This window comes from Salvelinus namaycush, chromosome 41 (genome assembly GCF_016432855.1).
Source record: "Salvelinus namaycush isolate Seneca chromosome 41, SaNama_1.0, whole genome shotgun sequence".
NCBI classification, from domain to species: Eukaryota; Metazoa; Chordata; class Actinopteri; order Salmoniformes; family Salmonidae; genus Salvelinus; species Salvelinus namaycush.
This window is the reverse complement of record NC_052347.1, coordinates 9,044,904-9,116,992: the sequence shown is the minus strand read 5'-3', so window position 1 is coordinate 9,116,992 and position 72,089 is coordinate 9,044,904. Positions and strand designations below refer to the sequence as shown.

The window sequence follows — 72,089 nt, the reverse complement described above, 5'->3', positions numbered from 1 at the left end:
TCGTAAAGTATGTTTTTTCAATATAGTTTAATTTTTTTCGGGAGTTTTGGCGTGTTCCATTCTCTGCGTTTGTTGACGATGGACAGCTTCGTGCCACTTAGCTAGTTTTGCTTGCTAATTCGAGAGGGAAAAAGGACATTCTAAAACCAAACAACGATTGTTCTGGACAAAGGACCACTTGTGCAAGATTCTGATGGAAGATCAGCAAAAGTAGGACCCATTTATGATGTTATTTCCTATTTCTGTCGAAAATGTGTCGTTGTGTTTTCCGCTTTGATTTTGGGCGGTGTCTCGCTATAACGTAAGCTGGATGTCGTACTGAAGTTATTTTTAGAATTCTAACACGGCGATTGCATTAAGAACTAAGCTATCTTTAATTTGCTGTCCAACATGTATTTTTTAGTAAAGTTTATGAATAGTTATTTGATTAGATTAGGTGACTCTCCAAGATTTCTACGGACATTTTTATTGCATTTTGCCTACGTATTCACATTGTATAACCACGATTTGTGCCGCTAAATATGCACATTTTCGAACAAACCATATATGTATTGTGTAATATGATGTTATAGGACTGTCATCTGATGAAGTTTGAGAAGGTTAGTGAAAAAATTAATATATTTTGCTGGTTTATTCGCTATCGCTACTGTTGGCTTGAATCAATGTAGTTGTGTGGTAGGCTATTGTAGTAAGCTAATATAATGCTATATTGTGTTTTCGCTGTAAAACACTTAAAGAATCGGAAATATTGGCTGGATTCACAAGATGTTTGTCTTTCATTTGCTGTACAACATGTATTTTTCATAAATGTTTTATGATGAGTATTTAGGTATTTCAATTTGGTCTCTGTAATTGTTCTAGCTGCTTCGGTGCTATTTGTGATTGCAGGTGCAATGTAAAACTATGATTTATACCTGAAATATGCACATTTTTCGAACAAAACATAGATTTATTGTATAACATGTTATAAGACTGTAACGATCGTCGTAATCCTCCTCCTCGGACGAGGAGGAGAGGCGAGAAGGATCAGACCAATATGCAGAGTGGTTAGTGTTCATATTTAATGAAAATAGACAGAACACTTAACATACAAAAACAACAAACGTGACAAACCGCAAACAGTCCCGTGTGGTACATACACAGACACACGATACAAACACCCACAGCAACCACGTGAATCACAGGCTGCCTAAGTATGATTCTCAATCAGGGACAACGATTGACAGCTGTCTCTGATTGAGAATCATACCCGGCCGAACACAAACAACCCAACAAGAAAATAACACCTCGACAACCCACCCCAACTCACGCCCTGACCAACTAAATAAACACAAGAAAAAGGAAAAACAGGTCAGGAACGTGACAAAGACTGTCATCTGATGAAGTTGTTTCTTGGTTAGTTTGGTTGGTTTTTGGTTAGTTAGGTTGGTTTTGTGCAAGCTACCAGTGCTGTGAAAAATGTCTGTGCTTTTTTGTATTTGGTGGTGAGCTAACATAAATATACGTGGTGTTTTCGCTGTAAAACATTTTAAAAATCGGACATGTTGGCTGGATTCACAAGATGTGTATCTTTCATTTGCTGTATTGGACTTGTTAATGTGTGAAAGTTAAATATTTCAAAAAAATATATTTTGAATTTCGCGCCCTGCACTTGGCCTGGCTGTTGTCATAAGTGTACCGACGTTGGGCTTGCAGCCCAAAGAAGTTAAGGTTGCAGTGACACATCCATAACCTGAGCGGAAACCAGATTGCATACCAGAGAGAATACTATAGACATCAAGAAAGCCAGAATTTGTTCTCAATTGACTTGCCTAGTTATATAAATGTTGGAATTGTATGAACACTAGTTTTGTGTCTTGAAATACTTTAGGGAAGAATATATGATTTTTTTCTGTGTAGGTTCCCGAGTGGCGCAGCGGTCTAAGGCACTGCATCTCAGTGCAAGAGGCGTCACTACAGTCCCTGGTTTGAATCCAGGCTGTATCACATCCGGCCGTAATTGGGAGTCCCATCGGGCGGCACACAATTGGCCCAGCGTCGTCCGGGTTTGGCCGGGGTAGGTCGTCATTGTAAATAAGAATTTGTTCTTAACTGACTTGCCTAGTTAAATTAAAATTAAAAAATTAAAAAACATGAACTCAATTTGTCAGATAGTGATTGCACTACTCCCTAAGGAGGCAGTGGCTGAGACAACAGATGCTCTGGCTTTATACACTGCACTCTTTGAGAGAGGTAGTTAGCAAAATAGGCCAAAGACCCCTCAGAGACACCAATACTCCTTTGCTGGCCCACAAGAATGGAATGGTCTACCGTATCAAAAGCTTTGACCAAGTCAATAACAATAGCAGCACAACATTGCTTAGAATCAAGGGCAATGGTACATAATTTAGAATCTTTAAGGTTGCAGTGACACATCCATAACCTGAGGAAACCAGATTGCATACCGGAGAGAATACTATAGACATCAAGAAAGCCAGTCAGTTGATTATTGACAAGTTTTTCCAACACTTTTGATGAACAGGGAAAAATAGAAATTGGCCTATAACAGTTAGGATCAGCTTGATCTCCCCCTTTAAATAAAGGACACTCCGTGGCTGCCTTCCAAATAAAGTGAACCTCCCCAGAGAGAAGAGACATGTTTAAAAGGTCAGATATAAGCTTGGCGAAGATAGGGGCAGAAACCTTTAAGAAGAAAGGGTTTAAACCATCTGAACCAGATGGTTTTTTGGTGGTCAAGTTTAAGGAGCTCCATTAGCACCTTGGACTCGGAAACTGTGTAGCGGGGAATGGGAAAAAAAGGGAGGAGCATCACATTAGAAGGGGTGGGAGATAAGGACATTTTGTACGACAAGGAGGCATGGCAGAGTCAAATAGGAATCCTGACTTAATGAAGTGGTGATTAAAGTGCTCAGCCATGTGCTCCTTGTCAGTAACAACCACATCATCAACATTAAGGGACATGGGCAGCTGTTTTTTATTTTTATTTAATTTCACCGTTATTTAACCAGGTAGGCCAGTTGAGAACAAGTTCTCATTTACAACTGCGACCTGGCCAAGATAAAGCAAAGCAGTGCAACACAAACAACAACACAGAGTTACACATGGAATAAACAAATGTACACTCAATAACACAATAGAAAGAGTCTACATATAGTGTGTGCAAATGAGGTAAGATTAGGAAGGTAAGGCAATAAATAGGCCGTAGTGGCGAAGTAATTAGAATTTAGCAATTAACACTGGAGTGAAAGATGTGCAGAAGATGAATGTGCAAGTAGAGATACTGGGGTGCAAAGGAGCAAAAAAGATATATAACAATATGGGGATGAGGTAGTTGGATGGGCTATTTACAGATGGGTTATGTACAGGTGCAATGATCTGTGAGCTGCTCTGACAGCTGATGCTTAAAGTTAGTGAGGAAGATATGAGTCTCCAGCTTCAGTGATTTTTGCAATTCGTTCCAGTCATTGGCAGCAGAGAACTGGAAGGAAAGTCAGCCAAAGGAGGAATTGGCTTTGGGGGTGACCAGTGAAATATACCTGCTGGAGCGCGTGCTACGGGTGGGTGCTGCTATGGTGACCAGTGAGCTGAGATAAGGCGGGGCTTTACCTAGCAATGACCTGGAGCCAGTGGGTTTGGTGACGAATATGAAGCGAGGGCCAGCCAACGAGAGCATACAGTGGTGGGTAGAATATGGGGCTTTGGTGACAGAACGGATGGCACTGTGATAGACTGCATCCAATTTGCTGAGTAGAGTGTTGGAGACTATTTTGTAAATGACATCGCCGAAGTCAAGGATCGGTAGGATAGTCAGTTTTACGAGGGTATGTTTGGCAGCATGAGTGAAGGAGGCTTTGTTGCAAAATAGGAAGCCGATTCTAGATTTAATTTTGGATTGGAGATGCTTAATGTGAGTCTGGAAGGAGAGTTTACAGTCTTACCAGACACCTAGGTATTTGTAGATGTCCACATATTCTAAGTCAGAACCGTCCAGAGTAGTGATGCTGGACGTGGATGTGCGGGCAGGTGCGGGCAGCGATCGGTTGAAGAGCATGCATTTAGTTTTACTAGCATTTAAGAGCAGTTGGAGGCCACGGAAGGAGTGTTGTATGGCATTGAAGCTTGTCTGGAGGTTAGTTAACACAGTGTCCAAAGAAGGGCCAGAAGTATACAGAATGGTGTCGTCTGCGTAGAGGTGGATCAGAGAATCACCAGCAGCAAGAGCGACATCATTGATGTATACAGAGAAAAGAGTCGGCACGAGAATTGAACCATGTGGCACCCCCATAGAGACTGCCAGAGGTCCGGACAACAGGCCCTCCGATTTGACACACTGAACTCTGTCTGATAAGTAGTTAGTGAACCAGGCGAGGCAGTCATTTGAGAAACCAAGGCTATTGAGTCTGCCGATAAGAATGTGGTGATTGACAGAGTCGAAAGCCTTGGCCAGGTCGATGAATACGGCTGCACAGTACTGTCTTTTATCAATGGCGGTTATGATATCGTTTAGGAAATGGGCAGCTGTGAAGAGGAGGGTTTATTCTCCAGGTAATTTAATCATTTTCCAGAACTTCTTGGGGATAGACTCACAGAGAGAGAACTGCTCCTTAAAGTAACTAACTTTGGCCTTATGGATAGCCTGAGTGAACTTATTTCTAATTTGCCTGAACAAGAGCCAGTCAGCCTGAGTACGCGTGTGCGGCCGGCCGAACCAGGGGCTGAACCTGTTTTTAATTCTCATTTTCTTTATGGGTGCGTATTTGTTAACAATACCACTGAAAATATAAAAAAATAAGGTCCAAGTATCATCGACAGAGGGGATCAAGCTGATTCTATACCAAATTTACAGAGGACAGATCATGAAGGAAGTCTTGCTCATTAAAGTTTTTTAGCAAGTGTCTATGACATATCAGGACAAGTCGTTTCACATAGCAGCCATTACAAACACAGGCTGTAAAACAGTGATCACTAAGGTCTTTACAGAAAATACCAGACGGATACATATCAAGATTATTTGTGAGGATAACATCAAGGAGAGTAGCCTTTTCTGGGTGTTTGGAGTCATGCCTTGTGGGATTGGTAATAATCTGAGAAAGATTTAGGGAGTCCCATTGCTTTAGGACTTGGTCAGGTGGTTTAAGCATGTCCCAGTTTAGGTCACCTAGCAGGACAAATTCAGACTTAGTGTAAGGGGCCATGAGAGAGCAGGTAGGGTACAGGCTGGTGTTGATGGTGGCCGATAACACCCAGTAACAGTCAACAAAGAGTTATTTGAAATGTAATGCGTAAAACCAGCAAATCAAATTGTTAGGGGACAGACATGGTGGAGACAACTGAGCACTGAAGGTGTTCCTTGGTAAAGATTTCCACTCCACCACCTTTGGAAGATCTGTCTTGCTGAAAAAGGATATAACCAGAAAGGTTAACATCCGTGTTCAAAACACTCTTTCTTAATCACGTCTCAGTAATGACCAACACATCTGGATTGGAGCTGTGAACCCACACTTTCAATTGATCAATTGTAGGTAATACGTTTTTAGTGTTAACTTGCAGAAAACCCAGGCTTTTACGAGAGCAGAAATCAGTGAAGCAGATATCAGAGCACAAATCAGAATTGGGGCTAGCAACAGTAGATGGGCCACGGTGTACATGCACATTAATATGTATTAATTGAACTGCACACATATACATTTGGAATTTACTTGCTTATAGGCCTAGATCTTCAATGTGTCAATCAGTTGATGAATAAATATAGTGCTAATTAATAGGCAAAACAACACCTGCTAAATGAGAGAACTGCTTATTCAAATTTTAAAAAGTGCTAAAAGCCTTTTGTGTTTGAAATGATTAGCAGCGTCAGTCATTGATACTGTGTCAGGAAGTGGTCTGGTTCTCTGTCACCGGATGCGAGTCTCACTCTCCAGAACTTGTCGCACTAATTACAGCTATGAAGAAGGGAGAACCTTTTAATGACGTTGATTTCCCAAGAGGAGGCTCATGAGGAAATCACTTGCACTGTAATGCAGAACTCTTACTGCATACACGACCTAGGTCTGGGAACTGTTATAGAGGCACACTGATGAGACAGCGTATAGGGAGTGATACAGCATCTGGGTTATGATTCCTCCTAGATCAGAAATGAATCTGTATACATAGCACACTTCTCTGCCAGGAAATCTACATAAGAAAGCTGTTCTATGTGTTGCATTTGTCACAAAGATTCCAACGGAACCAGCTTATAAATACTTCAACATTTTCAAAGGACATTTGCGCTCCTTTGACACTTCTGAGGTCCACATCTCACATCCCATCTCTACCACGCGAGCGTAGTCGAGGACCACTTCATGTCAAGCTTGGCATATTGAGTGGGTAGTGACCTTCTGTCAGGTGAAACCCTTTCTTTATCCCCACTCCCAGTCCACAACCCATCATCCATCCACAGTGTCTTCTCTAAGAGGATTTCACAGGTACAGACTAGTGTAGCTACTCTTATGTTTGGCTGGCCCAATATCTGTGGGGGAGGCCAAAATAAAGTAAAAATCAGATGGAGACTGAAGAGTTAGGGGGTGTTATAATCCCACAGAGGAGGTGGACATGGCAGACTGATTCTAGATACAGGTCCCATCCCATCGCCATATCCCAGCTCCTTGGAAGGATTAGTCTGTTAAGGCTCCCATAATGTTCCTTTAATGGAACTAGAGAGGTTAGATTACACTGATATCAATCTCCACAGCCTACCAAGTCCCTGGTCCCTCTGGTCTGGGTGGGGGGGGGGGGGGGGGGGGGGGGGGGGTGATACATGTCAATGTGCTGTGGAGAGGCAGATTAAGTGTTTCTTCCTATCTATACGTATCAGAACACTTTAAAGTGGTGGTATGGTGTTGAGCCGAGTCCCTGGTTCTTGATTGAGTTCTGCACTATGTGTCTAATCATCAATCACTCTGGCCAATGCAGTCAGACCACGTAGCACAGTGAAGTACATGGGTTATTTGTTTGTGGTATTCCTCAATACAGATCCGGGAGGGGATGAAACTGTCAGTTTTTCCACACTTTTCAAGTCTGAACATCTTAAGAGTCAAACTACAGACGGCTTCACACCCTGTAGGGCCCTGCAAGACTAGCAGTGAAGTGCGATGCCAGGTATAGTTTCAGAGTGGCTGCTGTCCAGGGTCCTGAAATCGTGCAGAGCGGTTGACCAGGGATTTTGTTTGTTCAGTAGTGGTAATTTTGAGGCTTAGGATTTTTCAGTTTTATGTCCGTACTGCATTAAACATTAATGTAAGAGGAATGCATGGTCACTTTCCTCTTGCATCTCAGTCTGATATGACAATTTATTCAAACTGATCAACTGTTTGTTATTTATATTCTACATTCACATACTGTATTCATATAACTTCATAAAAGCATTGTTGATAAGATTCAGAGAAAGAAATAAAACGTGTTTTTCACAGTAGACACTTTCCAATGAAAGGTTGTCTTTGATTAGATTCCTGTCCTTCATGTCCTTCTGACATGAAAAATATGCACTTGTGAAAGCAGTGGTTATGAAGGAGGCAAACCCCCTGTCATGTGCTGCTGCCTATTAAAGAAACAGCAGTAATGTTGCATCGTGAATGTCTTAGAGAGGAGGGGAGAAGGGAAAATGGCACCACTCTGCCAGGAGAAAACTGTGCAGGGGAGTTTATGGATTTAGGGTTGCCGTGGTAACACCAGCATCAGCACTGAATGCAGTTAAGATGTTCTTTAAGATAGATTTTTAAAGAAGTGCATATTAAAAGAGGAAGCACACAATAGGTTAGATTTAATTCACTATGTTTATTTGATAATAAAAAAACGATTGATTTAAATACTTGGGGCAAATATGTCGTTTTTGGTAGAATATTAGTAAAATACCTAATTCTAGGTTATCAGAATATACCATAGCCTACCCATTGTATATCCCCAACAATGTCTATGCTTATACAACAAATTAATACAAAATTCGTGCATACAAAATAGCAAATGCAAGACAAGTCCTTGAATCATCAGTATTCTTCACAAACATGCTAAATGTGTTTGGCTGTCACCCCTACATAAACAAAGGGCTTGGCGTTTCAGTCGGGAAGCGGAGCCCGCAGAAAACATCACACAGTTACGCTGTAGCCAGTCAAGTGGATGGCTGTCAAACGTATGCAATGGAAGAGGGAGCAATTGACATTCGGTTAGCAAGACACCGACAGGGCCAAATCGGTGGCTGCAAAGCAGGCTCTGAATGCACCAAATCCCCATGCCAGTGGACAAAAGACACAGCCCAGCACAGTGTGCCCAGCCCAGCACAACAGCAAGCCATAGCAAGACACAGCAGCCTGGACCAAAATCTGTGGAGATCTGAACACATACAGACACATAGGGATTACTGCTGATGCAGAGCTCTTTAGAGAGAGAGAACCCTCCTATCGTCTCACACAGACAAAGGCTGGGGAAATCAAAGAGGCTTGAGGCAGAGAAAAGAGGGTCTCGGTCTGGCTTTTGGATATGTAGATGGTTTGACTGGTTTACGATCTGTGCGACTGCGATGATCTTCACAGCGGTATAATCAATGTAAAGTCGCTTTCTCAAAGGGGTCAAATCCCCACAGGTGTAGTCAGACAATCACCTGACTAGTTCTGCTTCTGCTCTGTGAGAGTGGTTAGCACAAGTCCTTGTTATGGATTTAACAGTACTGATAAACCCTGAATATTACATTTACAAACATGCCTTGGTTTTGGTATCAATACCATTAAACGATATAGTGTGGGATGCACAGACAGCTGCTGTGTAAGCTTGTTAGCTACTCTGTGAGCTCCACCATATCTATTTGGTCTGGTATCAATGATATTTGGACTATTTCAGCGGGATTTGTTTCTTTGTGTCATGAAAGACCTTCACAGTCATGGCACAGAAAGGTCATTGTGCTGCAGAGTAAATTAAGACTTTACCTCTGTCTGTGCCATTTTCTCTTTACCCATGTGGCTTCTTGAAAATGCCCTTCACTGTCAAGGACAGTTCATTTCTCCCCTTCTGTAGCTCTCCCATTATGGGAATACTGGCTTCACAATAAGTCAAGGCATTTAATTTCCCTACCAATCTACCAGCCACACATTATGTTCCCATCTCACCATGCAGATTTTTATTCTGTCCAGATTTCTCCATTTGTAATACGTTTGACTTCATGTTTCATTCTAGCCCACGTTTTCTGAGTATGGAGAAACCAAATGACACATTTCTGGAATAGAGGGAAATAAATGTTAGAGTTCCACAGGGACTCCCCTCCCCTAGCGTGAAGGTTCTCTGGTTGCCAGAAAAGTCACATAAAGGAATCTTTTTTTATATGCCTCTTTCTCAATCCGTGTGTATAAGTGAAAAAAAGAATGACAGGGAGGGAGAGATTGAGAAAAAGAGGGAGGGAGGGAGAGAGTGAGGGGTAATGGATTCAATGTCACTGTCTAAAAGTTTCCCGCTGTTCAGCATGCTGTATGAGGTGGTCTTACTTTTTAGGTCATATCTCCTCACAGCGTGACAGCGGATGTCTCCCTCTCAGCTGCTGCTGGCACAGGCAGCCTGGTTTGTAGAGCATGTAGCACTTACAGAACAGTGGCAAAGAAAGCCAACCTGGACCAGTCCTGCCAATCTTCATATGCCCTTGAAAGCATGAGACTCATTTGAAATACCTCTCTTGATGTTTTCAGTTATGAGCTTTCGTTCCTTCGTTGGGATACGAAGGCTGATTATTTAATTTGTCTGTTGTTAGTTTGAATATTATTTATGTGGTATCTGATGAGTGACCTATAATTGTGAATCAAAAATCTAGCATCGAATGAAGCCTTATGATAAACGTCACAAAGTACTAGTTTGAATGCATCTGGTACGTACGTATCTAGGCCAGCAGCCTAGCCTACTGTACCAATGATATTTCCTGACTCTCTCCTCCTATGGGGCTTTAGTTCCCACCACCAGCAGCCATCAGCAGACGTGATTAAGTTTCCAATTAGGTTGTATGCCTGACTGTCTGACTTCAGCACAGCTACAATGGAACAGGTCCCTCAGTCCATCAGAGGCTGCAGGCTGGGGAGATACAGACGCCATGCTGGGAATCTGAACAGTGAGGAATCTTGACAAAGAGGAGGGATCAGTATGACTGTTAAGTTACCTGATTGGACCATTTCCACAGAGGAGTCACTCTCTAGGGCTGTTCAACTGGTAAGACATCCATTCTGACCAGCTGCAGTTAGGCTGTGCTAAACTGTGATATGTGTGTGTGTGCATTCAAGTGTGCATATGCTGGTGGAGATATGATAGAATATTTCTGGTTTCATTACATAATGGTGATGGTGGGAAAATAATATGTATTTTTTATTACATTTTTATATGAAAATATGAATAATAATCTTGTACCTCTGCAGCAGACATGGCAATATGTTTGGAACATCGAATCGCAATAAAAATCGCAGCATTGAATCCCAATACATATCAATAAAATCGCAGTAGCGAATCACAATACATATAAACTATAGAGAATCACAATACACATCGTATCGGCACCTAGGCTAAGTATCGTGATGAAATCGTATCGTGAGATCACTGGCAATTCCCAGCCCTATTACATAACATAGACTAGAATATATTCACAAAAGTGAATATTAATAATACATAATACAGTACGAATGCTCAAGCTTCAAGCTATTACAGTAATGTGCGGATATTGAAATACTGTAATTGTCAAAGTTACAGAGGTAATTTCAATCAAAGATGGCTGTGAGATAGAAAAAGCAATTTTCTCCACCAAGCCTCTTTCATGATGGCACGGAATACTTTGTGCTATGATCAGGATAAGATTGAGAAATGTGGAACAGGTGTTTGAAGCAGACTCTGTGAACTGTGTTAGGCATATGGTGTCCACACGCTAATCAAGGAACGTGACAGTACAAGGGGAGGTGGCCAGCTGGTGAAATACGACATCAACTGGGGGTTAATGAGTCTCCAACTTAAATCAAAGTAGACTGGAAAGTCACCTTCCATGGCAACAACAGGAACCTGGTGGAATGACAACCAATAGTCAGGCTGACAAAAAACATCATCATTCTAATGAATGTGGCTTAGAGAGCAGCTGAGACCCTTTACTGACATGAGGATTTTCTTAGAATGTGACAAAGAGATCCAGAATGCTAATATCAACAATGGTAAACAGAAGCTAGGCCTATTTTACAGTCAATGAAGCAAAGTTGTGTTAATGCCCTTTCAAAGGCAGTTGACATGGTAATACGAGTACATTTTGAGACTCTTTCATCATGTTTTAGGCCATTTCAAATAGATGGAGAGGACAAATAAAGTGGATTTACAAAATGCCTAATAAAATTGCAGGATTTCTATAAAATGGTAAAGCGATTGCATCTGACATTGACAAGAACAGCCATCCTTTGCCCAGTTCCAAAGTAATCAGTGCAAAAGTACCCCCCCCCCCCCCCCCCCCCCCCCCCAAGTCAACAGCTACATGTAAATAACCAGTGAAGATTAGATTGCGAGGCGTGGAATAACATGATACATCTTTTTAATTATGACTGATTCCTACTTCTAAGCACGACAGCTGTCTGTAGATTAGAACCACCATCAGACAGCATCACCCTGTCTATGCTCCAACGCCTCTCTATTTTTTTTTTACAGTAATTGACTTTTGTTTCTGTTCTATTGAGTCCGTTAGAAAAGCATGATCCACATTGCCAACGCATTTATTTATCTTGTCTTAAAATGTGGGAAATATGAATTTCTAATCCTGGTTGTGTAAACCACAGCCGTCCCAGAGGGCAAAACAGCTCTCCTTCCAAAATAAACCAATAGAAATATGAGACTTCTCAGCGAATATATTGCTGGCTTAAGAGCAGTACAACATCTATTCATCCTGCTTTAATAATGTCATTTCCATGTTCATTTCTAGGGGGGTGCCTGCAGAATGACTGGACATAATGATTCAAGAGGGAGACATACCGGTCTTTCTCTCTGTGCCCAAGCTTTCACACATGGTGCGGAAATCCTTCTTTCACAGTTCCTTTCACTCCCTCTCCACCAATGGCCCCTCACCTTTGCTTTGCCAGACTCTTAGAGAAGACCAGCGTGTGAATGGGGCCCCTCAACAATCAGCCCTGTTCGTGGATCAGGGACACACACGCTTGCGCACGCACACACACACTCCACACCAAAGTCACTAGACGCTGACCTATATTAGACAAGTAAATATCGTTTTTTAGAACAGAGCTCCACAGGCTCACCTCTGGCCCAGTAAAACACTACCAAACTAGAGCATTCAGAAGGACATCAACATGGGAAGACATTAGTCTGACATCTACAGAAACATCATTTCAGCTGGATAACCGTGTGATTCATTAAAAGGGAATTCCACTGAGACATGGTACTTTCCCGCTGCCATCACAACCAATGTATTCCCTCCTATAGAAAGTGAAATGACTCGAGGACTGTGAGTAGGAAGTAGGACTAATTGGATGATTTGTAAGCCTAATTACTGTCAGTACAGTGTGTTTGCACTGTGAAGTTGCCCATACATTCTGTGTGGTGAAGACTCATGAGGTGTCATTATATTTAACATAGCCAGAAGCTGGAGGGAGAGAGAGAAGGGGGGGGGCATAACGAGTGCTCTTACCATCCAATCCTTCAGTGCCAGTAAAGTGATCTCCCTCATGACACTGCTGAGTAGTTGTTTCCAGCTGTATAATGTATGTTAACGTACCTAATGATCATAGACATTCTAAGAGCATCAAAATACACCTTCAAATGTATCATGTAAAATCTCAGAGAAGCCAAAGAGAACTCCAGTAGTTTCCAGCTGCTGTTTATCAGTGGTTCAGCAAATGGGCTGTGAGAGGAGGTTACCAGGCAGGCCTGCTGCACAATGAGTCCCTGTCAGCAGCAACCCAAGTCTCACCACAGTGAGCTACAGTAAACCACCCTCATTAGAGTTCCAATGAGAGACAGGGTCGACCCAAAGCTGTGGGCGAATTCTGCCCAGAGAAATCAGATGTAATGAAAGGGGCCTGCAACTCTCCAGGGGACAAGCAGAGCTGTTGCCCACTGTTTGAAATGCAGAGAGAGAGAGAGCGGGAGGGAGACAGGGAGAGACAGCTACTGTAGGGCCCATGCAGCCTGATCTAACATGATGATGAGGAGGACGATGAGTATTGTGGCAGCAGAAGTACTGTGAGCCTATTTCATAATTCATACCTCCATTTCTACTGAGTGTGTGTGAGTGGTGTGTGAGTGAGCGAGTAAAAATCACTAAGCAAGTCCTCCAAACTTTCTACTGCCTCCATCTACACTAGTAATGATTTCTCCTGGATTTTCCCAGAGTCTGACTAGGGCAGACCTAAAACTGGGATCTAGTAATGAGGCGAGGTTCTCTATAAACAACTACTGTGCACTGCATTTGTCCATCTCACAATGCAAACATTGTTTGTTTTGGCTTTGACAAAGCCTTTCCTCTGTCGTGTACTGCAACAAACGGGCCCAGCCAGAGGGAACAGAAACAGCGTGTGTTTGCCATGTGGGTTGAAGGAACTGATGCGTGCAACTGTTCACTAAGGGACCTCCTCAAACGTCTCTTTAGATTGGAGAGCTGGAGAACACATTTAGTCATATCCCCTTGAAGTGTCACAGATCTAAAATTAGAGTTTGTAAGGATAGGCTGGATCCAATGTTCCATTTCATCCCAGCAAGGGTCCACTTTGTGAGGCTTTACTTCCTCCTTCCTGCTGCATCCTGGTACTTCAGATGAAGGAAGAGGAGGCACCTGCCTGAGCTCACTTACCTCCATATGGGCCTGAATCTATTTTCCCTGTTACACACTTGTGTAATGGAAATGTGATTCTGCATATCCCAACTCCCCCTGAGACACCTGCAGGGAGTGGGGTCACAGCCAGGGTCACCATATCCCAACTCCCCCTGAGACACCTGCAGGGACTGGGTTCACAGCCAGGGTCACCATATCCCAACTCCCCCTGAGACACCTGCAGGGAGTGGGGTCACAGCCAGGGTCACCATATCCCAACTCCCCCTGAGACACCTGCCGGGAGTGGGGTCACAGCCAGGGTCACCATATCCCAACTCCCCCTGAGACACCTGCAGGGAGTGGGGTCACAACCAGTGTCACCATATCCACAGCCAGGGTTACCATTGTCAAATCAAATCAAATTGTATTTGTAATTATGCGCTGAATGCAACAGGTGTAGACCTTACAGTGATGTACTGGGCCGTACGCACTACCCAGCGACCTTTCGGTTACTGGCCCAACGTTCTAACCTCAAGGCTACCTGTGTTCCTATTGATATGATCATGACTGAGCAGATCGGGAGGTGGAAATTGTCCCTAACGCAGTCTGTCTCAATCTAAAACCATTCCACACCTGGACAGATTGAACAGTCATAAAAGTGTACACGATTCGTTTGCATTGGATGCAAAAGGGTTTGGCCATCAAAATGTGTTCTACTTAATTGCGAGTTAAAGAGGTATCATAGATAATTGATACATTGTTAAACAACTGTAAAGGTGTCATAGCTATATGACCCCTTATCAGTCACCCTCCTATTGACATAAGGCTATGTACTGTATATGTAGGTCGCACACATTCCATAATGTCCAGCAAATTCAGAGTGTAGAGTCACAGTAATTTATTGAAGGAAATGTTCTATTCTAGTGAGAATAGGAGTTAAATAATTAAAAAGGCACAGGTGATTCATATTTTAAATAGTCCAGTTCCTTCTGGATTTGAAAAAAGCTATTTTCCTCCCACAGGCACTACAATATCATTTACCCAGTTCCTTTACCTACATATTCCAATCAGTGTCACAGTTAACCTACACGTTGGTGGTGGTATTGGCAAACCATATGTTGAATTACTAATAAACATTCTCTTACAAAGAAGATTGCTTAAAACATTGTATTTCATGCTATACCATGACTCAAACTGGAAAATAAAGGTTGACAGTTACCATGCGCAGTTTCTCCAATCTGTCTTTACCTGTATATTGATATGCTGGTCAAAATTCTCTCTCCTCCAAGAGCTAGAGTGGGTATTCTTGGGAACACCTCAGAATTGTTGATCTGTTCCAAGCATTGCACTTATTCTCCCTCCCAGTCTTACTATATGATGAAGGAATTTTTGCTCAGCTCATTGTCTGCTGGCAGCTCACAAGGAGAGCAGTGGTAAATAGCAAACAGATTAGAAATACAGAAAGGTAAGAAAGTTTTATGAAGAGTTGAGAGAAAAAGGGGTATTGTAAGGGAAGAGCACAAGTATCCTGGGATTTGCTAAGGATTACCACAATATATTTGTGAAAGACATGCATTTTTTTGCTCAGCACAAAATGAAATGGAATGCAGTCTCTGGATTAAGGATAATCTTCATGTTTTCTATTCTAATCCCTATTATCTGTCTGTTATAGCACATACTGCACCAGCATGTAGCCTACTGTTCTAACATCCTATTGTCCTCAAAGAAAGGATCATTACACATGGCTTAATATATTCATCTCAGAGAGAGAGAGAGAGAGAGAGAAAGAGAGACAGACAGACAGACAGAGAGAGAGAGAGAGAGATCCTCCCAATTGTGCTTTGGTCTTTCTCACCAATATTTGCCCTTACTTTTTTAATCCATAGGCTAGGCAGAGAAGCGAGTGGAACAAAATGATTGTTTCATTTGAAGAGATAAGGGTCTCCTCCTTCTTCATCTCGCTCCCTCTTCCCTCTTTCTCTCGCTCCTATCATCACTACTCCACTACTGCTGGAGAAATATCGTAGTGGAGGAAACTGAAATAATTGGATCAGAATTCCGGATGTGCAGTATCACTTCACGCACCATATACACTGTTTAGAAGCAGTGCTGTTGTTGTAGTTTCCATCGGGATTCATCCCTCATTATAACTCCAGCTCTCCATATACAGTATATTGACTGTTAAGAAATCCTTTTGTCATGATCTCAAAGCAGATTTACACAGTTGCCACAGCCATTGAATTTGTCATGGCACATGCAGATCTCCCATGAAAAACTGGTCTGACAAACCACTTGAGACGTTTCTACGCAGTATATTACACTGGTTATTGAGATACATTTGGAGAACTAATGATAGACCTATTCTAATTCCAATGCTATTCCTCAAACATACAGTTATACATATTGTGTAGAAATGGCAATTGTCTATTGGAAATTGCACCTGACTGCATTCTTCACCAAGGTGGCCGATGCAGCTGACATGGACAGTGACAGAGGGTGACACTCAGTTACTCCACTCTAGTCGATCAGACGTGACTCTGAGGGCTTTGATCTCCAATCCACCAGAGAGGCACAAGGATTCACAACCCTCTCCCCATGAAACCTCCATAATCTCCAGGCCTACAGCCAGACCCGCCAAGCTGTCTCAATCACCAGCCGTGTCCCCTATGCCTGCCCACTGAACACTGCACTCCACCCTACTGCTAAGTGAAATAACAAGAAAAACAAAGTTGTCCAATACTGGATATCTTATTATAGTATTATAATGGTGTGTGTTCTCGTTATTTTAATCCAGTTAGAGTGTTCTTACATGTTGAGAAAAACATTTGATTAAAAGAAAGCACATTGTTAAAAACCAAAAGGACAAAAAGACAAAGCGAGAGAGAGAAACTAGAGTGAGTGGCAGGCTATCCAGGCATTTCCTCTGAAACCTACAATTATGAGCATGGCTCAATAGTAGTCAGAAACAAATATCCAACTGTGCCTGGCATTCTAGAAATGGAACACCTATAAAACCATGTATAATTCAGAGAGTACCACGGTTAAATATACACCAGAGGTAGAACTAGGTCAAAGACATAGAAACCCCCAAAAATATACTCTTGTATGAATTGTATGAGTCTGATGTGACTGTGAGATGTCCCATAAAAATTCTCTCCTCTTCTTTCAACTTTGCATAGAGCCTGGTGTTCTGATATAGAGCCATTATTATATTACAAGATTATTACTTTAAGTCCTGTCTTTGGTAATGTAGTAAGTCCATGCATTTGTTCCTCTGCATATGCTCCATGGCACACAGTCAAAAATACCCCTAAAAAGATGAGTTGAAGCAGAGCTAGAATGTGGTCTCCCTCCAGCGATATCTCATCTGGTATGGAGCGAGCATAGGTAGTAGTCATTTCCACAGTACCAGCAGCTAGGTCTGGTGTAATAGGGTTGCCTTTAAACTCTGTGTGAGATTGAATTACCTTCCTTTACCTTCCTCATTGCTAGTAACAAGTCTATTTCACAGGCTGCAGCCCAGGCTCTGCTACTGCCAAGCTTATTAACCTCTCTGGCACAGCGGAGCAATCTAATCCCCACTATAACCAGACTGCACACATGCAGGAGCATATAGCCAGAGACCACACACACAAGACAACAAGTGATACCGTATACTGTACTGTTAAGTCAAGTAAAATATTACAAGCCAATAGCATTATGTGATGGCCCATGTGTCTCTTTGTGGCCCACAACACAAGAAGATTGGGAAAAGCATTTACTTATCAACAGTTATGTATTCTGTTTGGTGCCCATATGTTGGATATAGAACACATTGTGTGCATAATGTTCCAAAGGTGTGTATTGGGACGGCAGTTTAGCCGATACAGAGCTGGGATGAAAGACCCAGGGGAACCCGCCATGTTTAATGTCTGTGGCTAAAGCACAGAAGATTGCTCACTCACAGTGGAATATATCTGCTTGTACATTACAGCCTAAAACCTCTCATTTCTGCTCTTCTGTTGAAGGCAAACATTAGAAAAATGACTGGTAAATGTCAGGATTTATCCTTTTCACAGGGCCACTGCTTTGTACTCTGAAAAAGAAAGCATGTTTTGGAATGGCAGAGGCCCAGGCGGGAGCCCGGCAGGGGTGTCCGTTTTCAGCTCCCAGTTCCAAGTACAAGATGAGAGAGTAAATCGATTAAACGCCTTTAACAGGAAAACTTTTGGATGAGCATGTAAAAGAGTTGCGATTAATGCATAGTGAAGTTATAGGACGAATAGAGGGTAAAACTCAAGAGTAGAGTGCTTCAACATGTCCATACAGATAGCCCTGAGAGGAGATAAGCCTGGGACGCCAAACAAGAGCACTGGGTACACTGTTGGCACCTTTTCTTCTATCCAGAAACTAAAAGGTTTCTTCGGCTGTGTCCATAGGAGTTTCATTTGAAGAACCCTTTTTGGTTCTAGGTAGAACCCTTTTGGTTTTGGACAAAACCCTTTTTGGTTCCATGTAGAGCCCTTTTCTGATTGATGCTCTAACTTTGTCAAAGCCCAGTTTGTGCATGTGCCAATAACTCTGTACAGGAAAATAAAACTATTCACGAAGTTGTCTGTTCATCCCTGAGGCAGAATGTAATTCTTTTAGGCTTCTACTCACATTTATTCTGTCTCATACTCCCCTGGAGTACATTACCCCTGGACTATGAGAAGTCTGGAGCAGATCAAGCTCTGGGCGATAGCGTAATAACACACCCACTTCCATCACCTCGCTTACTACACACTTTTAGATTTTTATTCACTGCTAAAATGCACTTAAAATCAAATTAGTTATTTTCTCATGAATGTATGGTTGGGGGAGGGGTGAGAGAAAGAAGCATTTCTCGCTTTTCAACTTTTGTACGTCAGCAATATGAATCATGAAAAGTTATTACAAATAATTTGTGTGGAACAAAGGAAATGTCCTTTTTAATTAATATACTTTGCGCTGCCTGAAATTCCATTTCTGTTGGAGAATTTAGCCCTCAAAATTGAAGAGGAAAAATGTAACTATTGTGTACGTTGGTTGTTCTTCACTCTGCTGGAAATCCTTGTAGACTGAACTATGATTAATTATGAATACATGCATTATAATGACAACAGTTGAGATATCTACGAGGAGGAATAAGAGAAACAAATAATCTCAGCCCGCTGAAGATGATAGCTCTGCTGAGGACCGAAAATAATAGCTACTGTAAATGAAATGCTGGATCATTGCTGCATTGCAAAACTAAACCCTCCTGCAGCTACTGACCTAGATAGGCCTGTCTTTTTTCATCAGACAGATAGAGAGCTCACTGTGCCCTCTGGATGAAATGGATAGGGGATAGGACTGACCTGGATAAAGTGGAGCAGGAAACTGACAGACTTCAAATATGTCCTGGATTCCAGGAGAATCCAGCCGTGGGTGACTGTGCTAATTAGACTGCAATGTGAAAAGTACTACAGTAATGTAGTGATTAGTATCAATGACATAATGAATTCTATAAGCAACAGTATTATTCACTTCCTTTGGTGGGCGAAGGAGGACTAATTTCCGTACATGAGTGCTACTTTCAATTACTGACTGGTACTTTCAATTACTTGGTTCAAAATAACATTTTGAACCAAGCCCTCTAACTCAATACTAGTCTCTTGTGACTGGCGAAAACATTTGGTTCAGGTTGCCGAGATTAACCAAACAATAACCTAATTGTTATGATTTGACTGTCACTGCATTAACACAGTTCTTTCGTCAGATTTTAAAAGACAAATCCCTGTCATCACACTGTGAAGACAGACACCATGCTGTCATCGACCAGTAATGTCATCCTGTTGGTGCTCTCCCAGGCCCACAATGACTGGTATCAGACCAGGGCAGAGTGATCAACTGCTGCCATAGTAAAGATACCTTAATAGAAAATTACTCAAGTTAAAGACACCCAGTAAAATACTACTTGAGTAAAAGTCTGAAAGTATAATGGTTTTAAATATACTTAAGTATCAAAAGTAAATGTAATTGCTAAAATATACTTAAATATCAAAAGTAAAAGTATAAATCATTTCAAATTCCGTGTATAAAGCAAACCAGACGGCATCATTTTCTTGTTTTTTTTATTTGCTTAAGGATAGATAGCCAGGGGCATGCTCCATGTGTTTAGTGAGTCTGCCAGATCAGGGCCAGTAGGAATGACCAGGGATGTTCTCTTGATAAGTGTGTGAATTAGGCAATTTTCCTGTCCTGCTAAGCATTCAAAATGTGACGAGCACTTTTGGGTGTCAGGGAAAATGTATGGAATAAAATGTACATCATTTTCTTTAGGAATGTAGTGAAGTAAAAGTAAAAGTTGTCAAACATATTAATAGTAAAGTACAGATACCCCAAATAACTACTTAACTAGTACTTTACACCACTGTACTGCAGTCTCACACACCAGAAATCCCCCCAATTATCCTCAATACAGACAGTCTAATCCTAGATTATTTTTACAGAAACCCTGGCATTTAATCAATGATCTGGGTTCACAATGGTTTAACCCCCATTACTGTAATTTCACACGAAGAATATTTAAACGGCCAAACATGACTATGCAATCTACTTATCCAGCAGTGGAGTTTGTTAGTCTTGGTACATTTGGTTTTATCTCATTTTGCAAATCTGTTTAGAGAGGTCCCTGAACACCTGTTTCAAGCCGTAAATAGAGTATCCCATGCATTTTTTTAAAGACAAGGTCTAACATAAGGTGTGAGTGATGAGGACAGTTTGGATCCTCTCAGTAGACTTGTTTTTTCTTTCATGTCATGTTCGCAGCGCCTGCTTCTGTCCGAGCCAGTGAAACCGGCCCAGAACTCACATCACAGGTGGACGGACCGGGAAGGGAAGTGTAGAGAGAACGTTAGGGCTCCATGACTAATCTGCTGTCTGGAGGATGACATTTCAGGACACTTTGTGCACAGAGGCCCTCAGACCTGTGGTGGAGAAAAGTAAAAAGCCCAAAGTGCCACATATTCAACCTCCTGCCTGCAAAGACATGTACTACAGTAGACAGATGTAAAGCTCAGTGCTACGATAAATATTTGATTCACAATCAGGATCTGTCAGGCCCAACTTTTTAAACAATCATGAATCGGGTCCTTGGTGTGCAATTGCGGCAGCTGTGGAATGTCAATGAGGTGAAGGAGGGCAGGAATCAATGTGTTCCTGCCTAGGACACAGACAAACAGAGAGACAGACAAGCAGACAGACAGACATCTCAGCTAGCCATGGAACCGCTGGGACACTATGTGATTGATATGAGTGGTGATATGATAAACCACACCCCCTTGTTGAAAAGCAAATGGCATGAAAAGGCTTTAACCCCAAAATAAAAACCCGATAACAGTGAGACCACCGGGCTATGCACAGGACAGAGACAAATAATGAATCTAAAATGAAGAATGTAACGAGATAAACATCTAGCCTAATTAATGTTTTAAGGTTGCCAATCTGTTGTACTTTATCTAATCAAATCGTTTTGTTTATACCATTATTTCAACAAGGAACACAGACTGAGACCAAGGTCTTTTACAGCTGGGCCCTGCGTATACATGTTTACACATACAGTTTAGGTACAATGATTAAAAAACTAAACAAGACAAACAAAACGATCACAGATAACACACAAAAATACAGCAACAGATTACATTTACACATAGGTTATTCCCCTATTCGTATCTTACTAAAATACCAACTACTGACCATCAAGTTTGGTATTTACAACAATAACATTTATTTACAATAACAACAAAAATGGTAACACACTCAAGGCCGTGGCATATTATGGATATTCGGCTTGAGGGAGTTGAATATTTGTACAGAAACCCATGGATTAGCCATGACAATATTTATAATATAGCATGGCCTTGAGGGCATTATCAGTTCTATAAAACAGACCTCATTTTTTTTTCAAATTACTTATTAATCGTGCCAATTTATTCCATTTCTATATGGCATCTGTGAAGAGGCGACTCCAGAATGCTGGCCTTCTAGGCAGAGTTCCTCTATTAAGTGTCTGTGTTCTTTTACCCATCTTAATCTTATATTTTTATTGGCCAGTCTGAGATATGTATTTTTCTTTGCAACTCTGCCTAGAAGGCCAGCATCCCGGAGTCGACTCTTCACTGTTGACGTTGAGACTGGTTTTTTGCGGGTACTATTTAATGAAGCTGCCAATTGAGGATTTGTGAAGCGTCTGTTTCTCAAACTAGACACTCTAATGTACTTGTCCTCTTGCTCAGTAGTGCACCGGGGCCTCCCACTCCTCTTTCTATTCTGGTTAGAGCCAGTGTGCGCTGTTCTGTGAAGGGAGTAGTACACAGCGTTGTACGAGATCTTCAGTTTCTTGGCAATTTCTCGCATGGAATAGCCTTCATTTCTCAGAACAAGAATAGAATGACGAGTTTCAGAAGAAAGTTATTTGTTTCTGGCCATTTTGAGCCTGTGATCGAACCCACAAATGCTGATGCTCCAGATACTCAACTAGTCTAAAGAAGGCAAGTTTTATTGCTTCTATAATCAGCACAACAGTTTTCAGCTGTGCTAACATAATTGCAAAAGGGTTTTCTAATGATCAATTAGCCTTTTAAAATGATAAACCTGGATTAGCTAACACAACGTGCCATTGGAACACAGGAGTGATGGTTGCTGATAATGGGCCTCTGTACGCCTATGTAGATATTCCCATTTAAAAAATCTGCCGTTTCCAGTTACAATAGTCATTTACAACATTAACAATGTCTACACTGTATTTCTGATCAATTTGATGTTATTTTAAAATGGTCAAAAAATGCTTTTCTTTCAAAAACAAAGTAATTTCTAAGTGACCCCAAACTTTTGAACGGTTGTGTAAGTATTTACACCCCTTTGCTATGACACTCCAAATTGAGCTCAGGTGCATTCAATTTCCTTTGATCATCCTTGAGATGTCACTACAACTTGATTGGAGTCCGTGTGTGGCCAATTAAATTGTTTGGACATGATTTAGAAAGAAACACACCTGTCTATTTAAGGTCCCACAGTTGACAGTACATGTCAGAGCAGAAACTATACCATGAAGTCCAAGGAACTGTCCGTAGATCAAGATTGAATTGTGAGGAGGCATATACTGTATTTGGGGAAGGGTATACATTTTTTTTTTAGTATTGAAAGTTTCCAAGAGCACAGTGTTCTCATCATTGGGAAATATGGAACTACCTAGACTCTGCCTAGAGCTGACCATCTGACCAAACTGAGCAACCTGGCAAAAAGGACCATGTTCAGAGAGGTGACCAAAAACTCAATGACTACTCTGACAGAACTACAGAGTTCCTTGGGTGAGATGGAAGAACCTGCCAGAAGGCACATGAAAGACAAAAAATGTACTCGTTGGTCTGAATGCAAAGCGCTATGTCTAGAGAAAACCATGAATGAAACCAAATGCAGGCAAATCCTTGATGAGAATCTGCTTCAGAGTGCAAACGTCCTTAGACTGGGGCGAAGATTTACGTTCCAACAGGACAATGACCACAAGCACCCAGCATGGGTTGGCGCCCCCCCTTGGTTTGTGCTGTGGTGGAGACCTTTGTGGGCTATACTCGGCCTTGTCTCAGGATTGTAAGTTGGTGGTTGAGGATATCCCTCTAGTGGTGCGGGGGCTGTGCTTTGGCAAAGTGGGTGGGGTTATATCCTTCCTGTTTGGCCCTGTCCGGGGGTTTCTTCGGATGGGGCCACAGTGTCTCCTGACCGCTCCTGTCTCAGCCTCCAGTATTTATGCTGCAGTAGTTTATGTGTCGGGGGGCTAGGGTCAGTTGGTTATACCTGGAGTACTTCTCCTGTCTTATCCAGTGTCCTGTGTGAATTTAAGTATGCTCTCTCTAATTCTCTCGTTCTCTCTTTCTCTCTGAGAACCTGAGCCCTAGGACCATACGTCAGGACTACCGAGCATGCTGACACCTTGCTGTCCCCAGTCCGCCTGGCCTTGCTGCTATTCCAGTTTCAACTGTTCTGCCTGCGGTTACGAAACCCCTACCTGTCCCAGACCTGCTGTTTTCAACTCTTAATGATCGGCTATGAAAAGCCAACTGAGATTTATTCCTGATTATTATTTGACCATGCTTGTCATTTATGAACATTTTGAAAATCTTGGCTCTCTCTAATTTTCTCCTTCTCTCTTTCTTTCTCTCGGAGGACCTGAGCCCTAGGACCATACGTCGGGACTACCGGCCGTGGTGACTCCTTGCTGTCCCCAGTCCGCCTGGCCTTGCTGCTATTCCAGTTTCAACTGTTCTGCCTGCGGTTATGGAACCCCTACCTGTCCCAGACCTGCTGTTTTCAACTCTTAATGATCGGCTATGAAAAGCCAACAGATTTATTCCTGATTATTATTTGACCATGCTTGTCACTTATGAACATTTTTGAACATCTTGGCATAGTTCTGTTATAATCTCCACCCGGCACAGCCAGAAGAGGACTGGCCACCCCTCATAGCCTGGTTCCTCTCTAGGTTTCTTCCTAGGTTTTGGCCTTTCTAGGGAGTTTTTCCTAGCCACCGTGCTTCTACACCTGCATTACTAGCTGTTTGGGGTTTTAGGCTGGGTTTCTGTACAGCACTTCGAGATATTAGCTGATGTACGAAGGGCTATATAAAATAAAATTGATTGATTGATTGATTGAGCATACAGCCAAAGCAACGCTGGAATGGCTGCAGAACAAGAATGTGAAAGTCCTTGAGTGGCCCCAGCTAAAGCCCAGACTTGAATCCCATTGAAAATCTGTGGAAAGACTTGAAGATTGCTGTTGACCGCCGCTTCCCATCTAATTTAAGAGCTTGAGAAAATCTGCAAAGAAGAATGGAGAAAATCCAGATGTGCAAAGCTGATACAGACATACCCAAGGCGACTCAAATCTGTAATCGCCGCCAAAGGTGCTTCTACATAGTATTGACTCAGGTGTGAATACTTTCAATAAATGTTCAAAGAAATAAAAACATGTTTCCTCTTTGTCATCATGGGGTATTGTGTGTAGATAGATGAGAAAAAACACCTATTTAACCCATGTTGAATTCAGGCGGTAACACAACAAAATGTGGAATTAGTCAAGGGGTATGAATGCTTTCTGAAGGCACTGTAAATGAAGAGACTAGTATTATGTAACCCTGGAGAGGAGTAGAGAAGGAGACAGAACAAACACAGGAAACAGCATTACACTTCACCTGAGAGAGACAGAGAGAAAGTCAGATACATCTCCATAACATGGCAATCACAACCCTCAGAAAAAAATCAAAAATGGATACGACCAGAATTAAAAGCCAAATGACAGTCAAAGGACTGAGCGATTATCAACAAAAGCCCCGTTGTCGACAGCCAGACTCACACAAACAGAGCTAGTCCTCCTCGTTTGAGCTCACAGACACTTTCCTCTGTGCTCAGTGCTCGTGTCTCTTCATCGCCCTCAGGGCTTTTGTGTTTGAAGTCATTACCTTCTGCGCCCTGTACATTATGACTAGGCTCCAGGCTCATCTAGGTGGTTCTAAAATAACCCCAAATCAAACTAATCCCAATTGATGGGTAAAAAAAGTCCTTTTACAAATGTAACCTTGTTTCTTTGAAGGAATGGAAGAGATTGGTAATAGCCTACCTTTATGCCAAAACAAGGAAAGTACACTTATGCCATGTAATCCACAGCTTGTTCAACAGGAAGGCCCTCTAGTCATTCAATATAATGCTTTCATAAGTAGTGGGGATCTACTGTTCACAAACAAAGACACATTTGGAATGAAAGACAAAGGTGTTGGACTGTGTTGCACAGCTACATCAGGTGGGAATCAGAGAGCTGAGTCATGAGCTAGTTTGCAACATAACACCCTGTCTGAATCTGTGAGGCCCAGTGCTTTATATAGGACACAGCTCGCACACAACGCCCACCGCAATCCTACATGCTCCATGGTTTCTCCTGAGCTCAGCCCGCCAGGTGACATCTTAGCTTTTCTGTTAACATAGAGGGATTTCCTGCTGAATCACATTTACCAGCTAATTTGTCTTACAATAACATGGAACCTGAAGAAAAAAAAACATCTATACAACAGTTTAGCCTAATGCAGTCCTAGAGTATGCATGGACATTTTATGGTAAATAGGTTTGCTTAATTTAGCTCTCCGGGTTTCTATGGAAATAGCAACTAGGTTAATTAGTGTACCCTATTTTGTACGGTTAAGTTGAAGCTTCATTCAGGTTTCCGTCAGAGGAACAGAGCAGGCCTTTTAGAATAGGCTGACATTGCATTATCAACCTGCTCAGGATAACCCCCTTTAGAAGCTGTGCAGCGGGTAACTTCCACATGAAAGAGTGCAGGGGGTAATTTTCACATGAAAGAGAATGAAAAAGTGGACGGAGTACAACATCAAATCAAAGGTCAATCAAAAGGATGACTGCCAGCGGCTGAATAGCTCTTGACAGGCCCAACTGACAGCAGCTTGGAATCATGGGATACCATAACAACTGGTCAGCATACAAAGAGAGAACACATTGTCCTGTTTTTGAGAATTCAGAACTCAGAATTGTGGCAGTCAGGACTGAAATCAGGTGGTAGCTACCACTCATGGACTACTTAGGACATGCATAAACATGGTACAACTCGTACACACAGACACCATATCACTTTCATGCTCTAAAAACTGTCTTTGAAGGTTGAGGCGTTATACAGGTTTCTCCTCATGCATTTCAATATCACTGATAGTAGAAAGAGCCCGGGGCAAATTACATTAGTCTTGAAAGGAGAAGTGTGGGGAAGTCATTAAATATTCAGGCCAGGGCAATAGGCAGGAGAAGATCAGAACTCCCTAGCTCAGACAAAAAGGATGCAGGTGCTCAGGTGCGAAAAGTAGCCTCCTCCCAGCTACCTGAAACGCTGCTCCAAAAATACAGCCACTTCCTTCAGGGAGTCATTTTATTTTAAAACTCACTTTCTTACTGCCTGTCTTCTCCTGACAAGTTTTAAAAAGACAGGCGCACCGGGGAAAACGCCACAGTGAAGAACTGTTGCTTGTTAATAAAACGAGACGCAAGTGTGTCAAAGGCACAAAAGAAAATGACATAGTTCATAGCACAGCTATTTTTGGAGCAACATAAACATGGAGCAGAAATGCTGCTGACAGCCATTGTAACATAAAAACAGAGCAGCCATATGTGCCCAGCTATAACAGGTATTTTTCTAGACCCCAGTGTCATCCTTAATTGTTGTGAACTGTGTGAATGTATAGCTATCTACACAATAAGAAACATCATACTGCTGTTGGAATACTGGTCGGGCCATGTACCGTATCAATAAGAAACATCATACTGCTATTGGAATACTGGTGGGGCCATGTACCGTATCAATAAGAAACATCATACTGCTATTGGAATACTGGTAGGGCCATGTACTGTATCAATAAGAAACATCATACTGCTATTGGAATACTCGTGGGCCATGTACTGTATCAATAAGAAACATCATACTGCTATTGGAATACTGGTCGGGCCATGTGCTGTATCAATAAGAAACATCATACTGCTATTGGAATACTGGTGGGCCATGTACGGTATCAATAAGAAACGTCATACTGCTATTGGAATACTGGTCGGGCCATGTACTGTATCAATAAGAAACATCATACTCCTATTGGAATACTGGTCGGGCCATGTACTGTATCAATAAGAAACATCATACTGCTATTGGAATACTGGTGAGCCATGTACTGTATCAATAAGAAACGTCATACTGCTATTGGAATACTGGTCGGGCCATGTACCGTATCAATAAGAAACATCATACTGCTGTTGGAATACTGGTCGGGCCATGTACCGTATCAATAAGAAACATCATACTGCTATTGGAATACTGGTCGGGTCATGTACCGTATCAATAAGAAACATCATACTGCTATTGGAATACTGGTCGGGCTATGTACCGTATCAATAAGAAACATCATACTGCTGTTGGAATACTGGTCGGGCCATGTACTGTATCAATAAGAAACATCATACTGCTATTGGAATACTGGTGAGCCATGTACTGTATCAATAAGAAACGTCATACTGCTATTGGAATACTGGTCGGGCCATGTACCGTATCAATGAGAAACATCATACTGCTGTTGGAATACTGGTCGGGCCATGTACCGTATCAATAAGAAACATCATACTGCTATTGGAATACTGGTCGGGTCATGTACCGTATCAATAAGAAACATCATACTGCTATTGGAATACTGGTCGGGTCATGTACTGTATCAATAAGAAACATCATACTGCTATTGGAATACTGGTCGGGCCATGTACTGTATCAATAAGAAACATCATACTGCTTTTGGAATACTGGTGGGCCATGTACCGTATCAATAAGAAACATCATACTGCTATTGGAAAACTGGTGGGCCATGTACTGTATCAATAAGAAACGTCATACTGCTATTGGAATACTGGTCGGGCCATGTACTATATCAATAAGAAACATCATACTGCTATTGGAATACTGGTCGGGCCATGTACCGTATCAATAAGAAACGTCATACTGCTATTGGAATACTGGTCGGGCCATGTACCGTATCAATAAGAAACATCATACTGCTATTGGAATACTGGTGGGCCATGTACTGTATCAATAAGAAACATCATACTGCTATTGGAATACTGGTGGGCCATGTACCGTATCAATAAGAAACATCATACTGCTATTGGAATACTGGTCGGGCCATGTACCGTATCAATAAGAAACGTCATACTGCTATTGGAATACTGGTCGGGCCATGTACCGTATCAATAAGAAACATCATACTGCTATTGGAATACTGGTGGGCCATGTACTGTATCAATAAGAAACATCATACTGCTATTGGAATACTGGTCGGGTCATGTACTGTATCAATAAGAAACATCATACTGCTATTGGAATACTGGTCGGGCCATGTACTGTATCAATAAGAAACATCATACTGCTATTGGAATACTGGTCGGGCCATGTACTGTATCAATAAGAAACATCATACTGCTATTGGAATACTGGTCGGGTCATGTACTGTATCAATAAGAAACATCATACTGCTATTGGAATACTGGTCGGGTCATGTACTGTATCAATAAGAAACATCATACTGCTATTGGAATACTGGTCGGGTCATGTACTGTATGCCTATGCTATTTCAACACCTTACTTTGAGCTATCAAAGCTCATAGACCTAATGCTAATTTTGACATCCATGAAAATCATCTTTGCAACCCAAGACGTACACAAGAGTATTCATCATAAACATAAGCGTTACTCTGATGAATTTAATGTGTTTTGATGATTGGGATTTTTTTTGCAAAAGGAGTGTCTGTAATACAAAACTGAACAACTTAATCAGATACGTTGATGTAGAAATACAAAAATGCAATATTATCCAGGAATTATAGGGACCTGCCAATAGCGGACTTGTGAAGCTCAAGCAGCAGATAAAACACACACCACAGTTGTTTTTCAGATGTCATGTGAAGCAAATGTGTAAAAGAGAAGGCCTCCTGCTATACTCTTAGATCCCTGTGCTGTTCCATCTCCCAGTGTGTGTCCCACTGTGTGTCAAATAGCACTGTGTGAGTCTCTGTGACACCAGGCCTGACACTAGGCCTGACACCAGGCCTCCCGGGGTGCTTTTGGGCAGGAATCAGAGGGCATGGAGCCTTTGAGAGGCTCCGGCTGGCTGGGCCGGCCGTTGTACAGCCCATCGGCAGTCGTGCAGAGCTGGCCCCCTTTATCTTGTTATCTGAGCTCCTGCTGTGCACCTGAAGGGAGGTCAGATCAAAAACCCAAAAGCGTGGAGCCAAGCTTCTTTGCTGCACAGCTATACACTGCTTTAATAACCTCAGCCAATGGCAGCATAGACATTCACACAGCATACAGGCTTGGACTTAAATAATACCCTGGGAAACATTGAACAAATTATAATACGAAGAGCTGGGAGCAGGTAGCAATTCAATCATGGAAGGAGCACAGAAGTATTCTTCCATTGTAATCCCATTGCTGAGACACATTTGTTGCTCGGGGGTCTCTAAGGTGTATGGACTAACAGACATGATCAGAATAAAAGATAATGTAGCTGCTACAAATGCATAATCCAGAAAATGAATTTATTAAGAATCTTTGGAATAAAGAGGGTATGCAAGAGAGATTAGATTATATGATCATGTGCAATGTTTTATTCTCTCAACATCAACAAAAATGTACACCCAGTATAGTCTCGCTCAGTGTCTCAGGTTGCTTGGCAAATGCTGTAGCCTGTAATGTAAGGTGTCTTTCACACATCCTACATGTTGTGAGACAGTGTGGAGAGACATACTGTAAGAAACCCCTGAATTAGCACTCCATGTGTTAGTGAATCAGTTTCCATTTTTACTCCAGGTTACACCTTCAGAGCGCTCCTCCTCTTGCCTGGCTACTCAAACTCCTTGCTCCGGCCAAATACTATGCCATTCGCACGGACTTTAGTTTCTGCTCCGCAATGGGTCTGAGTCTGGATCCGAGTCCCTCCCTGACGATTTCTAGACCGCAAACACATTCTAATCGTTCTGATTGGTCCCAGAAACCAAAGGGTTAGGTCAGACATCAACACAAACGACTTCAGCAATGGTAGTCTCAGACTGAAATATGTAGAGAACATAGAGCTGCGGAAGAATTCAGTTTGAGTCGTCAGGCAACTACTCCACATCAGACAACGCAATCATCTTTCTTATTTCCTGTCCCTGAGCCCAAACACAAGTCCAAAACAACCACACGCCACTCTTTGAAGAGTCACATTAGTGCTTCTGACAGTCCAGGAAATCTTCATTTAAATGCTCTTACACGTTGCTCTAGGCACGCTCATAGAAAGTACTCAAGAACTCCTTAGCAAAATCCCTATGACTGAAAAGCCTACTGTTAAATTTAAGAAAGCACTTTTTGGTGAAGGGTGAGGGAACCAAACTGCATGTGTGTTTTGAACAGCCTAAGGTGAACAAAATACTGTATCACAATGTCTCGTAATTATTCCAGTTTTCAAAGTGAGAAACAAATAGGTTTCCGTCAGCAGAACAGCAGCAGTGAAGCCCTGGACTAGTTAGCCTGGCTGGGTCTTGATCAAAGAGCCAGATGAAAAGGGTAGAGGGGGTGAACGCGGGTTCCCCAGAGTTCTGTAACCATCTGAAAGCACATTAAAGTACTATTCATTGATAATGAGCAGACAGAACCCAGAGAGTCCCTGTGGAAACGTGATACCAGCCTGACCTGTGATCTTTCTCGCTCTCGCAGATAATACGCCTATTCTGTTGAGATGCACAACTAAAGGTTACACACTTGAACCCACCCACCCACTCACTCACTCACACACACACATGCAGACACACGCACAATTAAAAGTACCCTGTAAAAAGTAGTTTTGACAGTTGCATGTCTTGGATGATGGGGTAAAGGCTTTATGCCTAAACAGAGAGAAGTTTACCACGTGTCCATGGGAAGATTAGGTTATTTCTGGGGGACAGACGGCTGATTCCAAGACTGAATCCCACAGCATCTGTTCTGTTCCCACTCAGAAACACTGCAGTACAACTTATTTAGTTACAATGCCAGTGCATTCGTCATCATTTAGGTTTTAGGCATTCTTACCATTTTGAGTTGAATGATCTCTCAAACATAGACCTACCCTGCTAGAAAAAGTAACATTTCTTTAGTCTCTCCAACAAAGATGAACGGAAAGCTGTAAAATCTCAAAGGACAGGTAGGTAGGTGTGTTGAGTCATTTGGCATTAGGCAGCCTAATTTAGGCTTAATATTTTGTACATCCTATAACAGAGTAAGACAGCCAGGTGCCTCTTATGACGCTCTGTTGACAGTCTTTCTTATTTTCCATTTTCGACCCTCTTAAGAGCTACATTCACTTAGTCAATGCGTTCACAGCTCAATGCGTTCACAGCTCAGAAGTTCTTACATCGACCACTTTCACACACCTACCTTGAGCAAAAATCCTTACATGCATTTTCCCACACACTCAACTGGGCAGGGAAAGTTTTGAGATTGGTATTTGTTTACATCTAGGGACAAAATCAAAGAAAACACTAATATAGAACTTTATGATTAAAGTAGAAACAATCTTCTCTCTTTTTGGTAACAACAAACACAGAAGCAGAGCACACACGGTCTTCCAGTTCATCCACTGGCAACGTACACAATTACCCCATCTTAGTTTTTTAAATTGAAAGCATCCAATTAATCCATGCCATCAATGTACTGTGCAGACTCTACATGGCAAGCTTCTAGCTCTATCATGGATCTCATGGCCCACGTTGCGTTCTGTGTTTATTTTAACCCCGTTCCTCTCAGTTTATCCCTCAGCAGATGGGCGCTAGGCTGAGGAGGAGATTTGCGCCCACACTGACTCATCACACCTGTCGCCCGGCGAGGCGCCTGCCTGATACACACAGATGACACCATACGTTGTACCATGGGCGTCTCCCACCAGAGCTGGGAGAAGGACTCTCCTGGCTCCACGCCCATAATAACATACAGAACTAGACCTATTCATAGGTTGCACCTCCATCACTCGGAGGCGTCATGCCATTGTTATTAACGTTCTCAAGCCACCCTAAAGTTGTGATAAGACAAGTCATCCTGGACGGAAACTAAATACTGTTTAGTCTAAATTACACTATAGTTCTTGGAAATACGATGACATTGATAAAGTAGCCAAATGTTTAGTTGGAAACAACTTTGCCAACATTATCATGTCGTCAAATTTACTTTAGACAGATGGCAATGTTGTCATTAGCTAGCAAAGTTCGTCAAAAATAGCTACCAAGGCTAAAGGTAGCTAGCTAAAATCCGGTGTCCTCCCTTGAAACTTAGCTAATTAGCTAACATTATACTGCATCTAAAGTCAATCTGGCGACATAAAAATGATGACAAAAGATTGTCCTTCTAATTATTTGCCTCCTTTTGAATGGCATTGTATTTCCAAGTCATTTTAATGCATTTTTGATGAAATCTTCATCAGCGCTCATTGACGATGCATTGAGCAGAATGCTCAGTCGGGCATCAGTCCAAAATGGACGTTCAAAACAATATTGTGACAAGGCATGCCACCCATGAATAGGATCTCTGTGACCACACCTCCCTCTTGTCCCAGAACTTTCTGGAACTCCGACCTCAAAAGACACAACCCAGGATCAAGGGCTCACACACCAATATCGTTTGCTGGCCGAGAGTAGTTAACACATCTGAACGTAATTTGCGAACCAAGTGTGCACGGATTTTATATGTAGAATCGCATCAAAAATGTCAGCAGTCAGACATCTACAGTGGGTGGTCCTTAAAACTTCTTATGGGCAGGTGGGACGGTAGCGTCCCACCAGGCCAACATCCGGTGAAATTGCAGAGCGCGAAATTCAAACTACAGTATTATAAATATTTAACTTTCATAAAATCACAAGTGTAATACATCAAAATAAAGCTTAACTTCTAGTTAATCCAGCCGCTGTGTCAGATTTTTAAAAGGCTTTACGGCGAAAGCACACCATTCGATTATCTGAGGACAGCGCCCCGCATACAAACACATGTAAAACATATTTCAACCAGGCAGGTGCGACACGAAAGTCAGAAATAGCGATATAAAAATGCCTTACCTTTGATGATCTTCTTCTGTTAGCACTCCAAAAGGTCCCAGTTACATCACAAATGGTCATTTTGTTTGATACTGTCCTTCTTTATATCCATAAAAACTCAGTTTAGCTGACGCGCTTCAGTCAATAATCCACCCAGTTTCCCTCTATCAAAATGCATTCAAAATGAATCCCAAACGTTACTAATAAACTTTTCCAAACAAGTCAAACAACGTTTATAATCAAACCTTAGGTACCCTAATATGTAAATAAACAATAAAACTTAAGACGGAGAATCGTTATTGTCTTTACCGGAGAAAAATACCAAAGAACGCGCACTCTTCCACGCACTTGGAAACACTACAGCCAAAATGGGAGCCACCTAGAAAAACTACAATTTCTGGATAATTTTTCCAAAAACCAGCCTGAAACTCTTTCTAAAGACTGTTGACATCTAGTTGGAAGCACTAGGAACTGCAATCTGGGAGGACTTGGCCTTATAATAAAAGTGATAGCCATTGAAAATAGTGGTAGGCTGAATTTTTTTGGGGGGGATGGTTTGTCCTCGGGGTTTCGCCTGCCATATAACAGTTCTGTTATACTCACAGACATAATTTTAACAGTTTTAGAAACGTTAGAGTGTTTTCTATCCAAATCTACCAATTATATGCATATCCTAGCTTCTGGGCCTGAGTAACAGGCACGCTTTTCATCTAGACGTGAAAATACTGCTCCCTACCCAAGAGAGGTTAAAGCATGGGGGGGCTGAACGATCGGCAGAAGAACACTAGATCCACATTCGGTGCGATGTATGCAAGCCTTAAGATAATTTGAGATTTGTTTGGGATCCAAACTGACATATTTAATGTTGTCTAAAATGACTAGATATCATCAAAGACCACTCTTCTCATGTCTCTCTCACAATTGTTGTCCATGTAATATATAACCCTTTGATCTTATAGTTGTAGGATCTTAATTTGAGCCAGTTTTCTACAGCAGGAAAATAGTCCTGCAGCAACAGGAAATGTGGATATTTGTGTGGGGTTTGATACATTCTTGCAAGGGAAACTAAGCCTGAAATGTCAAAGGGGAAATTACAAACTTCAGAAGCCTTTTTAAACTTCAAATACACTACTGCTGTAACGGTTTTCTTCCTGGGATGAAGGAGAGGACCAAAACGCAGCGCGGCTAGTGTTCAACATAATTTAATAAAGAATATGTGAACACTACAAACAACAAAACAATAAATGTGAAAACCGAAAACAGTCCTATCTGGTGCAGAACACAAAGACAGAAGACAACCACCCACAATCCCCAACACAAAACAAGCCACCTATATATGATTCTCAATCAGGGACAACGATTGACAACTGCCTCTGATTGAGAACCATATTAGGCTGAACACAGAAACAGACAAACTAGACACACAACATAGAATGCCCACCCAGCTCACGTCCTGACCAACACTAAAACAAGCAACACACATAAGAACTATGGTCAGGACGTGACAGTACCCCCCTCCTGAGGTGCGGACTCCGAACGCACCCCTAAACCTCAAGGGGAGGGTCTGGGTGGGCATCTGTCCGCGGTGGCGGCTCCGGCGCAGGACGAGGACACCACTCCACCATTGTCTTTGTCCCCCTCCTTAGCGTCCTTTGAGTGGCGACCCTCGCCCCCGACCCTGGTCTAGGAACCTTCACAAAGGTCCCCCCCTAGATAGAGGAGACAGCTCAGGACAGAGAGGTAGCTCAGGACAGAGAGGTAGCTCAGGACAGAGAGGTAGCTCAGGACAGAGAGGTAGCTCAGGACAGAGAGGTAGCTCAGGACAGAGAGGTAGCTCCGGACAGAGAGGCAGCTCTGGACTGAAGGGCAGCTCCGGACAGAGAGGCAGCTCCGGACTAATAGCAGCTCCGGACTGAGGGGCAGCTCCGGACTGAGGGGCAGCTCCGGACTGAGGGGCAGCTCCGGACTGAGGGGCAGCTCCGGACTGAGGGGCAGCTCCTGACTGGAAGGCAGCTCATGACTGGAAGGCAGCTCATGACTGGAAGGCAGCTCATGACTGGAAGGCAGCTCATGACTGGAGGGCAGCTCATGACTGGAAGGCAGCTCATGACTGGAAGGCAGCTCATGACTGGAAGGCAGCTCATGACTGAAGGGCAGCTCATGACTGGAGGGCAGCTCATGACTGGAGGGCAGCTCATGACTGGAGGGCAGCTCATGACTGGAAGGCAGCTCATGACTGGAAGGCAGCTCATGACTGGAGGGCAGCTCATGACTGGAGGGCAGCTCATGACTGGAGGGCAGCTCATGACTGGAGGGCAGCTCATGACTGGAGGGCAGCTCATGACTGGAAGGCAGCTCATAACTGGAAGGCAGCTCATAACTGGAAGGCAGCTCATGACTGGAGGGCGGCTCTGGCGGCTCCTGACTGGCTGGCGGCTCTGGCGGCTCCTGACTGGCTGGCGGCTCTGGCGGCTCCTGACTGGCTGGCGGCTCTGGCGGCTCCTGACTGGCTGGCGGCTCTGGCGGCTCCTGACTGGCTGGCGGCTCTGGCGGCTCCTGACTGGCTGGCGGCTCTGGCGGCTCCTGACTGGCTGGCGGCTCTGGCGGCTCCTGACTGGCTGGCGGCTCTGGCGGTTCCTGACTGACGGACGGCTCTAGCGGCTCCTGACTGACGGACGGCTCTAATGGCTCGGGACAGACGGGCGGCTCTGACGGCTCGGGACAGACGGGCGGCTCAGATGGCGCTGGGCAGACGGGTGGCTCAGATGGCGCTGGGCAGACGGGTGGCTCAGACGGCGCTGGGCAGACGGATGGCTCAGACGGCGCTGTGCAGGCAGGCAGCTCAGACGGCGCTGGGCAGGCAGGCAGCTCAGACGGCGCTGGGCAGACGGATGGCTCAGACGGCGCTGGGCAGGCAGGCAGCTCAGACGGCGTTGAGCAGACGAGCAGTGCAGGCGGCGTTGGGCAGACGGCCGACTCTGACCTGCTGAGGCGCACAGTAGGCCTGGTGCGTGGTGCCGGAACTGGTGGTACCGGACTGGAGACACGCACCTCAAGGCTAGTGCGGGGAGCAGGAACAGGGCACACTGGACTCTCAAAGCGCACTATAGGCCTGGTGCGTGGTACCGACACTGGTGGTACCGGGCTGAGGGCACGCACCTCAGGGCGAGTGCGGGGAGAAGGAACAGTGCGTACAGGGCTCTGGGGACGCACAGGAGGCTTGGTGCGTGGTGCCGGAACTGGAGGTACTGGGCTGGAGACACGCACCACAGGGAGAGTGCGTGGAGGAGGAACAGGGCTCTGGAGACGCACTGGAAGCCTGGTGCGTGGTGTAGGCACTGATGGTACTGGGCTGGGGCGGGAAGGTGGCGCCGGATATACCGGACCGTGCAGGCGTACTGGCTCCCTTGAGCACCGAGCCTGCCCAACCTTACCTGGTTGAATGCTCCCCGTAGCCCGTCCAGTGCGGGGAGGTGGAATAACCCGCACTGGGCTGTGTTGGCGAACCGGGAACACCATGCGTAAGGCTGGTGCCATGTATGCCGGCCCGAGGAGACGCACTGGAGATCAGACGCGTTGAGCAGGCTTCATGGCACCTGGCTCAATGCCCAATCTAGCCCTACCAGTGTGGGGAGGTGGAATAACCCGCACCGGGCTAAGCACACGTACAGGAGACACCGTGCGCTCTTCCGCATAACACGGTGTCTGCCCGTACTCCCGCTCTCCACGGTAATCACACACCTCAGGGCGAGTACCATGTATACTACGCCAAACCAACATCTCTCTCTCTTCGCTCTCCTCCAATATCACCAACAACTCATCAAATGTCTCATAATCTCCCATCCTTTCACTTTCCTCCAATCTGTCCAATAACTCCTCCACATTCTCCGACTCGTACCTCAATTTAGCCAACTGCTCCTTATGGTAAGCACGGGGAACTGGCTCAAGTCTCCCACTTGACCCAGCCACACTCCCCATGTCCCCCCCCCCCAATACATTTTTGGGGGAGCCTCTCGGGCTTCCAGCCACTCTGCCTTGCTAGCTCCTGCTGCTGCTGCTGCTGCCGCTGCTTCCCGTAGCCACGCTGCTTGATCCGAGTTTGGTGGGTGGTTCTGTAACGGTTTTCTTCCTGGGATGAAGGAGAGGACCAAAACGCAGCGCGGCTAGTGTTCAACATAATTTAATAAAGAAATTATTAGAACACTACAAACAACAAAACAAGAAATGTGAAAACCGAAACAGTCCTATCTGGTGCAGAACACAAAGACAGAAGACAACCACCCACAATCCCCAACACAAAACAAGCCACCTATATATGATTCTCAATCAGGGACAACGATTGACAGCTGCCTCTGATTGAGAACCATATTAGGCTGAACACAGAAACAGACAAACTAGACACACAACATAGAATGCCCACCCAGCTCACGTCCTGACCAACACTAAAACAAGCAACACACATAAGAACTATGGTCAGGACGTGACAACTGCATTGCAGGAAAGTTCTCCTGCAACAAGCTGATCAAATTGAAATCCTACATCTGTATAAAGTTCAAAGCCAGCCGGCAAATATGTTCCTAGAAATGTTCTCTACACCATTTGAAAGCCCCGAGCCTGCAATGTTCATCAAGGTAGTGAGAGTTGGGGACTGTATGAAACTGTCTGACTGAATCTGTTCCAACAGCATATGAGCCAGTCATAACCACTGACTCTTGTGTAACATCACAATATCTATCCATCAGGGATATCCACCAGTAGGTAGAGGGAAAGATGGTGACCCTGACAAGTGGTCCCATTAGGTGTGTGATTGGCTAACATCCCCTGATAAGCACTTGTATTCACGGGGGGCTTAGTGGGTGCAAGTGGCTCCAGTGCTGCAGCCTGGCTGCAGATCCCCAGGTAAACTCTCTCTCTGCTCATTAAATGGAACGAATAATGAGACTCACAGCTAGACAGTGACAAGAGTAGCAGCTATCGCCTGCCATTCTCAATTTCTCTCTATTTCTTGCCTCCTAGTGCCACAGAATGAGCCTGATGAACAATCCTCGACTTCAGCCTGGCAAGTAGTCTAAACAAGGCCCCCAATCTGCATTTGACACTGACTGCAAATTGTGTATGTGTTTCTCTCTCTCTGTGTGTGTGTGTGTGTGTGTGTGTGTGTGTGTGTGTGTGTGTGTGTGTGTGTGTGTGTGTGTGTGTGTGTGTGTGTGTGTGTGTGTGTGTGTGTCTCAGCAGAGATACACAACACAGAGAGAAAATATTTATTCACTCTACAATTATACAGTATCGCTGTTGAATCATTTCCCCACCTGTTCCTCTCAATCACTTCTTTGATGATTGTTGGATTAAGTTCAATCGTGAGTCACAGTGATTACGTACTTCAATTCACAAGTGTTTTCATACACTGGCGCTGTGGTTGACTACAAAAAGACAAATGTCACGAGCAACCTTTTGAATCAAGGGATGTATTCATGACCTGTAATCTCCCCCCACACACACACCCCAAGTAGGAGAACACAGCTTTCCTGACAATGCCATCATGGTAACCAACATGTGTTATCATCTAGCTCGACTGATGGGGCTTTTTGATTATCAGTAGCAAACTCACAGTGAGTGGACATCTGCTGTTGCCGGCTGCTCAGTGGGTGACATATCACGTATCCTGCTCCTCCTGCACACGCCCTCCTTAATGGCACTATGACAACATCTGCTTACCTCACACTAACACACTGACGCATACACTGAGACAACATTGAGACAACACTGCCATCCTGCCCCTAGGCAAACCACAGGCACTATATCCCCATAGGAGGGACTATGTTGGGGCGGAGAGATCCAACTTCTAGCTAGCCTACTAGTTCAACAAAACAGATTGTTTATAACCACAGCGCTGGACCCAATTGTATTTAAATAGGTCACATCAGGGCACCAGATTTGCTAAATTAGGCAAAAAGATGGAATCCATTTGGAGAGTTGTACTAATGATTAAAATGACTAGCATTAAGGAAAGGTGGAAATCTGCTATTAGGAAGTCCAATGGCTGCATCTGTCATTGGGGGACGGAGGTGATGGAGGTGTGTGTGTGTGTGTGGGGGGGGGGGGGGGGGGGGGGTCAGGAGTCAGGAGTCAGGATCAGATCCACAGCTGCAGCTGGACTGTATGGAGTCACTCCTTGTCACGCCCTGACCATAGTAAGCTGTATATTCTCTGTGTTGGTTGGGGCGTGATAGTGACTTGGGTGGGTCATCTAGGTGTTTTGTATTTCTATGGTGGCCTGATACGGTTCCAAATCAGAGGCAGCTGTTTATCGTTGTCTCTGATTGGGGATCATATTTAGGTAGCCATTTTCCTCATTTGTGTTTGTGGGATCTTGTCTATGTTTAGTTGCCTGTCAGCCCTTTTTGTATAGCTTCACGTTTCGTTCGTTGATTTTGTTGTTTTTTTGTTCAGTGTTCATTCATTAAAAGAGAATGTACGCATACCACGGTGCGCCTTGGTCCATTCCATACGACGATCGTGACACTCCTCTGATACTGTGGTGCTGGTGGTAAGGGATGAGAAGAGTTGGATGGACGAAACGAGAACATTTGGGCCTAGAAATGTTTTTTTTAAATTTCTGTATGCTTTCCTGATTTACAACATCAGCAGTGGAAACAGCATTGTCAAATATATCTACGGTTTAAATGAGCATTTTAGACAAACTTACAAAATAAAATGCAGGCAGCTGTTTCCTCTAATGAATAATTAATTTGATCGTGTTAAAGTCAAAGACTGCTTTCATGTTTAGGGCTCATATTATTCTCTCCTCTAATGTTCCAGACAATAACCAGATTCCCCGAGATGCTCCAAAGTACCTACTGACTGTCTGGATAGAAATAGATCAGGTTACAACATCTGAAAATCAAGAGTTAAACTCTAGGTTAAGTGCCAACGCAGTTGAGTAATACTGTAATAATAACCTGTTAATAGATTTAACATTCACAAAATAATAACTAAAACCATACATGTACAGTCCCGGTAAAAAGTTTGGACACACCTACTCATTCAAGGGGTTTTCTTTATTTTTACTGTTTTCTACATTGTAGAATAATAGTGAAGACATCAAAACTATGAAATAACACATGTAGTAACCAAAAAAGTGTTAAACAGATTCTTCAAAGTAGCCATCCTTTGCCTTGATAACAACTTTGCACACTTTTGGCATTCTCTCAACCAGCTTCATGAGTTAGTTCATTTCTGGAATTTATTTCCTTCTTAATGCGTTTGAGCCAATCAGTTGTATTGTGACAAGGTAGGTGTAGTATACAAAAGATAGCCCTATTTGGTAAAAGACCAAGTCCATATTATGGCAAGAACAGCTCAAATAAGCAAAGAGAAACTACAGTCCATCATTACTTTAAGACATGAAAGTCAGTCAATGCGGAAAATTTCAAGAACTTCAAAAGTTTCTTCAAGTGCAGTCGCAAAAACCATCAAGCTCTATGATGAAACTGGCTCTCATGAGGACCGCCACAGGACAGGAAGATCCAGAGTTACCTCTGCTGCAGAGGAGAAGTTCATTAGAGTTACTAGCCTCAGAAATTGCAGCCCAAATCAATGCTTCACAGAGTTCAAGTAACAGACACATCTCAACATCAACTGTTCAGAGGAGACTGTGTGAATCAGGCCTTAAATGGTTGAATTACTGCAAAGAAACCCCTACTAAAGGACACCAATAAGAAGAAGAGACTTGCTTGGGCCAAGAAACACGAACAATGGACATTAGACTGGTGTAAATCTGTCCTTTGGTCTGATGAGTCCAAATGTGAGATTTTTGGTTCCAACCGGCATGCCTTTGTGAGACGCAGAGTAGGTGAATGGATGCTATCCGCATGTGTGGTTCCCACCGTGAAGCATTAAGGAGGAGGTGTGATGGTGTGGGGGTGCTTTGCTGGTGAAACTGTCTGTGATTTATTTAGAATTCAAGGCACACTTAACCAGCATGGCTACCACAGCATTCTGCAGCGATACGCCATCCCATCTGGTTTGGGCTTAGTGGGACTAACATTTGTTTTTCAACAGGACAATGACCCAACACACCTCCAGGCTGTGTAAGGGATATTTGACCAAGAAGGAGAGTGATGGAGTGCTGCATCAGATGACCTGGCCTCCACAATCCCCCGACCTCAACCAAATTGAGATGGTTCGGGATGAGTTTGACCGCAGAGTGAAGGAAAAGTAGCCTTTGAAGAACATAAAATCTAAAATATATTTTGATTTGTTTAACACTTTTTTGGTTACTACATGATTCCATATGTGTTATTTGATAGTTTTGATGTCTTCACTATTATTCTACAATATAGAAAATAGTAAAAATAAAGTAAAACCCTTGAATGAGTAGGTGTGTCCAAACTTTTGACTGGTACTGTATATGTACTGTTATCCCATTATACCAGGCCATTACAGTTGTAATATGGAACCTAACATTAATAACGCCCTGCAGGGGGAATAACACCTTGAGAAAAGGGATCTCTTAGAGGTTAAATCACAGGTGTCAACACCTCAGGCAACATGTCACCAGGGACGGCTAGATAAGATGCTGGTGGAGGGCAAGGTGAATATATAAATGGTTCATTTGAAATTCTAACAGGATACAAATGTTCACGGTAACTAAAATCAACCTGCAAGGAATTACTTACGGGCCACTGCCATCTCACCTCACCACCACTCTCATTCAGCAGACATTACATTGCAAGCACACTCACTCCATGTGCCACCACCAGCAAGTTGCTAAATATAACGAGCACCATCTCAACCCTGATTACTGCAACACTCTCAACCCCCGCTGAGTCCTGCTAACTGTATCTCCAGGAGCGTCTGCTTCTATTACATATTCAGACGGCGACCTCTATACACATGCACGCTTTCTGACTTGACAGGCGAAGGATGCCGTCTAAAGATAAGTGTGCGCAACAATCACCTTGACGATTCCTCACAGGACTAGACGATGAAGAAAACCCTGAGAGAGGAAGGAGAAGGAGAGGAAACAAACCCAGAAAGAAAAGAAACATCATTAACCCTGGAAATGAAACAGTGGGAAGAAGTGTTTACAGGGATTTACCTGGACGGGACTTGGCTCAGCTTCCTCCACAGATCATCTGGAATAGATCGGTTTGGGGAAATTATCAATATGGTACAAGATACGGGGATTTCCAATCTGTATGAAGGTTTTGAGGTGTTTAGCTCTTTCCCTAACAACATGTGGGAGAAAACAGGAAATAAGAACAAACTCTCTGTATTTACCCTTTCATCAAACACATGCACATTGTAATAACCAAGGAAATTGAGAAAATCACTTGATTTGTGACTTTTATAGACCGAGAAAGGGGAGAAAAGCACACCATAGTCTACATTGGAAATATACCCATCAATCTGTGCCGTACATACACTGATGTTCTGTTCTAACTTAAGAGTCCCTTAGAAAGCAGGTGCTGATGAATATTCTGAAGCCACTACCTGCTAGTTCCGATTGTGATCTGATTGGCCATTGATATATGCCGACCATGAATATTTATAGAATCAGACACAATAAAGGATGAAGTCTTCAGCCAAGCTCCTTTGTACTAAGAGACAGGAAACAATTGCAAAAAAAGTAAGATCAATCAGACTTCATATTGTCTATAGACGTAAAACACAGGCAAAAGTACAAAAGGCTAGAATTGTCTAAGAGTGACTTGATGCAGAACCAGTGGGAAAGGATGCAGCATAACATGGAAGTGAAGCTTTGATGTGAATCTTTTACTCTTTAGTGAAGTTCTGAAAGCACACCAATTTAAACATCTACAAATATGTGCAATTCCAACTTGGCACATTTCCCTCAAACATATTTCCCAGCAATTCGTCTTCAACAAACTCTTAACCCCAAAAATATACTTTTTCTATCAGCCTCATCTCTAGCCTCCTCACTCAAGAATTCATGAATATGTGATTCACCTCTGAAAAGCTGCAACCACCGAGGTCAGATACCATGCAACAGCAGCACAGCACTGAAGAATACACAAGACAGGTACACACCACCATTCAATATTCAGACTGAACTGTACTATAGTATAGCCCTTGTACCAGAGTCTACTATGGGGACCATCCCCAGCATATCTCATATCTGATACATTGAGAGTACATGAAAATACAGTTTTCAACACAGTCACCCATTGAGTCTATTTATGATGTGACTTTGAAACAAGACTATAGAAAATTTGAGAATTAATTATAAGCATGAAGGGAGCTAATTAAATGGGGGACGAGAGAGCTAATCAGTTTGTTACTCCCACTCCCATCTGATTTATTGGCACGCATTGTATCTACAGGAAGTGTTTAGGTCACAAGACACTGCTACTCTGTGTCTCTGAGAATGGAAAAGGCAGTGTTCATTCCCTCTCTATTCTATTCCGTCATAGTGCCTTATCTACTAGATTTATTTTCAACAAATTTGCCTTGCTGCAACATGTACTTATCATTTGCAACCACAAAGTGCAACAACATTGGTGATTTCCCTCGAAATGCAGTCTATTGTTTCCTTTCGAAATGATGTGATGTTAGCTATTGTGTAGCACGGGAGTAAGGAATCATGCTTACAATACAATATTAATTAAAAATGAACTATTCTGTCATAAATACTGCTTTTGTGACCTTCTTTTACACACAACCCAAACTACACAGTAATTTCAAAAGTGTACTGTCTAACTAGTGACAGTCAGTAATGTTAAAGGGTTGAAAGAGAAATATAGGGGAAGGTTACTTAACCGTCTATATCGTCAGTAGCTACTGTTCTTCACGCAGAGAAAAGGCACTTACATTTAGTAACAGGGGGTGGTAATGTTCCTCTTGTGCAGACACAGCTGAGCTAAATTTGGAAATAAAGAAAGCTGTAATTATTGTCAGTCTCTAATGTAGCTCCCCCTTAGCTAAAGCTCCCGACCCACACAGCAGTAGGGAACACTCGTAAAAAGAAATGTAAAAAAATAACAGTAGCTTTGCACTGGCTATGTTACTTGCATTATTCCTTACACTTCACTCCCTGACCTACATTAACAGATAAATTCACTTTCATATTTCATCATTATATACCACAATGCACAACACAAAAAAAACCTGCCTACAAATGCAACTTAATGGCACGTACTGTAGATCTGATTTACCCTTTGAGAAGCAGTCTCTTCCTGGACGATGTACTTTAGCAGTTTAAAATGAATCCAAGTTAACTATTCAACTAGACTAGAAAGAGGAGCCATTTTGCTCTCGGTGTTACTTAAGTTATTGTCAGAAATCTGTACACATACATGGATACACTTAGTGGCCAGTTTATTAGGAACACCGTGGCTTGCTATATAAAGCAGGCAGACAGGCATCCAGTTACTGTTCGACTGAATGTTAGAATTGTCAAAACTAGTGACCTAAGCAACTTTGAGCGTGGTATGGTCATCAGTGCCAGGCGCGCCGGTTCCAGTATTTCAGAAAAAGCCGGCCTCCTGGGCTTTTCACGCACGACAGTGTCTAGGGTTTACAGAGAATGGTGCAAAACACAAAAAACATCCAGTCAGCGGCAGTCCTGTGGGCGAAAACAGCTCGTTGATGAGAGAGGTCGAAGGAGAATGTCAAGAATCGTGCAAGCTAACAGGCTGGCCACAAACAGGCAAATAACGTTGCAGCACAACAGGCATCTCGGAACGCACAACTCGTCAGTCCTTGTCACGGATGGGCTATTGCAGCAGACGACCACACCAGGTTCCACTCCGATCAGCTAAAAACAAGAAGAAGCGGCTCTAGTGGGCATGCAGTCACAAACACTGGACAATTGAGGAGTAGAAAAACATTGCATGGTCCTTCGAATCCCGGGTTCCTGTTGCGTCATGCTGATGGCAGAGTCAGGATTTGGTGTAAGCAGCATGGGTCCATGGCCCCATCCTGCCTGGTGTCAACGGTACAGGCTGGTGACGGTGGTGTAATGGTGCGGGGAATGTTTTCCTGGCACACGTTAGGTCCCTTGATACCAATTGAGCAATGTTTCAATGCCCCAAATAATTCCGGTTGTTCTGGAGGCAAAGGGGGGTCCGATCCGGTACTAGATGGGTGTACCTAATGAACTGAGAATATAGGGTAACCATTTTGCATAATTGACACCATATACCCATAATTCCAACACATTGACTAACAAAGGATTGGATTGCATCAACAGCTCATTTGCTGTAGTTTTAGTTTCTTGTCCCCTGCTACTTGTACTATCAGACTCCCTCTTTGATCCGTCTCAGTGAAACTCTTTCCTTCCTGACTTCTGCTGAGGTGGGCTTCCTGGGAATGAAAACAGTCTTCTATGCAGAAACGGCAGCATGCAGGGTGACTGGCGTTATGATCGACATCATTGGGAGCATGGGGAGAGGGTTGTAGTGAAATTAATGAGGACGGACGGGGTGGGTGATCCTGTAGGATGGTTTTAAATGGGCAAGCTGCATTCTAAAGTGTCACAGTATTGTTGTGAGGGCCTTGAAGGGAGAAAACAACAATAGTACCATAGAGGGAGGGTTTTTTCTCTATTAATTGGCCGTGTGATGGGGCTGACGTGTGACCATCATCACCGTGATAAGCTCATTATTACCTCATGCTTTAGTTTTGGGCACGCCAGCCAAATGACTGACACTGTAATCACATTAACATAATGATGACTAAAGGAGCTACTGTATAATGGTGAGGTAGGAGGGAAGGGATGAGGAGGATATGGTTGATTTTTGGATAAACATATCTGAGTGGATAGTGTGAATGAGTGACAAAGTGACACACTGTATTTACTTCTAAAAAAATATTATCCATTACACAAGCCCTGTGACTTCTAGCATGATTAGGTCTTCTTTATAGGTTAAAGCTGCAATATGCAACTTTTTGGGCAACCTGACCAAAATCACATAGAAATGTGAGTTATAGAGCTGTCATTCACATTGAAAACAAGTCTAAGAAGCTGTAGATCTGTTCTATGTGTGCTATTTCTATGCCTCCATGCTTAAGTTCCATTTGTGTGTCTTTTACTTTCGGTTTTGTACACCAGCTTCAAACAGCTGAAAATACAAAATGTTTGGTTATGGAAAATATATTTCACAGCGGTTTAGACGGTACAATGATTTTCTACACTATACTTTCTTGTTTTGTCACATAAACTGAAATTAGTCAAACTATTAGAATTTTTGCAAACCAGGAAAGAAGATTGCGTCTTTTTATGTTTAAAAGCTTTGGACTCAATATAAATGGATTACGGAATCATAACAACGGTCTGTGTTTTATGTCATCCAGGAGGGGGTCGGCTCAGTAAAAAACATAATGTAATGTTATTCATCACCCTGGGCAACGAGCTGAAGGGGAGGGGGGGGGGGGGGGAGTTGGGAGGGGAGTGCTGCGTTTGATAAACAGGCTAAGAAAGTAAATCATTTTCCAGCTCGCTATGGCGTTAATTATAACCCTTCCAGCTCATTCAAGTGCATCCCTCTCCATACACAGCGGTGGCCCTGAATATTCATACTGTTCAGAAAACAGCCTGGCTGATCGTTGTGTTGGGCTGCCAAAAACAACACACCCCATCAGGTCTGATGGTAGGATATTAGGATGTAGTCCAGCCAGGGCAGGCACTGGGCCCTGCCACTTTCTGGTGGCCTACAGGCCTTACGACTCTCACTACTGCCCTCTCTTAACTTACATCCCAACTTGACTGTTTCATCTGAGGGTCTGCCAATATGACATTACAAACAATATCCTTCCTTATTCCATTGCACATCTCCATGTGTAGCCTGTGTAACATCAGATAGATATAATGATGAAGATTTCCATGATCACTGTACCTTCTTCCACTACACATGAATGTGCCTGTCTGCCTGAAGCAACCCAATAGGGCTGCCAGGACAAGAGGAGTAATACAGTGAGTATGTAGGGAGAGCATATGTTCAGACAAGCCGAGCCACGGTACCACACGGCCCTGCCGTAGCCACAAGGGATGCAGGGATATTCATTATCATGGTTGGAGGTTTTGGAGTCGCTTGCTGGGATGCTAATAAGCCAAGAGATCAAAGAGAGGATGCTCAGTGAGAGCGGCTCCCGCAGAACTCTGTGGCCCATATTGCTGCTCTGTTCTGGGCTCCCACCTGCTCCTCTCCCTCCACCTGGTCCCCCCAGCCCACCACACACACACAGGCTACCAGCCAGGATAGAGACAGCCATGCCGGGGGCACCCATCAACAACCAATCCCTAATTCCCTGTGCTAACAGGGTAACCTGCGCTGGAAACACAACCCATTTCCACATGAATAATTGCGCATTTGAGGTGGGTTCAGCTCTCATTTGAGGGATGAATATTGACCCATAAAGTACTCTGTTTAATACCCTGTAATGTGCCTTGTGTACCGTACCTTTATAATCTCATTGAGTCCGTTTGTGAAGTTAGAGCCACCTCACAGTTTTATACACTTGTGTTCTGAAGAGCTGCAGTACTTGCCTAATGACAGGAAGATTCCCAGATAGCCTACAAACATAGTCTTATCCACCAAACCTTTCATCAAGCACTTGCACCCTCTGGTGAGGGGATTAGACTTTTTCTGACAACAAAACAACATTTATATAAATAGAGGAGAAAGTGAACACAGACGACTGGAATGTGCCAGAAATCAACTGGAAATAAACTTTAATAATACATTGTAAGATGAAATTTGTTCAAAGTTTAATCTGGATCAAAACCACTGAGTTACTGCACTTAAGCGAGACAGAACCAATTTTCTGGGATGTGGGCCTTGGATAAGTCTTTGTCAGATCAATGCGCCGTTAAACAAATCAATGCTCTGCTGACTTAGACATGAAAGGTGTAAAATAAAAGCCTGTGTGTGTGTGTGTGTGTGTGTGTGTGTGTGTGTGTGTGTGTGTGTGTGTGTGTGTGTGTGTGTGTGTGTGTGTGTGTGTGTGTGTGTGTGTGTGTGTGTGTGTGTGTGTGTGTGTGTGTGTGTGTGGTGTGTGTGTGTGTGTGCATATTGATGGGTCTTAAAGATAGAAAGGTGGTTCAGCTGGTTGCATTTCACTTTAACTTTGTTATCAGCAACATCAATGGCAACTTTCCCTTTCCCATGGTCATCCATCTGTCTCTTTGGAAATTACTTTGCATTTTCAAAACAGACTGTTAGCGAGACAAAAGACCGGCTCTAAAGAGAACTGACGTCAGCACTGAACATGATGAAAACAAATATTAGGCTAACTAGTGAGGGATTGAGGAATGCAGAAAAATCTGTAGCAAAATTTGGTTGGAAACAGCACATCCAACTTGGTTGGAAACAGCACTTATGTATATAGGCTAGTAGACATAAGTAACGTCGGTCTAAGCAATGTTTCATTACTGAAGAATTGAGACTCAAAATGTCATACTCCAATTGTATATTTTCTTCTCTCTAGCAGGTCTGTCATCATAATGAGGGTCCGGGACAAGGGATGACCCAGGCTTTCCTCTAACATTACAAATTCAACTGGTGTACAGCACGGCTTCTGTGCTGCCTGGTTCCACAGAACAGGCATTTGCATTAGGCCAATATCTGAATTATTCCTTGTCTGTGATTTGACCTATTCAGACATGACTCCCTAGTGTCCCAGGTTCACTAACACATTAGTGAGTGTGTCTCTCTGTGACTCCTCAGAGGTCCCCTTCTCACTGACAGGACAAGCGTGTTAAGTGATTCGACAGCTCGGTGCATGCATATCAGATGAACTTCAGTACACGGGGCTAAAAGGGGATAAAATGGTCTTACTGGTGAGCTAAATGAGTTTCCATCTCTGTGTAAGTCAGTCAATCTTTCATCGTTAGAGAATAATTGTTAGCGTTAAAAATAAAAATGTGTTTTTTTTTGTTTTATTTTGTCACGACTTCAACCGAGGCAGGCTCTCCTTCCCGTTCGGGTGGCGCTCGGCGGTCGTCGTCACCGGCCTACTAGCTGCCACTGACTCTTTTTCCTCCCCCTCCTTATGTGTTTATTTGTATCACCTGTGTTCAGTTAATTGTTAATTAGTGTGGCTTTATTAGTCAGCCAGCCCGTACGCTTCTTTGTGCGGGATTGTTACATTGTAGCTTTTGGATTTCGGGAGTGGATGTTATTATTGTGGACTGGGTTTGTTTCTCGTGTCGTTGGACCGTTGTGTATGACACCCAGTACGTCCGTGTTGGACATTGTGTTTGCCAGTTGGGTATTAAAGACTCAACATATTGAAGCTCTGCTGTTCCTGCGTCTGACTTCGCAACCCCCGACACCCAGATCGTTACATATTTCCTCATATCCTGACTGAACTGGAAATGGTTTAGAGCAGTCCGACCCTTACTGGCCATAGGAACATGACACGTTTACTTGGTTGGCTGCCTCTCTTGGCTGGGTGCCAATCATAGAGGAACGCCACATGTAAACTAAGTGTTTGTGACATGAATCAGATAACCCTGTCTCACAGACACCCTCGTCATTTTACAACTCAAGTCAGCTAGGGTTGCAAGCCAAAGGGATACTCACTCCAGGAATATATCTCCAACTGTCAAAACCTATTATCGGCATGTAGGAACAAGATCGATTTTGACGTAAGGCATGACACTGGCTTAAGCTGAAGGACAGGAGACAAGCGAATGCAAGGACTGGTATGAAATTACTGTGCGACGTGTGTCACACCAGACAGAGGGAAATTCACATTCACCCACGGTCTCCCTATCTTTTTAAATGTATCCTGAACGGTAAGCAATCTTCCCCCATAGAGAATATTCCAAATGGCATCTAGGAGTGGCTCTTTATTGAGAAAAGAGAGGAAATAATGTCAGCCATTTAAGCACGCACACTCATTTACTCATTAATTTAATAAACAGCTGGCTTAATAATGGCCATACGTCTGGGTACACCCATCAGACACGCTTCACTTGGTAGATAAAGAAGGATGAGCGATTTCTGAAATTGCCCTACATACCTTGGGATGCTTCAAATAGGCCTACCCATAATGCAAATGTCCTTCCAGAACTCTTGGAGATAACTCATCTGAATAAATGTATGACTGAACTGGAATTGATTCCTGTCCTATTTTATTCTGTTCTATTTCAATCTAAAAATAGGGTACTGCCATGTTTTATGAATCAGGTCCTCTCTCAGGTCTGATTTGAATAAGAATAGTCCCCTTGCCTGTGTGGGTTGATTGGAAATCCAAGAAGTTCAGGTCACTCGTAGTGATAACAGACTCGGAGAGAGCTGAAACCTGGAATTACTGAGCAAGACTGGTAAATATGAGAGGGCAACTTCAACCATAGGTATCTGAAAACTGCCTGTGACCAAATTCAATTTCATGAAACACTTTTTCTAAATTGCCCTGCCCACCCTACATTCAAAATATATTTGAAGGGAAATTGTTCCCTGAACCCTGTGTAATTTCAAAGTCTAAAGTAATTTCCAAACCTTCTTATCTTTACCGGTAATTAATTTCCCTCTTTGAAGTGAAAAAAAGGTCATATTTTCAGTGACTCACTCCTATAACAAAAATGTGTGAAGAGATTTACAAACTGAGACAAGCATCTAAAGTGCACAAAGAACACAGACACACATTGAACATTCAAACTATAGCCTAGTACCGTAACTATTATCAGAATAGCCTTTTAATTTTTTGGGGGGGGGGGTGTTCCATATATTTGATGACAGGAGAACAAATTTCAGATACTAAAAGAAACACTATATAGACGTAGGATCTTAATTTGATCCAGTTTGCTACAGCAAACTGCCCTCTAAAAATAGAAATAAAATAATCCTCCTGGGGGAGCTGAGGAGTATTTTGTCCTCTCTGCTGACCAGTAGTTTTCTCCACTCATGAGTAATAAAGGCCTAGATCACACATTTTGTGGAAATGTTTCCACACATAAAACCCCAGTAATCTAAGCTAAACATTGTCATAAGGTCCATGCTTGAGTGTTCATAAACAGATAGCAAATGGTAAAGCATCAAAATCTATGTAAAGCCTTAGTAAACTGCAATCTTAAATCAGTAACGCGTTGACTTACAAATGTAGGGTATAGGCTAATCATTGCTGACGTAAACCTTATATCACTTGTGGCCATAACAACATCTGCATAATGGATTATTATCTGCTAACAGCTGTCCACTGCACTGAAATAGTCCTTTACTGTAAAGTTGAATGAAACTACTGGCCCTGTTAGGTATGGAAGCCCCATCCTGCAAAGCAGATACTCCACTGGGGATAGAGCACAGCACAGTACATCACAGCCCTACCCAGACCAGCCTGAGGGTGGAACAGGGGGAAGAGAGCTACTCTCTCTATGTATCAGTCTCACCTCAAGGGTGTTACACCAGAAAGTAGCACCACAGGAAACAGTGAACCAGTGTCTTTCAAGTCAGATGTGGAGAGCGTAACAAAGTTCCACCACTGAATGGACCATGATGAGGCTTGGAGCCTCTGGGCAGGTATAACTTTTTTATCTTCCTGCTGCGTAAGCAAGCGCTGAAATAGTCTGATCAGAGTCTGTGCCTTCTTTGGCAGATTTCTTTAAGGATGTATAGGTGTTGACATAATTCCAAGGTACTTCCAGATCAGAAAGGGAGCTGCAAATAAGATGCTCTATTCTAGGTGGTGCCCAAACTGCTTATTATTGATATTAACACATACTTTACTTTTTGTCCTGGTCAACTTCTGTGTTACGCTTTGAAACATAACACAGAAGTAAGAATGATTTAATTGGGCGTTTCTACTTTCCAGTGCTGCAAATGAAATCCATGTACTGCCCATCTCCTGGGGTCTGAGAGCAGGAAGAGATGTCAGGGATGCATCCTCTCCCATACAGCTAATTGGCCGATTCAAGGGTCCTAATTGGGTCATCAGCTGCGTTGATTTGCTGTGGTTACAACGATCCGAACGGCTGAGTTCCGGTGCCTTCCAGATGTCAAGACAAAGCCAACGCACATCTCTCATTTCCTGGAGCTCTCCTCACCAGGGCTGGAAGGGGGCTGAGAAGGGGTATTTATAGCTGGGTGACAGCGCTGCAGGGGCGGCGGGAGGGAAGCGAGGGTGGTCTTTAACTGTCAGCAGGACTGAGGTGGTACTGTATGCCAGGGTTTAGACCAGCTCTCCTTAACACGATGTTGGAGCGAAAGTCACTTAGATGGTATTCTAATCTAAAATACCTCCTAACTGTTGACCTAGTGGTGGTGTTGCATAACAAAAGAGAGAGAAATGGGTAAATGGGTTATGGGGGCATTCAAAGTCAACACTGACAGAACGGAGAGGACTCTCAGAGCAGGATAAGTTTCCCCCCATGGTTTTACATTGGTTTTGCTGTCTGTATAAGACTCCTTGTGTCTCAGAGCACTGTGTAGGCTGTAACTGTTTTCCATTTCCTATTACTCGTTCTTTGAAGTTATAGCAAAATTGACATAGGGGAGATTGGGGTAAGTTTAGCCATTTTTTACATTTAGCATCACTCAGTCAAGGGAAATATAGTATTCTTTCTAACAAAGATATCTACACATGTTTCAGGATATTGTGTAGCCCAGGAAATGATCAGAATTCATGTGAACATTACAGTTTAAAAACATAGCTTGTCCAAATAGTGGTCTCTTGGCAAAACTTACCCAACCTTGCATTATGTCTGGGAAGAAAACGTTTCAATTTACTCAACCGATTGGCTCAACATCTTAAAATGATCTACTTCGGTTTAGATACAAGCATCATGAAACCTCTAACACAATAAATTCATTTGGCTTGGTGAAAATCAAGCTTACCACTTTATGGTTTCTTCCTTCACAGACTCCATGAAATGATGACCTCATCCTAAATATTTGGTAAATTATTCATTTTGTGTATGGTTTCCTAGACACAATGGTGGCTGCTCAACAAAGCAGCAGCAAACGACAAGCACTAAACTCAAAAGAGTGCAAAAGAAAGAACAAATAAAAAATGCATCATATGTAGGCCTCTTCCTTGTTGAATGCCATGACACGACTCTTCCGATTCTTCTGTGTCTTCCACAAAGTCTTCATTCTACTGGTGAAACTGCACTGTTTTCTTCACACTTTTATGACAGCGCAAGGACAGAAGAAAACAATTCAACTAAATCCAACCACGGCAATAAGTGGCAAGGAAAAAAACAGGTCCTCTTTGTATCTTCGGGGGAGGGGATAAAATGGCGCCGGAAGAAATGGCAGCAGTTTTACGGGCGCCCAACCAATTGTGCTATTATGTGTTTTTTTCCGCGTTATTTGTAACTTATTTTGTACATAATGTTTCTGCAACCGTATCTTACGGCAAAAAAAGAGCTTCTGGATATCAGGACAGCGATCACTCACCTTGGATTAGACAAAGATTTTTTCTTCAACAAGCAGGACGCACAGGACATTCTCCGAACACCCGACAAGGCCAAGTTATTTGCAAGAGGAAGAGACGCAGGTACAGAGGACACAGAGCGGGGTGCCTTGTTAAGGATCCGCAGAAGGCGAGTGGGAAAGCTGCCGTTACCATCAATATTACTCGCCAACGTGCAATCATTGGACAATAAATTAGACGAAATACGATCACGAATATCCTACCAACAGGACATCAAAAACTGTAATATCTTATGTTTCACGGAATCGTGGCTGAATGATGACATGGATATTCAGCTAGCGGGATATACGCTGCACCGGCAAGATAGAACAGCACACTCCGGTAAGACGAGGGGGGGCGGTCTGTGCATATTTGTAAACAACAGCTGGCGCACAAAACCTAAGGAAGTCTCTAGATTTTGCTCGCCTGAAGTAGAGTATAGTGTGATAAATTGCAGACCACACTACTTGCCTAGAGCTATACTTTTCGTGGCTGTTTATTTACCACCACAGATGGATGCTGGCACTAAGACTGCTGTATAAGGAAATAAGCAAACAGGAAAACGCTCACCCAGAGGCTGCGCTCCTAGTGGCAAAAATTAAAGCAGGAAGCACCAGTGACTCGGTCTATAAAAAAGTGGTCAGATGAAGCAGATTTTGCTATCACAGACTGGAACATGTTCCGGGATTCTTCCGATGGCATTGAGGAGTACACCACATCAGTCACTGGCTTTATCAATAAGTGCATCGAGGGTGCGTGCTCAGTTCCCTCCTGTACTCCCTGTTCACTCACGACTGCATGGCCAGGCACGACTCTAACACCATCATTAAGTTTACAGATGACACAACAGTGGTAGGCCTGATCACCGACAATGACGAGACAGCCTACAGGGAGGAAGTCAGAGACCTGGCCGGGTGGTGCCAGAATAACAACCTATCCCTCAACGTAACCAAGACTAAGGAGATGATTGTGGACTACAGGAAAAGGAGGGCCGAGCACGCACCCATTCTCATCGACTGGGCTGTAGTGGAGCAGGTTGAGAGCTTCAAGTTCCTTGGTGTCCACATCACCAACAAACTAACATGGTCCAAACACACCAAGACAGTCGTGAAGAGGGCACGACAAAGCCTATTCCCCCTCAGGAAACTAAAAACATTTGGCATGGGTCCTGAGATCCTCAAAAGGTTCTTACAGCTGCAACATCGAGAGCATCCTGACTGGTTGCATCACTGCCTGGTACGGCAATTGCTCGGCCTCCGACCGTAGGGCACTACAGAGGGTAGTGCATACAGCCCAGTACATCACTGGGGCTAAGCTGCCTGCCATCCAGGACCTCTACACCAGGCGGTGTCAGAGGAAGGCCCTAAAAATTGTCAAAGACCCCAGCCACCCCAGTCAAAGACTGTTCTCTCTACTACCGCATGGCAAGCGGTACCAGAGTGCCAAGTCTAGGACAGAAAGGCTTCTCAACTGTTTTTACCCCCAAGCCATAAGACTCCTGAACAGGTAACCAAATGGCTACCTGGACTATTTACATTGTGTGCCCCCCCCAACCCCTCTTTTACACTGCTGCTACTCTCTGTTTATCATATATGCATAGTCACTTTAACTATACATTAATGTACATACTACCTCAATTGGCCCGACCAACAAGTGCCCCCGCACATTGGCTAACCGGGCTATTTGCATTGTGTCCTGCCACCCACCACCCGCCAACCCCTCTTTTACGCTACTGCTACTCTCTGTTTATCATATATGCATCGTCACTTTTACCATATCTACATGTACATACTACCTCAATCAGCCCGACTAACCGGTGCCTTTATGTAGCCTCGCTACCGTTATAGCCTCGCTACTGTATATAGCCTCGCTACTGTTATTTTTCACGGTCTTTTTACTGTTGTTTTATTTCTTTACTTACCTATTGTTCACCTAATACCTTTTTGCACTGTTGGTTAGAGCCTTTAAGTAAGCATTTCACTGTAAGGTCTACACCTGTTGTATTCTGCGCACGTGACAAATAAACCTTGATTTGATTTGATTTCTATGTGGTGGGCATCCTTTAAGTTGCTGATGTGGAAGAGAGAGAAAGTATCCCTAGGGCTCTCTCCTAGCTGTGACTGTCCCCAGGGCTGGGCACAACTGCTGTGCTGTGTCCCCCATGCTCATAGCACATCATGCAACAAATGAGTCCAACAGGATGGTCTGACAGCATTTATGCCCCAAAGGCCCACTGCACCATATACAGAAGATGGGAAGCTATATAGTCTGTAGTGTTATTGCTCTGTCAGGCTGTTATCAGCCTATAAAAGACTTAATTCCAAGGTTCTGTTAAACACACAGCTGTTAGGTTTTATGTGGATGCTTAGTGTTCACAAGGGACAGTGGTACAGCTCTGGAATCTGGAAATGGGGAAGGGTTGACTAGGGTTATCAAACTGAGTAAAAGCTCTAGCAGCACTGGCTGCTTATCACATGGTGATTTAATGGCTGACAACAGGGGAAGTGGCTGTCATGGGTCCCACAGAAGAATCGTAGCTCATTACGTATGGTAATACACACAACCCAGGGTTTCATTAGACCTGCCAACAGCAACAGTGTCCATGGGGCTCTGTCTGCTCCACCGGTCTCTTAGAAACTCTGAGCTTTAAGGGGCCGCTGGTAGTTTGGAAATGTGAATGCCCCCTCCTTTTTCAATATAGGCAGTATGCAAATTCATACTGTAGGCTATTATGTGTACTTATATGTCCTCATGAAAAACCTACTGGGGACTCAATATTGCTGTGACAAATTAATCTCATCAAGAAGCAAAATAATGTAATAAAAAAGGATCTGAAAACAGAGACTGAAAGGGAAGTGTAACACTCCATGTTGCAGTTCAATCTGTAACACCAGGGGCTTGTGTTGAGAAAACTGCAGTCATATGTTGTAAGCAGAGGGTGGATGCCAATCAACTAAATGGTGGCTGGTTGTATCTATGAGGGTGCACCTCAAGCATGTCTACTTAATAAAGTGTGAAAGTGTGTAAATTAGTCTGAAATGGGAAAATGTCTGTCTATATGAAGTTTGGCAAATTCACTCTTCAGCATATTACATTTTCCTAATAATTATCTCCCATTGTCCTGTGCAGCATCCTAATCAGGTAAATAAGTGGGATGTATTAGGTCCACTGTAGCTCAGTTGGTAGAGCATGGCGAAGCATAGGGAAGTCAGGAACAATATACTCAGTCAGTTAGGAACGCTAAGGCTAGCTTTAACAAACAGAAATTTGCTTCCTGTAGCACTCATTCCAAGACGTTTTGGGACGCTGTCAAGTCCATGGAGAATAAGAGCACCTCCTCCCAGCTGCCCACTGCACTGAGGATAGGAAACACTGTCACCACTGATAAATCTACGATTATTGATCAATTCAATAAGAATTTTTCCACGGCTTGCCATGCTTTCCACCTGGCTACCCCTACCCTGGCCAACATTTCAGCACCACCTGCTGCAACTTGCCAAAACCCCCGCCCCCGCTTCTCCTTCCCCCAAAACCAGACAGCTGATGTTCTGAAAGAACTGCTAAATCTGGATCCCTACAAACCAGCTGGGCTAGACAATCTGGACCCTTTCTTTCTAAAATTATCCGCCAAAATTGTTGTAACCCCTATTACTAGCCTATTCAACCTCTCTTTTGTATCGTCTGAGATCCCCAAAGATTGGAAAGCTGCCGCGGTGATTCCCCTCTTCAAAGGGAGAGACACTCTAGACCCAAACTGTTACAGACCTATATCCATCCTGCCCTGCCTTTCTAAAATCTTCGAAAGCCAAGTTAATAAACAGATCCCCGACCATTTCGAATCCCACCTTACCTTCTCCACTATGTAATCTGGTTTACTAGCTGGTCATGGGTGCACCTCAGCCACGTTCAAGGTCCTAAACGATATCATAACCGCCATCGACAAGAGACAGTACTGTGCAGCCGTCTTCATCGACCTGGCCAAGGCTTTCGACTCTGTCAATCACCACATTTTTATCGGCAGACTCAATAGCCTTGGCTTCTCAAATGACTGCCTCGCCTGGTTCACCAACTACTTCTCAGATAGAGTTCAGTGTGTCAAATTGGAGGGCCTGTTGTTCTGAACCTCTGGCAGTCTCTATGGGGGCGCCACAGGGTTCAATTCTCGGGCCGACTCTTTTCTCTGTACATATCAATGATGTCGCTCTTGCTGCAGGTGATTCTCTGATCCACCTCTACGCAGACGACACCATTCTGTATACATCTGGCCCTTCTTTGGACACTGTGCTAGCAAACCTCCAAACGAGCTTCAACGCCATACAACACTCCTTCCGTGGCCTCCAACTGCTTTTAAATGCTAGTAAAACGAAGTGTATGCTCTTCAACCGATTGCTGCCCGCACCCTCCTGCCCGACAAGCGTCACTACTCTGGACGGTTCTGACCTAGAATATGTGGACAACTACAAATACCTAGGTGTCTGGTTAGACTGTAAACTCTCCTTCCAGACTCACATTAAGCATCTTCAATCCCAAATTAAATCTAGAATCGGCTTCCTATTCGCGACAAAGCCTCCTTCACTCATTCCGCCAAACATACCCTCGTAAAACTGACTATCCTACCGATGCTTGACTTCGGCGATGTCATTTACAAAATAGCCTCCAACACTCTACTCAGCAAACTGGATGTAGTTATTCACAGTGCCATCCGTTTGATCACGAAAGCCTCGTATACTACCCACCACTGCGACCTGTATGCTCTCGTTGGCTGGCCCTCACTACATATCCGTCACCAAACCCAGTGGCTCCAGGTCATCTATACGTTTTTGCTAGGTAAAGCCCCGCCTTATCTCAGCTCACTGGTCACCATAGCAACACCCACCCGTAGCACGCGCTCCAGCAGGTATATTACACTGGTCATCCCCAAAGCCAACACTTCCGTTGGCTGCCTTTCCTTTCAGTTCTCTGCTGCCAATGACAGGAACGAATTGCAAAAATCTCTGAAGCTGGAGTCTTATATCTCCCTCTCCAACTTTAAGCATCAGCTGTCTGAGCAGCTTACCGATTACTGTACCTAATGCCCCATATTATTACTTACCCTCTTGCTCTTTTGCACCCCAGTATCTCTACTTGCACATCATCATCTGCACATCTATCACTCCAGTATTAATGCTAAATTGTAATTATTTTCGCCTCTAGGGCCTTACCTCCCTACTCTTCTACATCTGCACACACTGTAAATAGAGTTTTCTATTTTTCTTTTCTTTTGTGTTATTGACTGTACGTTTGTTTATGTGTAACTCTGTGTTGTTGTTTTTGTCGCACTGCTTTGCTTTATCTTGGCCAGGTCGCAGTTGTAAATGAGAACTTGTTCTCAATTGGCCTACCTGGTTAAATAAAAGGTTAAATAAAAAAAATAAAAAATTGCAATGTCAGAATTTTGGGTTCGATTCCCGGGACCACCCATATGTAAAATGTATGCATACATGACTAAGTCACTTTGGATAAAAGTGCCTGCTAAATGACATAATTATATTATGTATATTATATACGGTAGTATTATACTATATAGTATTATTATATTAAATGGGAGATGGCTCAATGGAACAAAAATGTGCTATAATGTAAAAGGTTTTTCCATTAACTCTGCAGCACCATGACAGAGGTAAGATATGAACACTGTTATTAAGGGCTATTAGAGGCTAGATTCTCACAAGACGAATGACTCTCTAATGGACTATTATCAAAGGCCAAATAGAGGTTGCTTATATTTGGCCTGTTTCACTACATGTACAGGTGGGTAACCTGTACGAGTGTGAAATGTGTTTTTTGCATATCCCAACTAGCCCTGAGACACATACCTTGCTTGCCAACCCATGTATCATACCCAGCAGCGCTATAACATATGTCCATTTAACATAGAACACAGCTTGTCCACAATTACATTATGGCCTATGAGCATAGGACACTATTGAATAAAAGGACATCAATTGGTCTTGCAATTTTACAGTCTAATTGGTCTGCGTATCTAAGCATAACATTTTGTGTTTTATGCACCCAACAAGCAGAGAGCAACGATGCCTCCTGTATTCAACAGACATTCTGAGTATTATCCTGACTAGTGGGTCTGGGGGGTTCCGATATGAGGCTTAAAGATCAACTCAGCTGCTAATGTGCTAATGAACATTTCAATCAGTCTAGCCTACTTATAAAAACACATTTCAATACCAACCCTCAATGCTTTGTACAGATAGGCCTATCTCCCATCATGCATTGGTTGAGTTTGCATTGTGTGGACAGGTTTGGGGTGAATGAATGCCTAGGAAACCGTTAGAGGGTTTGAAACCTTATATGAAAGGCAGATTTATTTTTTTTCTCTAACAATCAGACAGACCACACACCAATCAGCATCAATGTAAAAAGATCACCCCTCAGATTTGGGTTCTTTGTTGCTCTCTGAATCATGCCTCCATCAACGCTTGATTGATTGCATAATGGTCAGAGGCACAGGTTACAGCATGTGACGAGGGTTAAAAATCATCCAGGGATATGAAAGTGTATGTGAGAAATGTATTAGCTAAGGCTTACATGGATTCAAAGTGGGCTACATTTGACCAATTCAATTCCCAAATGAATTGGGTTCCTAATTGAATAGGGTTGTGTGGATCTCCTTTCTGATCTGACCAGCAATCAGCTTGGCGTGGTACCAACAAAAATAAATCATAAATAAATGAGACCATACCTAGTCACAATCATTCTCATCGCACCATAATCTACCTCCCAAGCCGAGCATGAGGCTGAATGACATGATTCCAGTCACTAATGTTTCAAATGGCTTTGGCTCACACAGCTGGACATTTCAGAGCTCTTGAATGGATAGGTCTCTGTCAGACGTTTTCATACCGAAAACCGGGAGTCAATTTGATTGTGTATCAGGAAGGAAGGCCTCTGTTCTTATTAATTGTGAAAAATTGCCTCCATCCAGTTAGATGGAATTAATTAGTGCCAATCAATGTTCCCTTTAAACTGCGCACCTCCTCCAGGACTGCTGTGCAGAAGAAATGCCAGGCCGCACAGAGACGCAAGAGATTGATCTTCACTGAGTTCGCACCCATTAGATTAGACTATATAGATCAATGTTTTTTTCTGTGATGTAAGAAATTGTATTAGATATTGGTAACTTGTTTTAACAACTTCTCAACATTAGCTATATTTGACACAACATGCACACACCCCCTCTTTCTCTTGGACATATGCTGGTCTCATTAGACGACAACCATCGACACACACAACTCCCCTCCCCCATGACAATCACAGACACACACAACTCAAGGTTGGAGCACAAGACAAAGGACTGTGGGAAGAGCCAATGGAATGTCGACATCAGGCCCGGACAGGACAACCCACGACCCAGATCGACCAATCGGAAGGCCAGACGACAAGATCAACCTACTTTGCTAGTTGCCTATATAATCTGAATGTACTGTTAAGAGCGCTCTCTTCTCCGACGATTCCATAAGAATCAGACAGAAAGGGGCCGTGCACGCTTTTGCCTGATATCTTTACACTTGAATAAAACGGCCTTATTATATAATTATCCACCTCGTCCTATGTCTCCACTTGATCTCCTGTCTCCAGTAAACGTTTTATCAACAGTGATCGAATCAACATTATATCAGCAAAACAAATCTAACTTTGCAAGATTTAGTCTTTGATTTTGTTGTAGGCAGAGCCAGAGCGCAAAGGAGTAGAATTCTATTGGCGGGGGTAGGCCACGAGCGGTCTTGCAATCACCCGCGATTGAATGCCCTTTTCAGATCAGAGCCGCGCATGTGCACATTTGTTGATATTCTTTGCTAGTTAGCGAGTTATTAGCCCAGTTATAGATAAGTATAGGTCAGCCTTGGGGAGTTACTGCTTCCTACAAGAGGCTACATTTCAAGTAGTCTTTGAAAAGCCAGTCAGGCAAAAAGCTTACGTCTTAATTAAAGGGGCAGTGATGTATTTTGACGCAGGCTTGAATTTGCAAATAAGCCGATAGGCAGAGAGGTAGCCTACATTGTCTAATTCTCTGTATGGTAATAATAATCACTGTTATTTTGTAAAGTGATTTCTTGCATCATACAATACAATGCAATTTACAGTCACCTATTTGGCCCACGGTGTTACAGAACAGACCCTAGTAAAAAATCAATGTCAAGCCCTTCAGAATGTAAAAATGTTATTAAAAGTGTCATACAATGTAGGCCTGCATTGAACACCAAATATAGGCTAATGTAAGCTATATCATAGAAATCAAAAGCTATTTCCATGTAAAAATGTTATATGATTTGCTCCATTGGTTTTGTTGGTAGGCCTACATTATGCTCAAATAGCCACAATAGGGTACAGCCTCAGTGTTCACTGAATATCAGTGCCGGAATTTGCATAAAATTCTCACAAGGTTCAAGTTTCCACTCACAAGACCTAAAATTTTCTCAGTGCCCCAAAACATTAGAGAGAACATTGGTGCCAATAAGTCCATTTGTTTGAGATTGAGGCCTGCAGGTTTCATCTAATGCCTATAGGCCTAGTAGGATGTACCCAACAGATGGCGTGTGATATGGACTCATCTCAACAGCAGACCAGTGGGTCAAAGTAATGTTTTCTGATTCAAGCATTTAAAATCATACAGGTTAGTTCATTCCTACAAAGTATTTTCTGTGCTACAGCTTCATTATTCTTTACCTTTGATTCAGATGGGGATCATGGCCCTTTCTGACAGTTCCTCTCCATTTTGAGACAGGTTGGGGCATCATTTTCAATTTTACAGGAACATCCTTTTCAAGTGAATAATCTTACATCTTCAGGGAAGATTAGTCTTATCTTGAGGGCAGAAGAATCTTGTCTTGGAGAGTAATAATACATCTCTCGAGGGGATTATTTCATGTTCTGAGTCGATTAAAATACTTTTTTGTAACACGATAATACAATTAATCCCTGAAATAATGAAAAAGTTCCATGGTTATTTCATATTACCTTGAGGTAAACTCTTCTTACCCTATGTCTCCCACGGCTCCGCTAACCTAACTTTTATTCACTACTGTTCTATCACTGTGAAATAGAAATAAGCTTGTTCCACTTCACCTGTGTAGTTGTAGGCTACAATCTACTGCAAACCAATTTTTACAACACATTCCTTGACTCTAGCCCCTCTACATACATAGCCTGTATAAAGAGAAAGGAAATGACTTTAAACTTCTATGCCCCCTCTCACTTGTCAGTGGATTGGGTTTGATGTCATCTCTTGCAATATTCATGCAAAAGTACCCAGAGGAATGGTAATGTTCTTTTATGAAATTATACCTATTATCTGCTCCCTACATCTGGAGAATCCAATATGGCAGCAGCATATGTTATCCCAGGGAAGACGACATGCTAGATTTCATACAATATGGCTGTTGCATGTGATCTTAAGGGACTTGTGCAGGGCTACCTTCGACAGCCCTGCACTATACACAAACCCCACATATAATGTATTTAGTTAGCCTACAAACTGTATAATAAGCCAGCTGTAAAAAACAAGTCTGTGCAACTGGCAAGAATATTATTTTCTCTATTATCGTAAAATATAACATAGCTTTGCACCATAACCAGCAATCAAAACAGTGTCAGCCTGCACGATTACACAACAGTTAGCCTAATCGAGGTAGGCAGTATTCTCTACTGTTGGGATAGAATTTGGAAGGCAGTAGAGTGCACTTGCCCCTCTAGGCATTAATTCTCTGACAGACAGTCATGAGCAGCAGAAGGAATAACAAAAATATAAGGAAGATGCGGTATTGTAGCTATCAGCACGGATTCTCCAACACACACTGACACGGTGCCCTTCAGGTCTGTTCACCACTGCTGAGGAAGTTCTCAACTTTTCCACTGCTAGTTATGTGACTGAGGAGTTTATCTATTCCTCCTGTATATAAACACTGACTCCCAGCAGAGCCCAAGACATTGCTCTACATTCACTGCCACTGCAACTGGGGCTCTGTCACTCACCATGAAGCCTCCTGTTCTCCCGGTGCTGACAGACCTGGGAAGGGAACCTTTCTGCTGGTTGAGTGCAGGGGAGTGAGCCAATTACAGGTGTTTGTCTGGGGAGCAGGAATTGTTAACTGACACACTATTGACACACTATTTCCCTCCGGTACAGGGATTTACACTCCTTCATGAGACCCATTCCCTTCATTTCTTAAAAATAGGATAAGTAAATAAGCTGGTATATCTTTTTGCGATGGCTCATTAATCATTCTAACAGCATAAAACTCAACAATGTTCTTCCATATTATTTTAATTTGACACCATGCTGTAGCAAACAAGGGCCTCCTCTGCTAGAGCAGAAATGGAAGTTCTGAATCCAACTTGAATGAAACACTGCCATGACAGAGTGTATGTGGTAAGGTGGCTAACTTGTTGGACTAATTCAAAGTAAAACAATATCTCAAAACATGTAAACACCAGCAAACAGATTGGGATAACTGGCTTGTATGCTGAAGGGTCTTTTCTTTCAGAGAAAGTGAGCTTTCGGGTTCCTTCAACGTGTCTCATATGCCTAGATAACAGAGCAGCAGTGTTCTCTAGTGGTGAAAGAAGTGAATAGCACCACCAATTATAAAAATTAAACACTGCTTAAATATTAGGGATGCTTAATCTTTCTAGCACCTTTCAGGCAAGTCTCATGTTGTTCACTATCATGAAACAATCACATTGTGAAAGGAGAAACTTGTTGAGCTAAACAGAGAACTAAGGTGACAGTTCTGTGTCAAAAGTATGACTTTGTGTCTTAAAACCCTGATATACCTACTTAAGTCTAGGTTTAGGATATCATTTAGCGACTAAAATGTTCAGTGTGACAAAACAATGTCATTTAATGCCTGCCAGTATTGGAGAAGGCATTACACAACATACCCATGTCTTTTCTTAACCGCCAGTCTCTCAAAGTCCAGGATTGTCCAGCCAATGGTCACGTTTTCTGTTAGATTTTATTGAATTTGGACGTCCTTAGGCACACGTCTGGTTCTGGGTAGTCCAGTAAGTTCACGAAACCAAGCTACAGAGAAAGAGGATAAAGTGAAAGTCAACCCAAGTTTAACATCAGAGTCTGTTTGCTGGTCAATGTGTGTGCTATGAGATAAGAAACAACTACATTTCCCTATACCTGGGATAATGATTAGCTACAGTGCACTGATATCAAGACAACATTCTGACAATAAAAGATCTAACAACACATAATACTGAGCTTTTACGCACATTGCAAGTACAAACCTGAATCTCTTTTTGTAATACAGTTGAAGTCAGAAGTTTACATACACTTAGGTTGGAGTCATTAAAACTCGTTTGTCAACCACTCCACAAATTTCTTGTTAACAAACTGTAGTTTTGGCAAGTCGGTTAGGACATCTACTTTGTGCATGACACAAGTCATTTTCCCAACAATTGTTTACAGACAGATTATTTCACTTATAGTTCACTGTATCACAATTCCAGTGGGTCAGAAGTTAAAATACACAAAGTTGACTGTGCATTTAAACAGCTTGGAAAATTCCAGAAAATTATGTCATGGCTTTAGAAGCTTCTGATAGGCTAATTGACATCATCATCATCAACCTTCAAAATCTTTGCTTGACATCATGGGAAAATCAAAAGAAGTTAGCAAAATCTTCTGAAAAAAATTGCAGACCTCCACAAGTCTGGTTCATCCTTTGGAGCAATTTCCAAACGCCTGAAGGTACCACGTTCATCTGTACCAACAATAGTACGCAAGTATAAACACCATGGGACAACGCAGCCGTCATACCGTTCAGGAAGGAGACGCGTTCAGTCTCCTAGAGATGAGTGTACTTTGGTGTGAAAAGTGCAAATCAATCCCAGAATACAGCAAAGGACCTTGTGAAGATGCTGGAGGAAACACGTACTATATCCACAGTAAAACTAGTTCTATATTGACATAACCTGAAATGCAGCTCAGCAAGGAAGAAGCCACTGCTCCAAAACTGCCATAAAAAAATCCAGACTACAGTTTGCAACTGCACATGGGGACAAAGATCGTACTTTTTGGAGAAATGTCCTCTGGTCTCATGAAACAAAAATAGAACTGTTTGGCCATAATGAACATCGTTATGTTTGGAGGAAAAAGGGGGAGGCTTGCAAGCCGAAGAATACCATCCCAACCGTGAAGCACGGGGATGGCAGTATCATGTTGTGGGGGTGCTTTGCTGCAGGAGGGACTGGTGCACTTAAACAAAATAGATGGCATCATGAGGATGGAAAATTATGTGGATATATTGAAGCAACATCTCAAGACATCAGTCAGGAAGTTAAAGCTTGCTCGCAAATGGGTCTTCCAAATGGACAATTACCCCAAGCATACTTCCAAAGTTGTGACAAAAGGGCTTAAGGACAACAAAGTCAAGGTATTGGAGTGGCCATCACAAAGCCCTGACCTCAATCCTATAGAGAATTTGTGGGCAGAACTGAAAAAGCGTGTGCAAGCAAGGAGGCCTACAAACCTGACTCAGTTACACCAGCTCTGTCAGGAGGAATGGGCCAAAATTCACCCAACTTATTGTCGGAAGCTTGTGGAAGGCTACCCGAAATGTTTGACCCAAGTTAAACAATTTAAAGGCAATGCTACCAAATACTAATTGAGTGTATGTAAACTTCTGACCCACTGGGAATGTGATGAAAGAAATTAAAGCTGAAATAAATCATTCTCTCTACTATTATTCTGACATTTCACATTTTTAAATAAAGTGGTGATCCTAACAGACCTAAGACAGGGAACTTTTACTAGGATTAAATGTCAGGAATTGTGAAAAACTGAGTTTAAATGTATTAGGCGAAGGTGTATGTAAACTTCCGACTTCAACTGTACATTTCAAAATGCCATTGCTACTTTTCAGCCAGTACAGGTTTATTGCACCAGGTTTGTCTTATCTCTCAGCCATGCTGTCTGTATCAGTCAGAATCTGACCCTGGCTTTAGTAAACAGCAAAAGGCTACTTGAAAGTCAGACCACCAGACCATATGTACAGTAGACATTCATATAATATTAATTTTTGCGGTATTAATGATGTTATGTAGTAAGAACCAATAGAGAGATAAGAGGTAACTGAGGTCATGGGGGAAACAATGCATTTTGTTTATTATATTCTTGAACATCAAATAGTTAAGAATGTTCACTCAAAATATACTTATAAAGATACTGATAGGTTTGTATACGTATAAAAAATATATTTGAGAGAGATAAGACCATAGTCTCATTGAAAGACTGATGATGATGCTGGTCATAGGGTATGAACAGGTTAATTCTGAGAGTTCAGTGGGTCTGACTTTTTCTAGAAAGACTAGGCAGGTTTTCCATTCCAAACACAAATACACACGTCCTTCGTTTAGTGGGTGGCTGTCTGTCGGTCTACCTCAGTCAAAATCGCTGAAATATAAGGTAAGGTAAACTATTCTGATTCATTGAACTTTCATCTTTTAAAATGACACATAATAGAAATTCATGTACACTTTATAGTAGCTTTGCATATTTTAGTAATGAATGTTTGCAGTAAAAAAATTAATTATAATGATATTGGAAATAGGCCTAGGCATTGCCTATACTATTGATCTTAAGTTGGTTCACGTAAAATCTGAGTACATATGTTAATTGATTGGCTTTCAGGGAGGACTTAAAATGTGAGAAAGTACATGTTAATTACAAAGAGAATAAGCATATTAAGTAGTTTTAGATAAGGAGCACCAACATTGAGCTTACTTCCTCTGCTCTCTACCCACAGCTGTTATGCACACCATTGTGCTACTGGTGTTGTGGGTACTGGGGACATCACTGGTGTTGCCAGACCCTGACACAGGGGGAGAGAAACCTACTGAGGAGCCCATTCCTTGTTCCAAGGGCTGCACCTGTCTGCATGACGACTACAGTCTAGAGCTCAATGTCTACTGCAGCGCACGCAACTACACCCAGGCCCCCTCTGACGTGCCTGTCTCCACTCGCTCCCTCTGGCTGGATGGAAACCTGTTCACCACTCTGCCTGCCACCGCCTTCAAGGATCTCAGCAACTTGGATTTTCTGAATCTACAGAGCGGTCAGCTGGTGTCCCTTGACTCCCAGGTGTTCAGAGGGCTTAAGTCGCTAGCTCACATCCACCTGGAGCGCAACCGCATCCGTTCGTTGCCGGGCACTATCTTCCAGAACACGCCTAACCTCGCCTCGCTTAGTCTCCATAACAACCAACTGTCCCGCATTGAGGAGAAGCTGTTTGCTGGTCTCCCACATATGTGGCTTCTCAACTTGGGGTGGAACTCATTAGCAGTGTTGCCTGAGACTGGGTTCCATGACCTGCATGGCCTGAGGGAGCTGGTTCTTGCTGGGAATAGGCTGGCTTACTTACAGCCACAACTCTTCCAAGGTCTTACCGAGCTGAAGGAGTTGGACCTCACCGGAAATTACCTGAAGGTCATTAAGGCTAATGTGTTCATGAAGCTCCCCAAACTGCAAAAGCTTTACCTGGCTCAGAATCAGATAGTGACGGTGGTACCCAGAGCCTTTGTGGGTATGAAGTCCCTCAGATGGCTGGATCTCACAAACAATAAACTATCAGCGCTCCACGATGAGACTTTCCTTGGTCTTCACAGCCTCCATGTGCTGCGGCTCTCCAACAACTCCATCAGTGGACTAAGGCCCAGGACTTTCCGTGACTTGCAGTACCTTGAAGAACTGCGTCTGAGCTACAACCGGATCCATGCCTTGGGGGACAGGATCTTTGAGGGGCTTGGGCACCTGGAGGTTCTGGAACTGGAGCACAACCAGGTGCAGGAGGCCCGGATGGGCACCTTCATGGGCCTCTCTCACCTGGCTGTCATTAACCTGTCTGGCAGCTGTTTCCGCAGTCTTCCAGACCAAGTGTTCAAAGGTCTCTCCAAGCTCCACAGTCTTCACCTGGATAAGGGCTGTCTGACCAGGGTCACGACCCAAGCTTTCATTGGACTATCGGGTCTGCGACGACTCTTTCTTCAAAACAACAACATCTCTGTGGTGGAGCGCCAGAGCTTCGTGGAACTCTTGGGCCTACAACAACTAGACCTGAGATTCAACAAGCTCGAGGTCCTAACCTCCCACACCTTCTACGGCCTGAAGAACCTGGACTATCTGCTGCTGTCCAGCAACCTGTTCCGTCAACTTCCCTCTGAGAGCCTCATGCCCTTGAAGCATCTCTCGTGGCTGGACCTCTCAGCTAACAGGCTGGAGATCCTGCACAATGGTACCATGCAGCTGCTGCCCAGGCTACGCTATCTAAACCTGAAAGATAACGCTCTTAGCAGCATTCCACCAGATATCCCAGATACCCTACACCAACTGTGGCTGACGGGGAACCGTTGGAAGTGTGACTGCAGTGTCCTTCCCCTTAGAGACTACAGCTTGAGGAGACCACAGACGGTGCCCCGGCAAGTGGAAACCATGGCTGAGGGAGAGGAACCCCACACTGTTGTCACCATCTACAACAATATAACATGCAACAGCCCTCCAGGCTTGGTTGGCCATGACCTGAGGGATATCAGCAACGAACATTTCAACAACTGCTGAAGGGGTCAAAGACGCCAGACATTTGGAAGACAATCATTTCAAAATAATTGTTATTAGCCTACAAGTTTCCCTGTACATTCAATGATTTAGCCTATATTAATTATTTCTCAAAATATGTAATGTAACAAAATATTTTTGCTACCGTGGTAATTAGGCCTTACATGTTGCAAGTATGTAGCTTTTGCATCATACACTTTTAGTTAGTTTCAGATTTCATGAAATGTTCATTAAATCATTGCACAAAAAAATTGCAAGTAAGCCTACTAGAATGCACAGTGTACAGTACATTTAGCTTTTAGGACATGTTTCAAAGCAGTCCACTTTTGAATGGGTGACTATTAAACTCCTCCTTTGAATAAACACAAGTCATGTTTGTTTTTGTCCTCTGAATAAATATTTAAGAGACAGATTTGCTCAACAAGGAATTGGTCACACGACCAAATATAGATATAGGCCCTAGGTAAACAATAGCAGCCTTTACCAATTAAAGGTGCAGAGGCCCAGCTATTGAGGGGCCAGATGGACCATGTGTGTACACAAGGCAAACACTTCCTCCTGTACCATAATGGTCCAGAACTCTAAGCAGAGGGAGAAGTAAACCTCCAGGGCCTACATATAACGACACTATAACGTTTTCATTTTGAAGAAGTGGGCAGAAGCAATTTTACAGCAGCACATTTCCAATACAGCTTTTACTGCAGGATTCATAGACCGCAGAACTTGAACGGTTCATACATTACTTAACTCGCAGTTAAGATGTTGACATGTTCATGTTGACCATCTTTCCCCAGGCCCCATCTCTTCTGCACTGCAACACGTGCTCCTCCATAATTTATATGCGCTATCTCTCATAGTTCAGTTGTTATGGTAACCAACAGTTTGCTAGTTGTTGTTAGCAGCTATTTAACTTTAGCTAACTTAGTGTAGCCGACTGCTACTGCTTTCACATAAGAGTGGTCTATCTTGATGATTATAGATGCATTAGTTTATATCAATATGGACACGGATCCTTCAACGCGTTGGAATGCTCTTTTTGACAGCTTCAAACCCCATATTCCGTCCATTGATTCGGATTCTTCATCAGTGAGTTTGATTACTGCACTTAGCTAACGTTAGCTAGCTAACAAGAAGTGCAGCAGTAAGACAACGTTAGCTAGCTAGCCCTATGAAAAACCCTTAATTTGTATGAGCTTTGCTACTTACTTGCTGTTCTACAAGAGTTTGAATTGTGTTTGCCAAAGTAAATCTAGATAAATGTATCAAACGTTAGCTGAAATTTGTCTAATCTTACTCTCCAGTCTGAAAATGAAGAAGACATATCCATCTTTCGGCGACCAGTAGCCCTTCTTCCTAAACACACAGAGGGCCTAGAGTGTCTGTCATTGGAGGACTCTGAAATAGAGGTAACGTGAAATAGATAGCTAGCCGAGCAAGTTTACACCAATTGGTGACCAGTCCTTGACAAGGTTACTGTGTGTGTATCTGTGTGTATCCCAAACAGGAGCTTCTAATATCTATGGCACTGCCACAACTGTGTTTGACAGAGGAGACCCTTTGCCCTCATAGAGAGCCTACAACTGAACCCCATGGAGTTTATCAAGCCACTGATTTAGCCCAGCAGGGCACACTCCAGGAGCTCAGTCCCATGGGTAATAAGGTAAATGAGATATGCAGCCATGACTCTGTTAGAAATGCAGCTCGGGCAGGAGGCCATCCATGCAGCAACGTTCCTGTGGAGATGAAAGGGGACACCTCAGAGCACCACAGCCATGGCACACTAAACAGACAAAAAACAACTGAGTCCACATCGCCACACCCTTCACATAACACAGCTTGTGAAGAAAACACAGTGGAGTCTTTGAGAAAGACACAGAGAACTGAACCAAATGGCTCTATGAAAAAGCCACTACAAAATAGTCAAACTGTTTTGTCTTTTGAGGTGAGTTTAAGTTTCCTGTTATAAATTGAGAAGGTACTACATAATAACTAATGTATTTGTTGACCTCAGGTCATTTTCATTCTGCAGTTAGATAGATACTGATGAAGTGTTATGTCCGACAAATCAGTACCTTTGTGTTTTTACCAGCCACTGGAGCACTGGGATCTGGACCAGATTCTTCTGACTCTTCAAACAGATAGACTCTATTTAGGAGTCAGTGTGTCTGACGAACATATGGAAATACAACCAGGTAGACAATAGGGTAACTCTAAGGTATCACTGATACGGTTGAAGTTGGAAGTTTACATACACTTAGGTAGGAGTCATTAAAACTCGTTTGTCAACCACTCCACAAATTTCTTGTTAACAAACTACTTTTGGTAAGCCGGTTAGGACATCTACTTTGTGCATGACACAAGTAATTTTTCCAACAATTGTTTACAGACAGATTATTTCACTTAGAATTCATTGTATCACAATTCCAGTGGGTCAGAAGTTTACATACACTAAGTTGACTGTGCATTTCAAAAGCTTGGAAAATTCCAGAAAATTATGTCATGGCTTTAGAAACTTCTGATAGGCTAAGTGACATAATTTGAGTCAATTGGAGGTGTACCTGTGGATGTATTTCAAGGCCAACCTTGAAACTCAGTACCTCTTTGCTTGACATCATGCTAAAATCAAAAGAAATCAGCCATAACATCA

General features: G+C 43.0%; 1 protein-coding gene and 1 long non-coding RNA gene across 2 annotated transcripts; one reads left to right on the top strand and one right to left on the bottom strand.

The window, feature by feature from the left end:
- Positions 1 to 20,113: 20,113 nt before the first annotated feature.
- Positions 20,114 to 65,168, bottom strand: LOC120034186. Its single transcript, XR_005474018.1, has 7 exons — positions 65,119 to 65,168; positions 64,762 to 64,903; positions 44,281 to 44,329; positions 42,943 to 43,049; positions 42,548 to 42,584; positions 42,407 to 42,445; positions 20,114 to 20,757 (listed from the first exon to the last, which is right to left on the bottom strand). It is a non-coding gene; the product is annotated as an uncharacterized LOC120034186 (long non-coding RNA).
- A 1,998-nt stretch (positions 65,169 to 67,166) lies between these two features.
- LOC120034120 (insulin-like growth factor-binding protein complex acid labile subunit) lies at positions 67,167 to 69,810 on the top strand. The gene is made up of 2 exons (XM_038980560.1): positions 67,167 to 67,297; positions 67,638 to 69,810. The coding sequence occupies exon 2, from the start codon at positions 67,643 to 67,645 to the stop codon at positions 69,443 to 69,445; it is 1,803 nt and encodes a 600-aa protein (XP_038836488.1). The 5' UTR covers positions 67,167 to 67,297; positions 67,638 to 67,642; the 3' UTR covers positions 69,446 to 69,810.
- The last annotated feature ends 2,279 nt before the right edge of the window (positions 69,811 to 72,089 follow it).

Excerpts from the sequence above, each read along its gene's own strand:
- LOC120034120 (XM_038980560.1), top strand. The coding sequence starts at position 67,643 with ATGCACACCATTGTGCTACTGGTGTTGTGGGTACTGGGGACATCACTG.